Source organism: Bos grunniens, chromosome 20 (assembly GCF_055505025.1).
Source record: "Bos grunniens cultivar Pamir isolate PY7600 chromosome 20, Bosgru_T2T1.0, whole genome shotgun sequence".
In the NCBI taxonomy this organism is placed as follows: Eukaryota; Metazoa; Chordata; class Mammalia; order Artiodactyla; family Bovidae; genus Bos; species Bos grunniens.
Window position 1 is genome coordinate 39,535,014 of NC_141184.1, and position 72,089 is coordinate 39,607,102.

The following is a 72,089-nucleotide window of genomic DNA, read 5'->3' on the forward strand; positions in this document are numbered from 1 at the left end:
AATGTCCATTAGAAACATAATGAATAGGTTTTGGCAATTGAGTTTTATTCAATGTATAAATGAATGAACTTCAGTTATTTAGAACAGCATGAACAAAAACTTATAAGTAATATGAGAAAAGAAATCAGATAATAGCATACATATGGCATGATTTATTTATCTATATTTCAAGAAAGTGATACTACACTGTAAGCAGTATTTAAGGATGAATATTTGGATGGTAAAAGCATAAAGGCTAGGAAATAACATGATATATCTGGACCAGAATTCTTTCTCTGCTACTTACCAGCTACTTATGGCACTGAAATTCTCATCATCATTCATAAAATGAGAGTACTAATGTCTACCTCTTAAGGTTGTTAAAACAGTTAAAACTGGATAACACATGTAAAACTGAGCATATCGCCTGCTGTTAGGGTTTCAGCCTTTGGGTAATTCTACTCTTGTCTCTCATAATTTTGAACCAACTGACACTGGAAAAGGATAAAAATAAGGGCTTAATGACTGATAAATCTGACAACCATAGTTAAACCACAGTGATGTTTCATAATTCATTTTAGAGCTGGAGTATCCATTGGTATCTTTAATATTCTTAGAGATTTGTGAGTGGAAATAGAACAAGTGAGGACATATATTTAGGGGTTTGATTTCATTCCATCTAATGAAGGAGCATCAATCCAAAAGATGTTAGAATCTTTCCATCTCAATATGAGATGGATGCATACTCCTCCCACGGAAGAGGACTGAAGTGTTATCTCATTAAGGTTCATCTCATTAAGGTTCTCTCACCTCATGGAAACAAGAGAGCAGCTTCCCTAAACATATTACACATACTAAAGATTCAAATCATGAACATAGCAGTCATGGTTGTGGAAGTAGAAGTAGCAATTATTTTTTGCTAGGATGATGATGAGACTGATGACAATTTTTAAAATTAAAATAACAGGCAACCATTGAGTAAATGGAAATGCAAAAGTAGGAAGTCAAGAGATATTTGGAGTAACAGGCAAGTTTGACCTTGGAGTACAAAATGAAGCATGGCAAAGGTTAAAAGAGTTTTGCCAAGAGAACACGTTGATCATAGTAAACACCCTTTTCCAACAACCAAAAGACAACTCTACACATGGACATTACCAGATGGTCAATACTGAAATCAGATTGATGATATTCTTTGCAGTCAAAGACGGAGAAGTTCTGTACAGTCAGCAAAAACAAGACCAGAAGCTGACTGTGGCTCAGATCATGAACTCCTTATTGCAAAATTCAGACTTAAATTGAAGAAAGTAGGGAAAGGCACTGGGCCATTAAAGTGAAAGTGAAAGTCGCTCAGTCATGTCCAACTCTTTGCAACCCCATGTACTGTCCATGGAATTCTCCAGGCCAGAATACTGGAGAGGGTAGCCTTTCCCTTTTCCAGGGGATCTCCCCAACCCAGGGATCAAACCCAGGTCTCCTGAGTTGCAGGAAGATTTTTTTACCTGCTGAGCCACAAGGAAAGCCCAAGAATACTGGAGTGGGTAGCCTACCCACCCCTTCTCCAGTGGATCTTCCCAACCCAGGGATTGAACCAGGGTCTCCTGCATTGCAGGCAAATTCTTTACAACTGAGCTATTAGGGAAGCCATTAAGGTATGACATAAATAAAATCCTTTACAGTTAGACAGTGGAAGTGATAAATAAACTCAAGTGATTATATCTGATGGAGTGCCTGAAGAACTATGGACAGAGGTTTGTAACATTGTACAGGAAGCAGTGATCAAAACCATCCCCAAGAAAAAGAAAAGGAAAAAGGCAAAACAGTTGTCTGAGGATGCTTTACAAATAACTGAGAGCAGAAGTGAAGGCAAAGGAGAAAAGGAAAGATACACCCATCTGAAGGCAGAGTTCCAAAGAATAGCAAGGAGAGATAAGAAAACCTTTCTAAGTGAACAAACCAAAGAAATAGAGGAAAACAATAGAATGGGAAAGAATAGAGATCTCTTTAAAGAGATAGGAATACCAAACCACCTTACCTGCCTCCTGAGAAACCTGTATGCAGGTCATGGAGCAACCATTAGAACCAAACATGGAACAACATACAGGTTCAAAATTGAGAAGGAAGTGTGTCAAGCTGTATATTGTCACCCTATTTATTTAACTTATATGCAGAATACATCATGAAAAATGCTGGGCTGGATAAATCACAAGCTAGAATCAAGATTGCCGGGAGAAATATCAATAACCTCAGATATGCAGATAATACCACGCTCATGTGGTGAATTCCTCAGAAAGTAAGGAGGAACTAAAGAGCCTCTTATTGAAAGAGGAGAGTTTAAAAGCTGGCTTAAAACTCAACATTCAAAAATCTAAGATTATGACATCCAGTCCCAGCACTTCATGGTAAATAGATGGGGAAACAATGGAAAAAGTGACAAACTTTATTTTCTTGGGCTCCAAAATCACTGCAGATGGTGACTAAAGCCATGAAATTAAAAGACATTGCTCCTTGGAAGAAAAGCTATGACCAACCTAGACAGCATATTAAAAAGCAGAGACATTACTTTGCAACAAAGGTCTGTATAGTCAAAGGTATGGTTTTTCCAGTAGTCATGTATAAATGTAAGAGTTGGACCATAAAGAAGACAGAGTACCAAAGACCTGATGCTTTTGAACTGTGGTGTTTGAGAAGACTCTAGAGAGTCTGTTGAACTGCAAGGAAATCAAACCAGTCAATCCTAAAGGATATCAACCCTGAATATTCATTGGAAGGACTGATGCTGAAGCTCCAATACTTTGGCCACCTGATGTGAAGAGCTGACTCATTGGAAAAGACCCTGGGTTCTTGAAAGATAGAAGGCAGGAGGAGAAGTGGATGACAGAGGATGAGATGATTGGATGGCATCACTGACTCAATGACTCTTTCTAAAATGGTGGCTAATTTCCTGGTACACTGATCAACTTTTAAGTCAAAGTATGGTTGGACATTACCGAACTCAATGAGTTCGAGCAAGCTCTGGGAGATGGTGAAGGACAGAGAAGCCTGGTGTGCTACAGTCCATGGCTTCACAGGGAGTCAGACAGGACTGAACAACTGAACAACATTGAGTAAAAGATGTATAACTCTATAAAATAATTAAGAAACAAAACTAGAAGCCAAAGTGGCAGAGTATTCAAGCATAAATATTCTAATTATACCTTAAGAAAGAGTTTTACATAATTGGTATAAACAGTCATCTGATGGCTATGACTTGGTAGTTCCAAGAAAGGGCCCTCCTGATAATCGTATCCTAAGCTCCTAGTCCAACAGTATATTGCTGTGTGGGGTAGCACCCTTTCAAACATCCATTTCTCTGAAGACCATAGCACTAGAAAACTTCTGTTGATAGTGTCACTAATGACGTTCATTCTTTGTTGTTCATCAGTTCAGCCACTCAGTTGTGTCTGACTCTTTCTGACCCCATGGACTGCAGCGCGCCAGGCTTCCCTATCCTTCACCGTCTCCCAGAGTTTGCTCAAATCCATGTCTATTGAGTCAGTAATGTCCAACCATACTTTGACTTAAAAGCTTGATCAGTGTACCAGGAAACTAGCCACCATTTTAGAAAAAAAGAAAAAAAAAAATGAGCCAGGTCCAGGGGAATAGTAAACCTGTAACTGAACTGACTTATTACAATGATAGTACAGATAGATATACCCACCCTATCACTAACTTTTCTCTTTTCTTTTTCATTTGAATTTTGTGTTTTTTTTTCATTTTTTAATATATTTTTAATAAAATTTTATTTATTTTAATTGGAGGCTAATTACTTTACAATATTGTATTGGTTTTGCCATACGTCAACATGAATCCACCACAGGTGTACGCGTGTTCCGCATCCTGAACCCCTCTTCCACCTCCCTCCCCATACCATCCCTCTGGGTCATCCCAGTGCAGCAGCCCCAAGCATCCTGTATCATGCACCGAACCTGGACTGGTGATTCGTTTCATATATGATATCATACAAGTTTCAATGCCATTCTCCCAAATCATCCCACCCTCGCCCTCTCCCACAGAGTCCAAAAGACTGTTCTATACATCTGTGTCTCTTTTGCTGTCTCTCATACAGGGTTATCGTTACCATCTTTCTAAATTCCATATATATGCGTTAGTATACTGCGTTGGTGTTTTTCTTTTTGGCTTACTTAAAAATACATTTTGTGGGCTTCTACTGAAAAGATTCTTGTTTCTCAGTGTCTTTAAAAAATAAAAAGAGGACTTTGCAATGCAGATTTTTACAGATGTTAAAAGATTTCTAGAGGCTTATTGGTTTTGGTCATGATTTGACACCATGATTGTTTTTCCTCATAGTTGTCTAATAATGGTAATTTAGTCACTAAGTCATGTCCAACTCTTGCGACACTATGGGCTATAACCTGCCAGGCTCCTCTGTCCATGGGATTCTCCAGGCAAAAATACTGGAGTAGGTTGCCATTTTATTCTCCAGGGGATTTTCCCAACCCAGGAATTAAACCTGGGTCTCCAGCATTGCAGGCAGATTCTTTATTGACTGAGCTATGAGGGAAGCCCACATAGTGATCTATACCTGCCTTACTTTGGACATTTAACTCTGGAAAACAAACATGTTAGTCTTGCCAGATTACCACAGACTCTCATGAACTGATACTTTATTTCTGCTGAGTCCAGGTTATACTGGTCACCATACAATAGTCCAATAAATCAAGAGATGAGGTGTTGGGTCAAGGAATAGCAACTAGTTAGAAAGCCAACAGATCAAGATGATGGTGGACTAGTGTCCCAAAGAACCATTTTTATCAGTTATACTAAAAGGGGAGAGGATAAAGCTGGTTGTTGAAAATTTCTTTGTGTAGGATCCTTTGTTCTTGCAGCTATCTACTCTGTAAACCTCCAACAGTTATTTTCTGTTCTGCAACTTTGTATTTTTATTTGAATGGAAAATACCTTTAAAGTTCAGAGCCCTGAGAATGGAATACTTTGTTACTCAGCCATATCTGACTGTTTGTGACCCCATGGACTGTAGCCAGCCAGGAGTTGTCTTAAAGGTGTGAGGTATTTGAAGAATCTAGCATAGCCATAGGGGACAACAGAACTTTGTGTGTCTTAGGAGCTCAGTCATGTCAGACTCTGCAACTCCATGGACTGTAGCCCTCCAGGCTCCTCTGTCCATGAAATTCTTCAGACAAGAACACTGGAGTGGGTTGCTATTTCCTCCTCCAGAGAGTGTTCCCAACCCAGGGACTGAACCCAGGTCTCCCACATTGCAAGCAGATTTTTTATTGACTGAACCACCAGGGAAGCCCAGCCACCAGGGACTTTACTCCTACTGTAAATCAGTGGATGATGCACTGCTGTGTATGGACAGCTCTCCCTAAATGGAAACAAAAGATTCAGGGGTCACAGCACCCCTGAACAGTTAGGTTGGACTCTCAATTCTATTTTACATCTATTTAGTTCCCTGTCTCTGGACACTCCTGGTATCTTCTTGGAAGTTGAAAGTTTCTTCTGTCTACTTGGTCTCTCCCCCTTCCCATTCCCCTCAGCAAACTGTTTTTATCCAGACAAGGAACAAGAATATTCTGTCTGTACATATGCATCAGAATATTTCTTGTTTATACCTAGACCACTGGTTTTTAAACTTAAGAGGCAGGATTTGTCATCTTCCTTTTCTTGGTTATTCAGTGACCCTTTTCCCCCAACATCAGCAAATTAAAGGCTAAATAGAATAAGTGCAGGTAAATTCATCATGTTTCAAGCTATCAGAAACTGCTTGATGTACTGGTCTAGCATCCTCTTGCCTTGTAGCTTCACTACTAACTCTTATCCAACCATGTCAGACCTTTTGCAGTTCCAGGAATATGCTATGCTGTGTCATTCATGCTATCTCTTCTTTCTTGTTCTTCTCTTTAGCAGAATGATCTTCCCCTTCCTCATTTTGAAAACTCCTTCAAAACCCAATACCAACATCTTCCTCCAGGAAGCCTTCTCTGAAACTTCATGCTTTTCTCTGGACCTCCAGAATAAGAAGCAAGTTCTGATGTCCCTTGAGGTTAATAGTCTTCTCCTTTGGCAAATTGCTGGCTCAGCAAGTATGAGTAACTCCCCTGAAAAACAGACTGATGTGGTGTCCAATCTTTGTATGCTGCTCCTTTATAACAAGGCCATTCCCTTATAGAATAGTCCATTGTTATATAGTCACCTAGAGGGCCCCTCCATTTATAAATATGAAGAGTGTTTCAGGGGCACGCTCCCATGGTCTGGCCTATGCCACCATATCTGGCCTAGGCAGACCACCCCATGACACAACATGTGTTTTCTGCTGCTTCTCTGCTAAGAAATTTGTCAGCAACAAATCTATTTTATATTTAACCATGTGATGGCTACAGCATGGTCTAGGTGCCCAATGGGCCTCAGTCTGTTAGGTGAGTACTTTACATGTTGTAATAATCAGTTTATGCATTTGAATTTTCCACTAGATTGTAAATTTCTTGAGGGAAGATAATGCTTTGTTTGATTTTGTATTCCTAGGATTCAGGACAGTTCTTACACATAATTGATGCTCGAAAAGACATTAGTGAATATCTCCTTTCATTCTTTAAGCCCCACATGCATACCTATCATTTTATTGAGCTAATGATTCCCCAGTGCTTCTGTTGAATATCATTTTTGTATGAAGAATGCTAATCTTTAATTCAGGAGATTAAGGCCCTATACATGAATAATAAGGGATAAATCAAATTGAAAATTTCAGAGCTGTCTCTAATTGTACACAGTTAAAATTTATTCCTCATTTTTTTAGGTTCAAGAATCATTTCTTCTTCAAATTACTTACATGGTCCTGGTCCAGCCAAATGACTTCTATAATGACTCATGGATCATTCATCACTCTTGTTTATGAGCTTTCAGAATAATTTTAGGGTTTTATTTAAACCTATAAATTATGTGTGTGTGCTTGCTTTCTTTTGCTTTCTTTCAGACTTAAACTGCTAAAAGCAAAATATTTTCATCTGAGATAAACAGTAAGATAACTTGGGTCTTCACAACTTGGCATAACTTGTCAGAGAGAGTAGAATACCAACTAGGAAATCATCTAAGTGTCATTTATTTAATGGGTCACAGGAATTCTGATTCTGATAAGTTTCATTCTAATCTACTGGTACACAGGTGTGGTTTCCTATGTGATAACATTGTTAGCCCTGAAAATAATTGCTCTGTAGGATCCACATGTGTTTTTGAATATTAGAAAAATAATATGCAACCCTTCTAAAGATCAGGGCCCTCCAAACTGCTATTACATGGCTTGGAGAAGGACCCAGGGAAATAAATTAAAGTTATATGTAGAAACATCAAGCATGCCTGCTTGGTGGGATCTTGTGAGAGTAAGTTAACATATGAGGTAGGGGACAGTAGTGGGAGAATGTTAGGAAGAGAGAACAACTATCACTCATAAAGAGCTTGAGCAGAGATATTTCTCTCTTTCCTACTTCAGAGACTTCTTCACTCCCTCTCTGGCACTTTGCATTACAGTTTACCTTGTGAGTAGTAGCTTCCTATGTGGCATGATTCTTGAGATGGCAAAAATGGCTCTTGCTTCTAAATACTTCACTGATCAACCAGTGATCCATGTATTGCAGGGTTAGAGCTCTGTTTCCTTTCCTTACCTAACTGGGGACTGTTAAAAGTTCCAAAAGCTGTGACTCATTAGACCTTATCAGATGCCTATAAAGGTAGTGTTCCCACAGCCCTTCAAAGAGTGTAAGACTTCCTCCACAGTCCTCAGATGTGGCACAGAAGAATGGAGTTGAAGGTGGACTTTCCCTTGTTAAGATCTGATACCAATATTTGTGTATGAATGGTTCAGTTCAGCTCAGTTCAGTCACTCAGTCATGCCCAACTCTTTGTGACCCCATGAACCACAGCATGCCAAGCCTCCCTGTCTATCACCAACTCCCGAAGTCCACCCAAACCCATGTCCATTGAGATGGTGATGCCATCCAACCATCTCAACCTCTGTTGTCCCCTTTTTCTCCTGCCCTCAATCTTTCCTAGCATCAGGGTCTTTTCAAATGAGTCAGCTCTTCGCATCAGGTGGCCAAAGTATTGAAGTTTCAACTTCAACATCATTCCTTCCAATAAACACCCAGGACTGATCTCCTTTAGGATGGACTGGCTGGATCTCTGTGCAGTCCAAGGGACTCTCAAGAGTCTTCAACACCACAATTCAAAAGCATCAATTCTTCTGCACTCAGCTTCCTTTATAGTCTAACTCTCACATCCATACATGACCACTGGAAAAACCATAGCCTTGACTAGACAGACCTTTGTTGACAAAGTAACGTCTCAGCTTTTTAATATGCTGTCTAGGTTGCTCATGACTTTCCTTCCAAGGAGTAAGTGTCTTTTAATTCATGGCTGCAATCACCAGCTGCAGTGATTTTGGAGCCCAGAAAAAATAAAGTCAGCTACTGTTTCCACTGTTTCTCCATCCATTTGCCACGAAGTGATGGGACCAGATGCCATGATCTTAGTTTTCTGAATGTTGAACTTTAAGCCAACTTTTTGACTCTCCTCTTTCACTTTCATCAAGAGGCTCTTTAGTTCTTCTTCACTTTCTGCCATAAGGGTGGTGTCATCTGCATATCTGAGGCTATTGATATTTCTCCTGGCAATCTTGAACAGTATGAACAGTATGGATGGTAAATACATTCTTTATTCAGAAGTGAATTTACCTCACCAACTGTTGCCACTCATTTCTTTCTCCTATCAAAAAATGTACCTGGAAGAATTTCAGTTGGATTAGGTTTTACTTGCTTGTCTGTATCCAGGCATTTACCTTTACTGGAGTACTTTACTCCAGTACTTTACTCCAGTAAAGGTAAATGCCTTTACTCTAGACTCTGTGGAACATGTTGGATTCTAGTTATATGTCAGAACTTTCATCTTGTATTCTGACATAATATTGATATAATACTACTGATAATGAGGCTTCCAAATTCTCAGTTGAATGGGGTGAGTTCTAATAATTTAGTGAATAGAATAGTTATGATTTTTTTTTTTTGCCTCTCGGTTTTTTTTTTATTAATTTTATTTTTAAACTTTACAATATTGTATTAGTTCCGCCAAACACCAAAATGAATCCGCCACAGGCATACCCGTGCTCCCCATCCTGAACCCTCCTCCACCCCCCCTCCCCACACCCTCCCTCTGGGTCATCCCAGTGCACCAGCCCCAAGCATCCAGTATCGTGCATCGAACCTGGACTGGCGACTTGTTTCATACATGATATTATACATGTTTCAATGCCATTCTCCCAAATCTCCCCACCCTCTCCCTCTCCCTCTCCCTCTCCCTCTCCCTCTCCCTCTCCCACAGAGTCCATAAGACTGATCTATACATCAGTGTCTCTATTTCTGTCTCGTACACAGGGTTATTGTTACCATCTTTCTAAATTCCATATATATGCGTTAGTATACTGTATTGGTGTTTTTCCTTCTGGCTTACTTCACTCTGTATAATAGGTTCCAGTTTCATCCACCTCATTAGAACTGATTCAAATGTATTCTTTTTAATGGCTGAGTAATACTCCATTGTGTATATGTACCACAGCTTTCTTATCCATTCATCTGCTGATGGGCATCGAGGTTGCTTCCATGTCCTGGCTATTATAAACAGTGCTGCGATGAACATTGGGGTACACGTGTCTCTTTCCCTTCTGGTTTCCTCAGTGTGTATGCCCAGCAGTGGCATTGCTGGATCATAAGGCAGTTCTATTTCCAGTTTTTTAAGGAATCTCCACACTGTTCTCCATAGTAGCTGTACTAGTTTGCATTCCCACCAACAGTGTAAGAGGGTTCCCTTTTCTCCACACCCTCTCCAGCATTTATTGCTTGTAGACTTTTGGATTGCAGCCAGTCTGACTGGCGTGAAATGGTACCTCATAGTGGTTTTGATTTGCATTTCTCTGATAATGAGTGATGTTGAGCATCTTTTCATGTGTTTGTTAGCCATCTGTATGTCTTCTTTGGAGAAATGTCTATTTAGTTCTTTGGCCCATTTTTTGATTGGGTCATTTATTTTTCTGGAATTGAGCTGTAGGAGTTGCTTATATATTTTTGAGATTAGTTGTTTGTCAGTTGCTTCATTTGCTATTATTTTCTCCCATTCTGAAGGCTGTCTTTTCACCTTGCTAATAGTTTCCTTTGTTGTGCAGAAGCTTTTAAGTTTAATTAGGTCCCATGTGTTTATTTTTGCTTTTATTTCCAATATTCTGGGAGGTGGATCATAGAGGATCCTGCTGTGATGTATGTCGGAGAGTGTTTTGCCTATGTTCTCCTCTAGGAGTTTTATAGTTTCTGGTCTTACGTTGAGATCTTTAATCCATTTTGAGTTTATTTTTGTGTAGTTATGATTTTTTTTTTAAATTTCAGCTTCATCTTGTGTTCCCAAGGCTCAAGAAAATACCAACTTAAAAAAAAAAGTAATCTTCCAGTGAGATTACTAGTCCAAATTGAAATATTGTTTTAGAAATTGGATCAAATTTTGAAGGATCAATTGGCCAAAATGCGATTGAATAGAGGCAACAAGTAAAAAGGCTTCCCAGGTGGCGCTGGTGGTAAAGAACCCACCTGCCAATGCAGGAAACAAGGGACATGGCTTTGATCCTGAGTTGGGAAGATCCCATGGAGAAGGAAATGGTAACCCACTCCAGTACTCTTGCCTGGAGAATCCTGCGGACAGAAAAGCCTGTCAGGCTACAGTCTATGGGGTTGCAAAGAGTCGGACATGACTGAAGCGACATGGCACAAGCACAAGAGGTATAAGACACAAGTTTTTGTAATTAGGTAGTTGACATACTTTTTAAAATGTATACTTAGTTCACAACAGAAACTTTCTACAAATTCAGCCTCAGAATTTTCCTCTCTATACACCTTTCCTTGTCTTTTTCCTTTTCTTCCTTTTTATTTTTGAACAAAAGTTTTTAAATTCTCTTCAGCTTCTAAGTCCAGTAAATAAATCTGATTCCCATCTGGAAAGCATTCAGATCTACGCCATTCTTTGCTGAGACTCCTTTTAGACATTTTAGATGAGTCCAGCCCAGGATAAGCATATCCCTTGTAAGCATATGGTATTTCCAAGTCTCACTAAATGTGCAGTCCCATGATGATGTTTTCTCTGGTGGATCTCCTAACTTTCCCTCCCAAAGGAAGTTTGTGACCAGGATATCTTTACTGACCTTAGAAAAGTTTTTTCAACTATTACTTTTTTAATCCTCTATTCTAATTATGAATGATAGGAACTTCATGTAAATACATCAAAGTAGGGAAAACAGTGATAATTATCAAGTATGCTTATTATTTTAATTTAAAAAATATGCTCCCCGCCAAGTACAAAGGTGCCTGTTTAGCGAAACAGTGTCATTGTGCTGTGCTGTGCTTGGTAAACAATGTCATTAGAAAAACTTAATTATTAGGTATATGCAACACCAGTGCTAGTGAATGTGTCCCTTAAAGAAACAGAAACCCATCTAGACAGAAGAGCTTCCACTGCTCCATAAAGGGCATCTTCTGTCAATGTGATGGGGCTGGAAAGGAACACGCTTGAGAGCTGCAGGTGAAAATGAAAGTCACTCAGTCATGTCTAAGACTCTTTGTGACCCCATGGACTATGAAGTCCATGGAATTCTCCAGGTCAGAATATTGGAGTGCGTAGCCATTCCCTTCTCCAGGGGCTCTTCCCAACCCAGGCATTGAACCCAGGTCTCCCACACTGCAGGCAGATTCTTTACCAGCTGAGCCACCACAGCTGCAGGTGGGAGGTCCCTTCTAGGACTGAGGCTGCAGAGAAGTGGTTTCAATGAATTAAGAGAAACTCAGGATGAGGTTTCATGGCCCAGAACCAGTCCCTTAGGCTTCATTATTTTGTGCTTTGAAGAGTCATGTTCTGTGCAGAGGTCTTGACACTGTTGTGGATACCTCCTGAAAATGAGCATTGACAGCTTTGGAAGCTCCAGGGCTCCCTGAGGGGAACCCTTTTACCACAATAAAAGTGGTTCCAGTGGTTGTGAAGGGATGGGATATCTGTTCCATGTGCGGTAGAGGCCTGGCCGATGGAGAGTTTAAGTGGTGTGCAGTGGCAGCATAATTTTTACTGGAGCAGTTTCTTGTCTAAAAGGCATTTTTTCCTGGCTTCACTGCTCCTAGTTATGTAGTTTACAAATTGTATAGCATACAAGTTGCTCGTCTTCCTGGAAACTATATGAGCTATTTGTGTTCTGCAATAAATTCCTTACTGCTTAAACCTGCTTAAATCAGAAAGAATAGATCTTACTGTTTGCAAACCAGAATCTTGACCTATGAAGGGTTATTCTTTTCAATATTCTCAAACAAATAAACAAATCCCATGAATTTCTCTAAAGAATACGTTTCCTTGAACAAAGGAAAGTGAAAAATGAATAGTTTTTGCAAAGCACCCAAAATTGAAGTAAAGAGACTAGACAAGCCCTCACTCCAGTATATAGATACAAAAACAGGAGAATGCCAAAGTTTGTAGCATATCCAAAATGTCTGCAACAGGTATGCACTGAAAAGGGCTTTTGCTCAAAGCACTGCTCTATGTGATGAAGCCAATATGAAGAGGGACAATAAAGGCCTGGAGATTTCAGTCCCTGGTGTAAAGTAAAGAACCTCTGGGCTGGGAATCAAGACTACTCATGTTTGTAATCACCATCTTTAGGAACTATTCTAATTATATGGCTTTTGCTTAACCTTTCTGAGCCTTAGTCTCCTCACTGGTTCAATGTAGTGATTGAATTAAATGAAGCTCCACAATCTAGACAGAAAGAGGTATAGGGTGTAGACAATAGAGATACAGAAGCAGACGTTTCAATATTAGTTTCACAAACGCTTCTGTTTAATCATATAGTTGCATGTGTTATGTGCACACACATTTTGAAGTTTTTTTTCCTTAATTTGAATTTTGAAAATCTAAGAAGAAAAACTACGCAGCAAGCAATGTTGTATCATAGAAAATCACCTTTAAAAAAACATACATCTTGGGCTTCCCTGGTGACTCAGTGGTGGGGAATTCCCTTGCCAATGCAGGAGATTCAGGTTGAATCCCTGGTCTAGGAAGATCCCACATGCCTTAGAGCAACTAAGCCTGTGTGCCACAGCTACTGAGCCTGTGCTCTAAACTCAGGGAATCACAACTTCTGAGCCCACATACTGTGGAACCTGTGCTCCACAACAAGCAAAGCAACTGCAATGAGAAGCCTACACACCAGAACTAAAGAGTAGCCCCTGCTCTCCACAACTAGACAAAAGACCTCACAGCAACAAAGACCCAGTACAGCCAGTAAATAAATACATAAATAAAATTGTATAAAAAATAAAAGTTAAAAATATACATCTTAATTAGCACATAGTCTTTCCGCATTCTTCTGCCACTGCCCCTTGAGAAGAAAAATCTTCCCAAACATTTGGGATAATGAATGATAAAACTGCTTGCTGAAACACTAGGGTTCCCACTTGGAGCATCAGTATGGCTTTCAGTGAATTCATCTGATTGTGGAAAAGTTGTGCTCATCACATCATCACTGTTTGTTTCTGGACTTGGGTCTTAAAACTGATAACATTTCCAATATATATAGATCTTTCACTGTTAAAACCACCTGAAGTTTGAATTCTTACCACAACATCCCTGCCAAAATGTGGACCAAGACATTAATGGTGGAGAGTTCTTCCAGAAAGATTTTGTATCACCAAATAAAATCAATAAGCTGGCTGCAATTAAGATTCTTGGGTCACTGTCTTTTTCTCAAATTTAGGGACAAGTATCTTTGGTGTTTGAGAACTGAGCATCACTAGAGAGAAAACTGAGCCAGCCTGATTCTTCCCAGTTGAAGATGACTTACTTTTTTTGACATTTAATAACTAAAATGTTTTAATATCTAACTTTTTCTTGAAATTAACCTTGACATTCAAGCAATTAGAATGTATTGTAATGTCCAATTTTCTGCTTCAGAATTTCCTGGCACACAGTGTAAAGTTTAGCTCCCCATTTCAAGGATTGAGCTATAAAACTTAGCTCTACATATATTTCTTTTTACATTTATTAAAGCTTCTACATCAAGTATAACATTAGCCTTATGTTAGAAAATTTTAATATATCATTCATCTCTGTCATCTTTTTTCTAATAGCTTTGATCTGTTTTTTGTATTTTCCTTCCCGTGAAAATCTTTGGAACTCCTGAGTTTGTCTTTCCATACTCTCTACCCCTTAAGATTTGATTTTCTTCATCCTAAAACTAGATGAGCATACCATCTTCAAGGCATATCTTGAAGTTCATATATCTTCTGAAAGTCATGATAAATTTTGGCTAGGACAGAACCCTGCTATAAGCGTAAGATACTTTGACTTTTAAAAAAATTGATTTAATGGGTTAATTGTACCTTAAACAGTACCATATTATTCTATATTTTGTTTATATAAAATGTTATAAAGTTAGCTTTTGTCAAATGTCTTAGTAATATTTAGATTTCCATCAATAGCTTTTCTCTGTTCTATTAAATAATCTTATTACAATAGGAATTCATCACTTTTTGGTGAATCCCTAGTAATCTCTACTTTCACTAACTATTTTTTCAACAATGCTTCCTAAAATCTAACTTGAGATTGACATCCCTTTACTAGTTAATATTTTATAGAAATGACATCTTAGTCTTTCTGACAACCTGAAGATATTTCCCTGTCTTGAGTCATTTCATAATATTCCCATTCTCCATGATCCTCGGTCACTGCCGAAATGAACAGTCTCACACGTTTGTTCTCCATTTTGTCTAAAAAGCAGTGAGCTTGGACCAGGTAATGAAGACTCATTTGATTAACCATGCTATAAAGTTGAAGAGAAGGTTTAGAATCTGCCTCTGAAACAGTTTTCTCTTACTATCCCTCAGTTGGCTGGTGCTTGTTGTGTCCCCAGAAAATGGTAAACTCTTCGAGGACAATGACAGGTTTTTTTACTCATTTTAGTGTATACTCTGGAGAAGGCAGTGGCAACCCACAGTGCCTGACCACTACAAGTACTCAATAACTAGTTATTGATCGAATGAACTACTAAAGTAACTTGGAAATACAAAAGATAGGCTTTTGTGTATTGTACTAGCTACTGACAACCAACCATCATAGCATTATCTCTCTAAATGAATTTTTTTCTCAGTTATAACTAACCAGTTTTCAGAATATGACTCATTATTCTTTTAAACATTTTCTCAGATTTGCTTGGGGAATTTTTACAGGGGAAATCCTGTTGTTTCATAATCTTCACTTGAACCCAGAGATAGACCTGCTGTATAGAGATAAAAGGGGTGAACAGGTGACAAAAGAGGAAATAATGAGAATCAAGAAAATTACGGGGCATTATTTGTTGAAAGATTATTCTGCTCACATGGAACTTTATGCTAAATTTGAAGACAAACCAAAACATAAAAATGAGTTGCTAAATAGACTTACTGGGCCATCAAACTCCCTCAGACCAGAGATCTTAGTCTGTGTGTGGCTTTTCAACATCCAGGGCTTCCATGGTGACTCAGAAGGTAAAGACTCTGCTTGCAGTGCAGGAGACCCGGGTTCAATCCCAGTGTCAGGAAGATCCCCCTGAGAAGAGAATGGCTACCCACTCCAGTATTGTTGTCTGGAGAATTCTATGGACAGAGGAGGAGCCTGGCAGGCTACAGTCCCATGGGTCTCAAAGACTGAGCGACTATCACTTTCACTTTCACTTTTTCAACATCCAGTGTTACTTTTGCATGACGTTTCATCTTGACATTATTTATCTTGGCCCTGTTAAAACCAGGACCCCATGTGGTGTCCTTGAGTGCCTTTTTGTGAATATAAATTGCCTCAGTGATTCTAAAGGGACATAACTGTGGGTACCACAGGCATGTCTGATATGGCTAATTGCAGCCATTTGGAATGAGACTTCAGATGAACCTCATTTCACCTAGAAACTGAGGTTGACTTGCTGCAGATTCCTGTCCTTCTGTCTGATATCTAAGAAGAGGGATTAATCTGGAATTGCTGCTATTTGTATCACCTCTAATAATGTCCGTACAAATTATAAGTTCTAAAATTCTGTCTTGACAGGTATGAGAGAAGAAAATAAACCTTAGAAAATTAAGAACACGTTCCTAATTTATAATACCTTTCACTAGAAAAGATTACTGACTGGGAATTCAATAGAAAAACTGCAGGATTTAACTTTTCATTCCCATTCAGGTACTCACTCTTCTCTCAGTAGCAAATGAAAAATAAACTTCATGCCCAACCTCAGATCACAGCTCCTTCTTGCACTGAAACAATTTGTTCTGCTGATTAGAAAACCAAATAGTTTTCTGTAGACTGTTATGCCAAATGGTGAAGAATATTTTAGAGTCTTAAGAATCCACTGTTAAAATGGAATGCAGCCAGTAATGGTAGCTTTATCTCATGGGAGGCCTATTTCCAAAACCTGAGAAGTCAGAAGCCAAATGGGGAACCCAGTGAATGGATAGAATCATTTGGAAATGCAGCTCTGAGGAAAAGAAACCAGTCTGCTGACACTACCAGGGCCCTGAGTGGGAGTGTTACATTAACTGAAAATGCTGATAGCTCTAGACAGGTTGTTGAAAGAAGATATCCACAGATTCTGCCAAAGCTGCATGGAATAAAGAGGACATTTTGGAATACCTCTTACGAATAATATTATTGCTGTTTTGGGGTGGTTTTTTTTTTTTTTTTTTGGTATTCTGGGAAAGAAAAAAGTCTGATTCAGAGGCAAAGTTGATGAATTATAGACTATGCTTAAAGAAATGAAGCTTTGTTTCTTTCAGAACAATCAATTCAATAGCTGCCAGGCCTGCTGGTGTGAACTAATGTGGCCATTTACTATTCCCCCAGGAAGGCAGCATGAGCTTCCTTAAGTAAATGCATTCTGCCTCTTCAATTGCAAGCCATTCTTTCCCATCAACAGGGATTTTTCAATGTATTAATGGTCACAAAACCCAAATAAAGAAGGCCTAAATGTCGAGGTGGAACTGTACCTCTATAAGGCATCATTGCTGCCATTCCTTACATATTTTAAAACTTTACAGGGCAAATGTTATAAGCCTGATCTTCCATAATTTGCCTTGAACTAGTTATAGTTAGACTGAGATCTTACATTTGGGAGATACCATAATTAAGTCTTAATTCAAATAGGTACTGATATAGGACTGCACACTTAATTCAAAAAGCAGATATACCACTTTTGTTCCGATTTCTATTTGTGCCAGGAAATCTACTCTTCTTTTTTGATTGGTACCACCTTTCCTCACATTGAGCCAAAATATTATTTTTATAAGCAAGGTGCTGGTCTAAATATTTCAGAGATCATGCTTTTGATCCTTTCAACATTATGAGGTATACAGTAGTAACTCCATTTTACTGAAACACAGTGAGGCCAAATAACTCATCAGAGCATACATAGCTAGTAAGGGGTGGAGCTGAGATTCAATACTGGGGTGGCCTTGCCCCAGATGCTATGCTTCCAGGCACTATACATACTGCCAAAATTGATCACTCTCTAGCTTTGAGATGCATTGCCATGCTGCCAACATCTGGCATTGCTTTTAATGGGATTCTGTAATGCCCAGGAGTTATATGCAAATTAAACAATTCTGTTAGATGTCTAAGGAGAAGGAGCAAGCACAAAACAACATTGCTTATATCTTTGAAAACTATACGTAATTTATTTTCTTGTGAAGATTATAGGATGGAAGTTAGCAGGAGGAAGATTTCAGCTCAACATAAATGAGAAAATAAAATTTACTTTATTCAGTTCAGTTCACTCAGTCATACCCGACTCTTCACTACCCCAGGGACTATAACATGCCAGGCCTTTCTGTCCATCACCAACTCCCGGAGTTTACTCAAATTCATGTCCATTGAGTCAGTGATGCCATCCAACCATCTCATCCTCTGTCATCCCCTTCTCCTCCCCCCTTAAATCTTTCCCAGTATCAGGGTCTTTTCAAATAAGTCAGTTCTTCACATCAGATGGCCAAAGTATGGGAGCTTCAGCTTCAGCATCAGTCCTTCCAATGAATATTCTGGACTGATTTCCTTTAGAATTGACTGATTAGATCTCCTTGTAGTCCAAGAGACTCTCAAGAGTCTTCTCCAACACCACAGTTCAAAAGCATCAATTCTTTGGCACTCAGCTTTCTTTATAGTCCAACTCTCACATCCACAATAATATTAATATTTATCAATTTATTAAGTAATTTATTAATTAATATTCTATGTTCTACAAAAGTACAGTGAATCATGTGAGGAATACATAAACTCTCCTTCACTGAAGTATTGGGGCTTCCCATATGGTGCTGTCTAAGCAGAGATTTTGAAACAATAGGTCAAGGGTTGCTGTTGATGAGATCCTGGAATTTGGTCATGAATTGGGCTCAGTGATCTCAAAGGTTCACATGATATAGTTTTCACAGATACACAGACTCTTTGGGAAGCCAGAAGGTATCTCTCATTTATCATCATGCTACAAACCTGCCAGATTTCACCTGGCCTCTGTAACATTTTGTCATTTAGAATTTCCAAGGATATCTGAGCACCGAAGAATTGATGCTTTTGAACTGTGGTGTTGGAGAAGGCTCTTGAGAATCCCTTGGACTGGAAGGAGATCCAACCAGTCCATCCTGAAGGAAATAAATGCTGAATATTCATTGGAAGGACTGATAATGAAGCTGAAACTCCCATACTTGGGGCACCTGATGCGAAGAACTGACTCATTTGAGAAGACCCTGATGCTGGAAAACATTGAAGGTGGGAGGAGAAGGGGATGACAGAGGGTGAGATGGTTGGATGGCATCACTGACTTAATGGACATGAGTTTGAGTAAACTCTGGGAGTTGGTGATGGACAGGGAAGCCTGGCATGCTGCAGTCCATTGGGTTGCAAAAAGTCAGACACGACTGAGCAACTGAACTGAACTGAACTGAACTGAAGGTATCAGAATGAAAACAAACCAAATTATACTTCAAATTACAAAAAAAGACAAATTAACAGTATAATATTTTGGTACCCCTTTGAGCACAACAAATTTGACAGACTTTAACAGTACCTTAGACTTCCAATTTCATTTTTAGGAACCACTACTTCTGTCTCAACTGCAAAGGTTAATGTGTCTAATTGGGCATTTAGACGTTTTAGTGGCACAAGCCTTTTTATTTATTTATTTATTTATTTTATTCGAAGGCTAATTACTTTACAATATTGTATTGGTTTTTCCATATATTGACATGAATCCGTCATGGGTGTACATGTGTTCTCCATCAAGAATTTTTCATTTAGGTTCTGAGAGGTTTCAGGATTTTTCCAACTTGCTGAACTTTCGGCAAATTATTGTCTAAAATGCACTTATTTCTGCTTCTATATGTATCTCAAAGAGATGGCTTGGGAAAGTTTTGGAATTGCTATAGGGTGTAAGGTTTAAACCAGGATTTGACTCCAGATTCAATATGTTCCAGGGTAGAAACAGTTATTCCTATTACTATGGATTTAATTGAGGAAGGTTGAGGTAATTCAGCCAAAGGCACAAATTCCTATCTTTAATTGAAGGATTTCTGCAAAGGAACACTAAGGATCCAATACTCTGTTGCAATTAACCTTTGAAAAGAAGAATTTTAAAAAGGAAGTCCTGGATTTCCAGTAGCAGGTTTTGAGCAGGTCTTGTTTAAATGCAAGGGTTGATTTTTAATTGCTATTATTCCTTGACTGCTCATAAATGTAACATTTTCTATCTGCTGAGCAATTAAAGACAGAATTCAAGCCACTTTTTCTCAGACAAAAACTTCTTCATGTTATGATCAAGATCAAACAAAATTCTCATATTCTTAATTTTCTCTTGGTAATAATTGTCAAATTTTGTTACTTTTATATTTGGAAACTATTTCTTCTTATTGTGTTTTTTACCTCTGAAAAGATTTGAGTTTGCTATATTTATAGTAGCAGTGAGCCTAGCTACATTTCAGGATCTAAAATGCCATGTTGTCAACAGCATACATGACTTTGCAGAATCTTCTCTGATAACAAGAAACATCATAGTCCCCTTAGGATTCTATAAAATGACCAAATTTTACTTAAGTGATAATTTTACTCTATAATGAGACTGTAATGGCTACTATTGGCCAGAAGCCTAAAAGAGATATTTATTGTGTGACTATAAAGAGAACTCTGGGGAGATATTCATGGGTAATTAGGTGCAGCTTTTAAATTCCAAAGTGTGTTTCATTTAACTCCATCTCATAATTTTATAGACTTCCACTGAATGCCTGAATGAGGATGACTAGATGGCATTTATGAAAGGATCTGAGACTATCATGCCTCTAAAAGAATCATGCACTGAAAGGTCTAGGCATTAAAGTCATGCATTTTACAACATATAGGCAACAATAACAAAATCAAATGACAATACTCAGTCCTTAGGCTCCCCAAAGTCACATCACTGTAACTGATGCTAGTTGCAATAAAAATGACCAGAAAGCTAAATGCCTTTGCAATGACAACCACAAGCAGCCTGGCTCACATTTCCTTCCAGTTTCCTATGCCAGCTTGCCCTTCAAGTCCCAGCATCTCTTGAGGCTGAGGTTACAAGTGTTCCCACAATGACAAAGTCAGCTATAAATATTGCTCTCTCCTGTGCCATAATTTAAAACTAGGAAATGTTTAACTAGCCATGGGAAGGAGGAATTTGGATAGAATTGTTTTTAATCCTAAAATTTCTTTGCAAAATTGATATTTAAATTGGGTTAGTCTTCATCCATGCCATCAGTACAATATTTTCATTATTCTTAGAAGAGATTTGGAGTTGAAATGATGGGGTAGAAACCTTGAGGGAGCTAGTGATAACCCTCCTCTGATGCTCTAGAGTCTTTGACTTTTTCCTCTTTTAACCATGCATACTGCATTCCAGAATATTTTTTCCAATTCCTTCATCTCTTCCTTTCCTCTTCTTCCTCCCATTTTTTTCATTGTCCCTCATTGTTCAAACATAGTGAAGTTTGAACAAAAGAGGAGTAAGAAATATTCTACTCTTCAGGTCCCTAGTTTTATCTTTCATAATAAACCTTGGACAGGAACTTTACAAAGGATGTGGATCATAGAGAAGCTTCTAGCATTTAGGTCTCTGAAGTATAGTCATGAACATGTTCTTGTATTCAGGTTTTCAAATACTTTTTGAGTACCCTTTAGTTCATGAAGATAGATGAGGATACATGCTCCTTTCTCTAAGGGATTTTACCTAACATCCCTTCCATAAAATAACTTAAAATGAGGAACAAACAAATAACATGACAAAATAGAATTGGAATGATTTCTTATTTCCCCTCACTTCAAATATCAGTTTCACCATGTCACTATATAGGATCTTAAAGTTCTGGGGAGACTGAATGGGTAGATAAATGGGATTAAGGGACATTGACTGTTGCTTGAGATTCAAAGTCCTTGTCACATAGTCCTGGGTTTTCCAAAGAGAGAGCCTGAGCTTACAAATAAATCATATATAAAATCTGAGTTTTCTTATGGCAAATTATATACATAACACACTATATATGTATACATATATATATACATATATGCATATACATTCATATAATAACTTCTTTTTTTAATTTTATTTTATTTTTAAACTTTACATAATTGTATTAGTTTTGCCAAATATCAAAATGAATCCACCACAGGTATACATGTGTTCCCCATCCTGAACCCTCCTTCCTCCTCCCTCCCCATACCATCCCTCTGGGTCGTAACTTCTAATATTCTGTAGTTTACATAAAAAATTCATCTCAATTTTTCAGAAGTTTTAGGTGACTATATCCAAGAAGCAGCATTAATGTCACAGCTGGGCCTTGGCTCTGGTCCCTGGACACACAATGCAATGCTTTTATTTTTAGATGTTTCACCTTTACCCTTTCAGATACAATTTTCCTTTCTTCATTGTTGAACATATTTGAGAAACTTTATAATCATCATTCTTCTAATCTGGCCTCAGAAAGCCAGCCACTGATTTTTCTCTAAGAGATACAGACAATATAGTATTAGAATTTCTCATGATGGAAGAAGTGTAAAATTATTTGTCATAAAGAGAGAAGACCAGTGGCTACATTTCACATTTTCACAGGCTAAATAAATCTGGTCTTCGCTGTGTCTCAAAAGGATTCACTTAGAATGTGTGCAGAAAAAAGCATCTGTCATACTGATACATGGGAATTGCTGGCATTATAAAGATTTTTCCAACCAGCTACAAAAGCTATGAAGAGAAGATAAGATATGTCTACTGAAATGTATCCTTAAAAATTCATTTTAATGTTAGCAGGATTTGAGAAAACAAAGCCATTAGAATGTTGCAGCTGGCAGAAGGGAACCTAAGCATAGTTTGAAATTACAGATACTTACCTGAATTCCACAGAATAAATAAATAATAATTAAATAACTAACTAAATAAAAGAAACTATCAAATTGTTTGTGCAGACCTAATCCTAAGGTATACAAGTTTGTGGACATATAGGGCAAAACAGCTCTGACTGTCTTCCTGGGTCTCAAAGTCTCCTGTCCAGATATCAGGGGGTTCCAGCTTTCTCTCTGAATTTCTAGCCAGATCACTTTCTCTGTTTCTTTCATGTGTCCCAAAGTGAGAAGTCAAGCAAAGTTATCATGTTCCCAGGCAAAAATTAATGTGTGTGTGAATGTGGTTCAATTAAAAGGCAAAGGCCCAAACATCTTTACCTGTCTCTTGCTCACGCTCTGTGAATCAAAGAAATCTGTGCCTCCATCGCGTCCCAAGAAGAGACTTTGAATCATGTGGCTGTCCCCCTACTCCATGTCCTCACCATTTCTCATCAAATTCATTAAACTAAAAATAGCAAACTGATCCACAGGACAACCAACTTGGAGAAACAAACACATGAACAACTTGCTTGGTCAGGTAGATTCCCAGTTTGAAAAACCAAATGGAAATAAAAGTAAAAAATACTCATTTTAAGCAGGTCAAGAGCAACTGAGTGTAGTTAATGGCAAAGCACTTTCAGCCTCCTTTAATCTAGAAATACCATCCATCTCTTACCTTGATCCCTTGAATCTTTGTAGATTTCATCTACTTTTCACTCCATAATTATCCTCAACAGTAACCTCCCCTGTGTTGAAATTAACCTGAATCATTGTTTCTACTTTCTAAACGAAAGAGCTCTGATTAAGACAATGCCAAGGAAGACACTTCACAAAATTCATCTCATTCTTTTGTGACTAACCTCTGACTTTAAGGGTGAGCCCTGCAGTTCTTACATTCATCCTTCTGCTCAGAACACAGCCCTTAGAGCTCCCCAGAGAGACCCCTGAGTTCTTTTGTGACTCCTCTCACTAATTCTCATCATTTGCCCTTTACTCTTGCCCTTTGCAGACTCTTGAGTAAGCCTCTGTATTATACTCATCTAATGTGAACCAGGCAACCTGCTGGTCTTCATACTCTATCTGAACAGAATTTTTGACATACCCAATAGGAAGCCAGTGCTATACTTGTGTCTACTTTAGCTTTGATCTTTTGTTGCTTTACCAGGAGCAAAGTTAGTTTTCCAGTATATTCTCACACATCAAGGATCAGTTCAGTTCAGTTGCTCAGTCGTGTCCGACTCTTTGCGACCCCATGAATCACAACACACCAGGCCTCCTTGTCCATCACCAACTCCCAGAGTTCACTCAAACTCATGTCCATCGAGTCGGTGATGCCATCCAGCCATCTCATCCTCTTGTCGTTCCCTTCTCCTCCTATCCCTAATCCCTCCCAGCATCAGAGTCTTTTCCAATGAGTCAACTCTTTGCATGAGGTGGCCAAAGTATTGGAGTTTCAGCTTTAGCATCAGTCCTTCCAAAGAACACCCAGGACTGATCTCCTTTAGAATGGACTGGTTGGATCTCCTTGCAGTCCAAGGGACTCTCAAGAGTAGCTAAAACCTGCTTTTTATAGGCCTCATCCCAGAGATTTTGAGTTCAGTGAACCTGAGAAGGAGCCCATAAATCTACATTTTATCTAGCTCCCAGGTGTTTGCTGATACAAGTGATTTTTGAGCCAACTTTGAGAAACACTGCTCTGGAACACTGGATTCCAAATTCAGTAGGAAACTAATGGATTATTATAACTCGCTGGGGAGCATTTAAAATGATCTCCTCTGGGGTCACACTCATGAATGTTCTGATTCAGTAGTTCTAAAGAAGAGGATGGAAGCATGCTAACTGACCTAGAAAATTGAATGGAAAAGCAAAATAGATGTTCTTTGTATTATTTATATCAGGTAGAGCTTCCTCTGGTGTGTCTCAGAGCATGAACCATTTGCATTAAATTCATCTGCTGAGCTTGCTGCACATGGATTTGCACTCTTCTAGACACAGTGGTCACAATTTCTGGCAGAAGGTGGGTGGGAATCTGCTCATTTGAAAGTTCCTCAAGTGAGACTTACATGTTTCTGCCTTTCTCTTCTTCTAATCACTGATCATCACTGAAGCATGAGCATTACAGCATTTTTTAGATTGTTTCCAAATTTGAAAATACATCCCTTGGCCATGTTAAAACCATTGGTACTGAATTAAGCTTTCTCGTTTCATGAGGTATAAATAATGAAGTATCCATCTGGATTCTCAGAAAAGTTTCCATTTAAATGCTCGTATTGACATGAATAACGTGTAAGTAAACTGTCTGGTTTGGAATGATATTTTAATATTTTCACAAGAGTCACTTAAAAAGTGTATTGATTTTCTGTGTCATTGTGGATCCTTTTACTTCTGCCCAAATACCAAGAGACAGAAAATACCATCAGGCAGGGGTGGGAATGGAGAGCTTTCTCAGAAAAGATATCACCAATATTTCTTCTTAGAAAGAACCAACAGCAGAAATTGCCTGTAAGGTTTTCATGAATTACAAAGTCTCACCTTTCAAAGAACATACATAATTCCACATGCCACTAATTCCCCACTATATAAATCACCCCCAAATAAAATGTTTGTGTATCCCTCCCTTTCAAGAAACTGCCCAAAGTTAGAAGAAAGGAAGTAATAAAGATTAGTGCATCAATACATGAAAAAGAGAACAAAAAACAAGAGAAAAAAATCAGTGAAATTAAGACTTGGGCTTTTTCAAAGATAAGTGATATCAACAAAGTCAGCAGGACTAATCAAGAAAAAAATAAAGAAAATCTTAAATGAAAGAGAAAACATTATAACTGATGCCACAGAAATTAAAAAAAATCATAAGGAACTATTATGAACAATGATACAGAAGCAAATCAGACAAGCTAGGAGAAATGGATGAATTCCTAGATGCACACACCTACCTTGATATACTGAAGAAGAAATAACAAGCTTGGATTTAAAAAAAGGAGAAAAGGATATACAATGGAAAAAAGACACTCTCTTCAACAAGTGGTTCTGGGAAGACTAGACAGCTACACAAGAAAGAATGAAGTTAGAATATTTTCTCACATGGTGTAAAAAAAATAAAATGGTTTAAAGGCCTAGGTATAAAACTAGAAACCATAAAACTCCTAGAAGAGAATATAGGCAAAACACTCTTTGACATAAAGTGTAACAATTTTTTTTTTATCTGTCTCCTAAGGTGAAAGAAACAAAAGCAAAAATAAACAAATGGGACCTAGTTAAACATAAAAGATTTTGCATAGCAAAAGAAACCATTGACAAAGTGAAAAGACAATCTACAGAATGGGAGAAAATATCTGCAAATGATATGACCAATAAAAGGTTAACATCCAGAATACTGTAAACTCATAAAACTCAATATCAAAAGGCAAACAACACAATTAAAAAATGGGCAGAAGACATGAATAGACATTTTGCCAAAGAGAAAATGCAAATGGCCAAGAGGCAGATGAAAAGATGCTCAATATTGCTAACCATCAGAGAAATGCAAATCAAAACCATGAGAGATATCACTTCACATTGTCAAAATGGCTATCATCAAAAAGTATACAAATAACATATGTTGGTGAGGATGTGGAGAAAAAGGAACAGTTTTACACTGCTGATGGGAATGTCAATTGGTGCAGGCAGGCACTGTGGAAAACAGTACAGATGTTCAACAAAAAGCTAAATATAGAACTACAATATAATTTACCAATTCCACTTGTGGGCATATATCCAGAGAAAACGAAAACACTAATTTGAAAAGGTATGTGCACCCCAATGTCCCAATATTCACGGCAGCATTATTTACAATAGTGAAGGTATGGAAGCAACCTAAGTGTTTATAAACAGATGAATGGAAAAGAAAATGAAATACTACTCAGCCATGAAAAGAATGAGATTCTGCCATTCGCAACAGTGTACATGGACCTAGAGGTATTATCATAGTGAAATAAGTGACGCAGTGAAAGACAAATACTACATGTTATCCCTTATATGTGAAGTCTAAAAATTAAAACAAATGAATGTATATAATAACACAAGAAAGCCTGAATCAATAATAAATGAGATTGACTCAGTAATTAAAAACTTCCCAACAAACTCAGTACCAGAGGGTTTCACAGGGATCAAGTCTCAATTAATATCCCAATTTTCGAGCATTCTTTAATTGAAGTTTTATGAAAGACATATTTTTAATGTTTATTAGAATTGTGAGGGAAAAATAAAAATTTGATGGTTTTCAAATTATGTCTAAGTAAGACTGGCTCCTTAATTTGTGGGATCCAGTGCAAAATTAAAATGCAGGACGTTGGTAAAGCATTCTTACAAATTTAAAAGAAAATGACGGCAGAACATTGAAACAAACACATAGTTTTCTAAGCTTGGGATTGTGCAAATACAGAGGTCTCATGCCAAGAAGCCAGGCTATCTCTAAGCTTACAATTAATTTGTTCTAGAATTTTATTTAATATTTGACTAAGCAAATGCCCAATGGAGGGAGAAATATAGCAGTAACCAAGAAAGAGAATACACACATTTTATCACCATATCACCTAAGAAACTGCTACAGAAACTTACATTATAATATATTTTTAAATGTTTTCATTTAATATCTAAAACCATTAATTACCAAAACATTCAAAAATCCAGGTTAGTAATCCATTTCATTGATATGTAAGATTGAGGAGGTAGTAAGTCTGCAGATTAAAGAAGGAAGAAATCATCAAATTTTCCATTAAATACAAATGAATCTAAGATATTATACTTTCTACTGGAAATAGAAAAATGATTGAGAAAGTGGAAGTTTATCAGACAAGATGTACAACTACAAGGGGCCATCCTGCAAGATGAGGTGTGTTTTAACAAGCAAGGTTTCTTAATTAATTATGGGCAATTCACTTTCTAATCAGATGTAAGTTATTGCACAAAAACAGGAAATAAATTATATTTGAGTTCTTACATTTTCTCATTTTAATTAGCACATATTGTGTGGTTTGCCTCAGCCCTTCCATAAATAATTTATTTCCTACTGCTCAAAGCTTCAATTTCTTCATCTCAAAAAGGAGAGGTTTCAGCTAATTGAGTTTTGAATGCTCTCCCAGTCCTAATTGAATTCAGTGTTACTTATTGGTAACGTACTGCCCACAAATTTCTGTGCAGGAGACTTCAGAATTTTAAAAAGAATAAGCCATGATTCCTGACCACAGAGAGGTTACAATCCAGAAGGCAAGGCTAGCCAGGTGCTCAGTAAGTACAATGTAAGACAGCTCCAAAATTCTCGATTTTTAATTCTAAACAAAAATCTTACCGAAGAAACACAGAAACTTTTAAGGTTGAGATATGATGTAAAATTAATAGACTGAAAGCGTGTAATACAAATCAATTTCCTTAAACCTTAGCTGTAGATGCTAGAGGCTTGAGTGAATTTTTTAAGCTATCTTATGTTGGACGTGACTGAGTGACTAAACACATAGCTAGTATCAGGGAAATTCTGCTGCCATGCCAACCATCCAAATGCCCAGGGTGGTATATACTTTATAAATGTGCTTTCTCTATAGTAGGGTGTGTTGACTGAATACATATCATGGACGCAGTTTCAGACCACATTTATCTTCATCACTGACTAGTGCAGCAAAGTGACCATGAGGCAAAACTCAGGCTTCATTATTTCACTTGTTTTGTATCCTGGGAAATTTTATTTGGTTGTCATCATTTTCAACATTGCATGACTTTCATTTCACATATTCGGTTCAGCTGATATAATCAAGATTCTAGTGCATCATTCATCTTTCAATAAAAAATGAAAATCTGGAAGATTAAAAAGTGACAGTTTAAAATAGAGCATGAAATACAACCAAAGTCACAGAAATTGAATTAATACGGTTTAACATGATTTTCAAAGGTCTCCAGTCTGGAGTTTGGGCCCAATTTCCTGGCTGGCTTAAAATGAGACCACGGATCTTAAATGATATGCCTGAGGAACAGCCATGAGTCAGTGCCTGAATGAGCCAGGCCTGTGAGCAGAGAGGGCACAAGAGATAATAAGCGTTGTAGGTTCCAAACTTCAAAACAATCAAGAGCAAGATTTTCATTAATAAAAAATGTGCTTACCTGAAATGACATCAACATGGAACATGTTAATAGTGGTTGTCATAGGGGACACAGATACAGAGATGAAAGTGAAATTTGCACAGTCGTGTCCGACTCTTTGCAACCCCATGGACTGTGACCATGGAATTCTCCAGGACAGAATACTGGAGTGGATAGCCTTTCCCTTCTCCAGAAATGGTAATTTGCAATTTGGAGTGTCTCCGGGAGCAATACCTGTAAGAGAGAGGAGCCAGGACTGGGAACAGGGAGAAATTGAACTATGATGCATCTACAACAGAGGCCTCAACCACTCCTCTCAGAGCCTCGGAGCTGGTTTGGTTCTCTAGACATATGTCCCAAATTAAAGCAAGGGGGATAGGCCCTTTTACGCTGAGGAGGGCCTCAGCTGGAAGCAGTCATTTCCTGGCAGGTGGGGACATGAATGCCTTGGTCCCAGACATGGGTCTGGACTGTGTACCTCAGAATCCACTAGAGTTCACCCTTTGCCTCACGCAGATCCACCTGTTTCCTCCCATCTGAGAAGAGTTCACCAGGATTCTGGGTGTTTTTTTCCCCAGGGAAAACTCAACATGAAGAAAGTTAACAGAATGACCTGCAGCCTACATCATCACAGGGAGTGTCAGGGCTGCAATGAATACTACCATTTCTTAGCTCAACTACTGATTCTAGATTACTCTCACCCCCAGCTAGCCCTGTGGCTAGTCTCCGGGGCTCACCTGATGTGATGACTCAGACTCTCATCCCATAACCTTCATAAAAACATGGCTTCTGAATTTCTCTAGCATCATAATCACCCAATAGAGAACTGGCTTCTGCACTTGTCTATTTACTATCAAAATTAGGAGAGAAGCAAGAGACACTCTAGTGAATCATGTGGGAACCAAATATTCTTTCCTGCCCTCATTGTGTAACAACAATCCTACCATCTGTCTCCCAGTCATTAGGATCAATTACCCCTGGTGCTTCTTCTTGTTTAACAGGTGTTCTTGGTACAAAGTAACAAAAGTTGCCAGGAGGCACCTAGTTGTGCTCACTCATGAAAGCCTTGGCCCTCTTGGAACCAGCTTCTTTGGACCAAGAGAGTCTTCCAGGGAAGGGTAGCACAGCTTTTCAACTTCATCTCTGAAATCAGTGGTAAACATAGAGAAAGCACAGGAGTGAAGGTTAGTGTAGAGATCATTTGTAGATTATATTATTAGTAGTATAAGGGAAGGTCGGTCAAATGTCAGAAGAAAAGTAAAATGGTTATGGTAGCAATTCAAGGAAAAACTGAAGAGGCCTAAGGCCAGTAATTAAAGGAGGACCAGTAATTAAGAAAGATCACCATCTAAAACATTAAAAATATGAGTGATGCTGAAGCTGAAGCACCAATACTTTGGCTGCTTAATGCCAACAGCCAACTTATTGGAAAAGACCTTGATGCTGGGAAAGATTGAGGGCAGGGGGAGAAGGGGGTGAAAAAGGATGAGGTGGTTGGATGGCATCACCAACTTAATGCACAGGAGTCTGAGCAAACTCCGGGAGATGGTGAAAGACAGAAAAGCCTGGTGTGCTGCAGTCCAAAGAGTTGGACACAACTTAGCGACTGAAAAAGATAGATGAATGGAAGGAGGCTCATAAGGGAGGATGGGAAACCTCAGGTCACTCCCATGACTCCAGCCCAACTTACTGCTAAGAAGGACAGAGGACACAGGAGAAAGAGCAGGTTTGATTCTTTTGGTTTATTTTCACATTGCCATAGGAGACAATATTTCAGGGTCACTTATTTAAGGTCACTGGCCCATCAGTGACATTGAGGGGGCTCCCAATTCTTTATTTGCTAAGTTTAAAGCCTCAGACCTTCTTTAAATGACCTACACATGGAAATTAGCTGTGCCTTGGCTTTCTGGGAACAGTAGCAAGCATAACTTCACATCTTTTAAATGTTTTATATCAATTACATGCCTCTAGAAAAAGTTAGTAATTTAAAGCAAAACTATGTCTTCCCTGTAATAGCTCCCAAATCTGTATTTCCTTCCTGATTTTTGCAACTATGTATTCCAAACTGCTTGCTGGACACTTTCACATGGAATTCATGCGAGCGTCTCAGATTCACATACCCAAATTCAACTAAGCCCCACCTCTGCCAGTTTTCCCTCATCTGCAAACAGGCTTCAGCTCCTGGAGCCTCTATTTCTAATAAAGGAAGCACTGTCCTCTCAGTTGGGTTTGCAGACCACAGTCCACAGGCCAAACTTAGCCTGTTCCTATATACCAAATTTTATGGCAATATAGCCAAATGAATTCATCTATATATTGTTCATGTCTGCTTTTGTGCCACAGTAGCTGAGTTGAGTGTAGTTGTGACAGAGACCCTTTGGCCCCGAAAGCCTTATTATTATCTGAACTTTTGTAGCGCGTTTGCCCTTACCTGCTCTAAGTCAGCTAGGATCAAAATCTTAGTCCTGTTAGACTTACTTCCCCATTTCTCTCACCTCATCTACTCCCTGCCCTTTAAACATTACAACTACAGATAACTCTCACTCCTGTGTCTCTGCTCTCTCTGAAGCTGACCTGTTTTAGCGCTCTGCAGACCCTTAGCATGCTCTCTTACAGAAAAACCTTTACAAATCTACCTAGCTTCTCTCTCTACCCTTGGTGATGTGATATTAGAGTCTCTCCCTCTGCGGTTTGTCGAGAGGGAAGGGAGGGAGGAGGAAGGGAGTGTGTGTGGGGTTGGGGTGGGGTGTTGGTTAGGGGAAGATTCACAGAAGAAAGAAATGATTCAGCTGATGAAAGATAAATAGGCACTTTGCAGCAAAACAAAGGACCAAGGGGCAGATGGCTAGAGATGTATAGTTGAAGATACTGCACAACTTTTAAAAAGGTGTTTTTGTGGACTAGCAAGTAGTTTGGTATGTCGGGAACACGGCAGGTGGGGAAAAAAGAACAATGTAGTAAGAGCATAATGAGCCTAGACTGAGAAGCCCATTCTAGAACCTTTGTTTAAACCATTATTTCCACCTTGGTCAGCCCACTCCTACTCACCATTCTAGGCCCAGCTGTGACGTATCTGGTTTCTTCCAATCAAGTCACTGTATTTTCCTGTGGATTCTAATTAATAATGCACTCTAATGTCTCCCATTTATCACTTTTCTAACTTGGGTGACGGTACGGCAGAATAGAAGCCCAATATTTATGTAGATGTGATAAACTTTTAGTAGGTAGTAATCTCTTCCTCTATAATCTCTTACCACCCTAGAGACCATCAGAGGTCCCCCTGCTTTTCTTGGATGTTGTCTTCCTCACTTATAGTATGGTTGCACCTTGGGAACACCGGAGACTTTTGCAAACTGTAAAGTGCTAAATAAAAACTAACATTTGTAGGGTACTTGAGTGACTGTTAGTTGCTCAGTCATGTCCAACTCTTTGCAACCCCAACTCTTTGCCAGGCTCCTTTGTCCATAGAATTCCTCAGGCAAGAACACTGGAGTGGGTTGATGTTTCCTTCTCTAGGGGATCTTCCCAACCCAGGGATCAAACTCAGGTCTTCTGCATTTCAGGCAGATTCTTTACCACTGAGCCTCCAGGGAACTTGGTAGAAGTTTATAACTTGAGAAAACACCTAACAACCTGCAAGTTTTTGCCTGTTTATTTACATATCTCCCTTACTGGACTAAACATGGAGGAGGAAACAGCACCCACTCCAGTATTCTTGCCTGGAAAACTCCATGGATAGAGGAGCCTGGTGGGCTACAGTCCATGGGGGTCTCAAAAAGTGAGACATGACCGAGCATGGAAGCATGCACTGGACTAAAAGATAACTTGAGATCAGATAGCAACTCTATCTTGTGCATTTTTATACCATCAGTACAAAAAGAATATTCATTATGTGTTTATAAAATTGTACAAATATTTTAAGTATATAATGCATCATGTCTTTAAATATGTGCATATTTTGACTTAAAAAAATACCTCATTGATTAAAAATGCTAAGCACCATCTGTTCCTTCAGTGAGTCATTATCCTTTTACTGGTGGAGGGTCTTGAATGGAAGTTGATGGCTGTTGACTGATCAGGGTGGTAACTGCTAAAGGTTGGAATGGCTGCGGCACTTTCTTAAAATAAGATGACAATGAGTTTTCTTCCTCAATTGACTCTTCCTTTCACAAGCAATTTCTCTATACAATGGAAAGCTGTTTGAAAATATTTTATCTACAACAGAACTTCCTTCAAACTCGGAGTCAGTCCTCTCAAACACTGCTTTATTTTATCTAACTTCATTTTATCTACTTTATCAACTAATTTTATGCAATATTCTAAGGCCTTTATTGTCATTTCAACAGTCTACAGTATCTTCACAAGGAGTAATTTACATCTTAAGAAACCATTTTCTTGACTCCTCTATAAATAGCAATTTCTTATTCTGTTAAAATTTTATCCTGAGATTGCAGCAATTAGGTCACATCTTGAGATCCCACTTCTAATTCTAGTTCTCTTGCTATTTCTACAACATCTGTAGTTACTTCTTTTACTGAAATCTTGAACCCTTCAAAGTCAGCCATGAGGGCTGGAATCAATATCTTCCAAACTTCTGTTATTGTTGATATTTTGATCTCTCCCCATGAATCATAAATATTTTACAATGGCATCTAGAATGGTGAATCTATTCCAGAAAGTTTTCAATTTATCCAGATCCAACAGAAGAATCACTATTTATGGCAGCTATAGCCTTACAAAATGTATTTCTTAAATAATAAGACTTTAGAGTCAGAATTACTTCTTAATCTATGAGCTTTAGAATGGATGTCATATTAGAGGCAGAAACACAACATTAATCTCATTGTCCGTCTTCATTAGAGCTCTTGGGTGACCAGGTGCATTATCAGTGAGAAGTAAAATTTGAAAGTAATATGTCAGAGCTGTACTACTACTACTACTACTACTACTACTACTACTACTACTAAGTCACTTCAGTCGTATCCGACTCTGTGTGACCCCATAGACGGCAGCCCACCAGGCACCCCCATCCCTGGGATTCTCTAGGCAAGAATACTGGAGTGGGTTGCCATTTCCTTCTCCAACCCATGAAAGAGAAAAGTGAAAGGAAGTCACTCAGTCGTGTCTGACTCTTAGCAACCCCATGGACTGTGGCCCACTAGGCTCCTGCGTCCATGGGATTTTCCAGGCAAGAGTGCTGGAGTGGGGTGCCGTTGCCTTCTCCATGTAGGTCTTAACTGTGGGCTTAAAATATCCAGTAAACCATGTTGTAAACAAATGTGATTTGTTGTTCCATTTATACAGCATAGATGGAGTAGTTGTAGCATAATTTTAAGGGCCTTAGGATTTTGAGGATGGTAATTGAACATTGGCTTCAACTTAGAGTCATCAACAGTATTAGCCCCTAACCCTGTCCTCTGAAGCTTTGAAGGAAGGCATTGACTTCTCTCTAGCTGTGGATGACATCTTCTTCCAAAATAAGGCAGTTTCATCTATATGACTATCTGTTGATTAGTGAATCCACCTTCATTAATCATCTTAGTTGGACTTTCTGGACAACTTGCTGCAGCTTCTACATCCACACTTGCTGCTTCACCTGAACTTCTATGTTATGGAGATGGCTTCTTTCCTTCAACCTCATGAACCAACCTCCGATAGCTTCAAACTTTTCTTTTGCAGCTTCCTCACCTCTCTCAGCCTATATAGACCGGAAGAGGGTTAGGGCCATGCTTTAGATTCAGCTTTAGATTAAGGGATGTTAAGGTTGATTTAATCTTCTATCCAGACCACTAAAACCTTTCTTCATATCAGCAATCAGGCTGTTCTGGTTTTGTTTTTTAAATTCTTATGTTCAATAAAGTAGCACTTTTATTTTCTTCAACAACTTTTCTTTTACATTCGTAACGTTACTATTTGTCTCAAGGTTTTTGTTCAGTTTCTCAGTCATGTCTGACTCTTTGAAACCCCAAGGACTGCAGCCTGCCAGGTTTCCCTGTCTTTCACCAGGTCTCCCATGTTGCAGACGGAATCTTTACCCACTGAGCCACACGGGAAACCTAAGAATACTGGAGCTGGTAGCCTCTCCCTTCTCCAGTGGGTCTTCCCAACCCAGGAATCGAATCAGGGTCTCCTGCATCGCAGGAGGATTCTTTACCAACTGAGCTATGAAGGAAGTCCAATGTTGATTACTCATTTTAAGTATAGCAGTTTGTACACATCGATCCCAAACTCCATAACTATCCCTCCCCTAAATGGTTCCCTCCTGGTAACCATAAGTTCCTTCTCTAAGTCTGTGAGTCTGTTTCTCTTTTGTAAATAAGTTCATTTGTATCATATTTATAAATTCTTCATTTAAGAGATATCATACAATATTTCTCTTCCTCTATCTGACTGATTTCACTCAGTATGACGATCTTTAGGTACACCCATGTTGCTGCAAACGGCATTATTACATTCTTTTTAATAGCCGAATAACATTCCATTGTGTATACATACCATATACTCTTTATCCATTCCTTTGTCAGTGGACATTTAGGTTGCTTCTGTGTCTTGGCTCTTGTGAACAGCATTGTTGCAATGAACATTAGGGTGCATGTATCCTTCTGGGCCATGTTTTTCTCTGGTATATGCCCAAGAGTAGGCTTGCAGGATCATAAATAGCTCTATTTTTAGTTTCTTAAGGAACTTCCATATTGTTTTCCATAGTGGCTGCACCAATTGCCATTCTCACCTATAGTGTGGGAGGGGTCCCTTCTCTCCACGCCCTCTCCAGCATTTGTTGATTGTGGGTTCTTTGATGACAGCCATTCTGACTGGTGTGAAGTGATATCTCATTGTAGTTTTTGATTTACATTTCTCTAATAATTAGTGATGTTGAACATCTTTTTATGTGTCTCTTGGCCATCCATGTATTTTTTTGGAGAAATGTCTATCTAGGTTTTCAGCCCATTTTCTGATTGGGTTGTTTGTTTTCATAATATTAAGCTGCATGAGCTGTTGGTAAATTTTGGAGACTAATCCCTTGTTGGTCACATCATTTGCAAATATTTTCTCCTATTCTGTGAGTTTTTTCATACTGTTTATGATTTCCTTTGCCATGCAAAAGCTTTGAGTTTAATTGAGTCCCATTTTTAAACTTCTGTTGTTATTTCCTTTACTCTCTGAGACAGATTGAAAAAGATATTGCTGAGATTTATGTCAGAGAGTGTAGACAAAACACTCTCTCACTGTCTTTAAAATACTGTGACCTTTAATTTAATTTTCCTTAGGGAGACTGTCACTTAAATAGTATTCTCAAATGGGATTTCCTGGACCATTATCACATATTTTTCCTACAATAAACTCATAGTTTATCTTTTGTAACAATATATGTCATTTGCAACTAATCTTCAATCCATTCCCTGCACTCTCTTTGCTCCCACAGGGACTATTGTATTCTCTATTATCAAGGTTCTCTTGCCTTCCAATTAAGTTTGGCCAGTCGGAAACTGTGGCACATCAGAGGGTTGTAGGAGTGAAATAATACGTCTCCATTGTTCTCTGCTTCAGGTGACATATCTAGCAGTAGCTGCATCTTTTCCATCTCCATTGATCTATTAGCTTCTGTGTTCCACGAGATACTCCTGAATCACTGCAGTAAGTTCCCATTTATGCTTAATGAGTTTTGTTGTTGTTATTCAGTTGCTCAGTCATATCTGACTCTTTGTGACCCCTTGGACTGCAGCACCAGGCTTTCCTGTCCTCCACCATTTCCTGGAGTTTTCTCAAACTCATTTCCATTAAATCAGTGATGCCATCCAACCATCTCATCCTCTTTTGTCCCCTTCTTCTCCTGCCTTCGATCTTTCTCAGCATCAGGGTCTTTTCAAATGAGTTGGCTCTTTGCATTAGGTGGCCAAAGTATCGGAGCTTTGGCATCAGTCCTTCCAATGAATATTCTGGGTTGATTTCCTTTAGGAGTGACTGGTTTGATCTCCTTGCAGTCCAAGGGACTCTCAAGAGTCTTCTCCAGCACTACAATTTGAAAGCATCAATTCTGCTGTGCTCAGCCTTTTTTATTGTTCAGTTCTCATATCCATACATGACTACTGGAAAAACCATAGCTTTGACTATATGGACCTTTTTAGGCAAAGTAATGTCTTTGCTTTTTAATACACTCTGTAGATTTATCATTGCTCTTCTTCCAAGGAATATCTTTTAATTTCTGTGTGTGTTTTTATTACCAGTTATCAAAATGACTTATCCTTAACTTTTCGTCACTTAATCATATTCCAGTGTAGCCTCGAATATTCACCTCTTTAGCAGGAAGTGATTTATCATTCTCCAGGTCTAATACAAAATGACAAGAGGAAAGAGTCACTCATCTTAGGGACATCGTTTACTATTTTCCTATAAAAGTTTTTTTCTAACTCTGAGCTAAGAAACAGAGAAGGCAATGGCACCCCACTCCAGTACTCTTGCCTGGAAAATCCTATGGACGGAGGAGGCTGGTAGGCTGCAGTCCATGGGGTCGCTAGGAGTCAGACAAGAGTCAGAGACTTCACTTTCACTTTTCACTTTCATGCATTGGAGAAGGAAATGGCAACCCACTCCAGTGTTCTTGCCTGGAGAATCCCAGGGACGGGGGAGCCTGGTGGGCTGCTGTCTATGGGGTCACACGGAATTGGACACGACTGAAGTGACTTAGCAGCAGCAGAGCTAAGAAAACATTACTTCAGTCTCTCAGGTATCTCCATCTCTCACAAGTCTTCACTGATTCTTTATGAAGCCACTGGAGAAAATAGAATCCATAATAAAGCCTAGGAATAAGAATTGTTGTTGTTCAGTTGCTAAGTTGTGTCCAACTCTTTGCGACCCCATGGATTGTAGCTGACCAAGCTCTTCTGTCCATAGGATTTCCCAGTCAAGAATACTGGGGAGTGCCATTTCTTTCACCAGGAGATCTTCCTGGATCAGGGATAACTCATGTCTCCTGCATTGGCAAGTGGGTTCTTTACCACTGAACCACCAGGGAAGCCCAGGAATAAGAATTAAAAGTTACTAAATAACTTAGTAAAACTATATATGTGCCAGGTATATATATTTGTAATATATATAAAAATATCACTGAGGAAGGCTTTCTTATCTCTCCTTGCTATTCTTTGGAACTATGCATTCAAATGGGTATATCTTTCCTTTTCTCCTTTGCCTTTAGTTTCTCCTCTTTTCTCAGCTATTTGTATCCAAAAAACATCTTCATGACCCAGATAACCACAATGGTGTGATCACTCACCTAGAGCCAGACAACCTGGGTTGTGAAGTCAAGTGGGCCTTAGGAAGCATCAGTACAAACAAAGCTAGTGGAAGTGATGGAATTCCAGTTGAGCTAATTCAAATCCTGATAGATGATGCTGTTAAAGTGCTGCACTCTGTATGCCAGCAAATTTGGAAAACTCAGCAGGGGCCACAGGACTGGGAAAGGTCAGTTTTCATTCCACCCCAAAGAAGCACAATGCCAAAGAATGTTCAAACTACCACACAATTGCACTCATTTCACATGATAGCAAAGTAATGTTTAAAATTCTCCAAGCCAGGCTTCAACAGTACATGAACCGTGAAATTCCAGATGTTCAGGCTGCATTTAGAAAAGGCAGAGGAACCAGAGATCAAATTGCCAACATCGTTGGATCATAGAAAAAGAAAGAGAGTTCCAGAAAAACATCTACTTCTGCTTTATTGATTATGCCAAAGCCTTTGACTATATGGATCACAATGAACTGTGGAAAATTCTTAAAGAGATGGGAACACCTGACCACCTTACCTGCCTCCTGAGAAATCTGTGTGCAGGTCAAGAAGCAACAGTTAGAACCAGACATGGAATAACAGACTGTTTCCAAACTGGGAAAGGAGTACGGCAAGGCTATATATTGTCACCCTGCTCATTTAACCTATATGCAGAGTACATCATGTGAAATGCCAGGGTAGATAAAGCACAAGTTGGAATCAAGATTACTGGGAGAAATAGCAATAACCTCATATACGCATATGACACCACCCTTATGGCAGAAAGTGAAAAGGAACTAAAGAGCCTCTTGATGAAGATGAAAGAGGAGAGTGAAAAAGCTGGCTGAAAATTCGACATTCAGAATACTAGATCATGTCATCCGGTCCCATCACTACATGGAAAATAGATGGAGGAACAAATGGAAACAGTTACAGACTTTCTTTTCTTGGGCCCCCAAATCACTGCAGATGGTGACTGCAGCCATGAAATTAAAAGACACTTGTTCCTTGGAAGAAAAGCTATGACCAACCTAGACAGCATAATAAAAAGCAAAGATATTACTTTACCAACAAAGGTCCATCTAGTCAAAGCTATGGTTTTTCCAATAGTCATGTATGGATGTGAGAACTGGACTATAAAGAAAGCTGAGTGCTGAAGAATTGATGTTTTTGAACTCTGGTGTTGGAGAAGACTCTTGGGAGCCCCTTGGATCACAAGGAGATCCAACCGGTCAATCCTAAAGTAAATTAGTCCTGAATATTCATTGGAAGGATTGATGCTAAAGCTGAAACTCCCATACTTTGGCCACCTGGTGCAAAGAAAAGACCCTGATGCTGGGAAAGATTGAAGATGGGAGGAGAAGGGGACCACAGAGGATGAGATGGCTAGATTGCATCACCGACTCAATGGACATGAGTTTGAGTAAACTCCAGGAGTTGGTGATAGACAGGGAGGCCTGGTGTGCTGCAGTCCATGAAGTCACAAAGAGTCAGACATAACTGAATGACTGAATGAAACTGAACTCCCGGATTGCAGGCAGATTCTTTACCAGCTGAGCCATCAGGGAAGCCCAAACTACTGAAAACATGTGTAGATTTAAAAGATAATAAATGAATTTTTTTGATAACCCTACCCAGCCTACTCAAGGACAAAGCACCTAGACTGATTATTTTTCCAACTGTAAATGTATCAGTTTGTCCACAAATACATAAAGACAGAATTTACTCTTCCCTGCAAGGTTGGTTGGAGAAAGATATGACAACTCGCTCCAGTATTCTTGCCTCGAGCATCCCATGGACAGAGGAGCCTGGCAGGCTACAGTCCATGGGGTCACACAAAAATCAGACAGGACTCAAGCAACTTATTACACAATGTTGGTAGTGACTCTATTTGTCTGGAATTGCAGTTTTCTCTCTCCAGTCCTGTTTTATTCCCCTTCCCTTTATAGACATGTGTAGCACAAATTCCATTTCAGTGTACTTCTGGAGAATCCACCCACCAATATCAGATGACCCTCCTACACAAAAAATGTAGTAAAAACAAACTTACTGTTATCAAACTGCTCAGACTGTTTTTTCCTTTTCTCTCTTCTTGTAAGTTGGTTCTATTGCAAATGATAGTGTGTCCCTAGGCCTGGGCCTGGAGATGAGCACATGTGTATGGGCAAATAATTTTGATGAATAAAAAGTATAGCCTTGTTTTTTTTTTTTTTAACCAATTTAATTAAATACAAATACACATGCATAATGGGCTTCCCTGGTAGCTCAACTGGTAAAGAATCCACCTGCAATGTGAGAGACCTGGGTTCACTTCCTGGGTTGGAAAGATCCCCTGGAGGAGGGCATGGCAACCCACTTCAGTATTCTTGCCTGGAGAATCCCATGGACAGAGAAGCCTGGTGGGCTACAGCCCATAGGGTGGCAAAGAGTCAGGCATGACTGAGCAGCTAAGCACAGCACAGCACAAATGTGCATGCTAAGTCACTTCAGTCATGTCTGACACTTTGTGACACTATGGACTATAGCCCATCAGGCTTCTCTGCCCATGGGGTTCTCCAGGCAATAATACTAGAGTGGGTGGGCATGCCCTCCTCCAGGGGATCTTCCTGAATCAGGGAGCGAACACGTGTCTCTTACATCTCCTGCATTGGCAGGCAGGTTCTTTACCTTTAGTGCCACCTGAGAAGCCAAAATACAAGCAGATATTTTGACAATTTCTAGAAAGGGCATTAGAAATAAATGGTGTTATTTTAAATAACCAATAACATGATAAAAATTTAACAGTCTCCAGTGCTATCAAATCTCAACACTTCCTCAGAATGAAGCATTCTGCAGTGAGAAAGCACCCTCATATCAGGCTTTAACTGAGGTCCACATCCTCGGGGTCATTTCTTTACAGTGTGTAAGGCTCTCCTGAGGAACTTGAGAATCCCGTTATTAAACATGACTTGAGTGAGACTCATGAGTTGGCATTTTAACCAGTACCCATATGCTTTAACTGCATGATCAGAGAGAACATTTTTTTTTGTTTGAATGCAATTGCTTTACAGTGTTGTGTTAGTTTCTGTTGTACAACTGCATGATATAGCATACACACACACACACACACACACATATATATACATATACATATATCCTCTCCTATTTGAGCCTTTCTCCCACTCCCCTCACCCACCAAACCCTTCTAGGTCATCACAGAGAACCTAGCTGAGCTCCCAGTGCTATACATCAGCTTCCTGCTGCTGCTGCTGCTGTTGCTAAGACGCTTCAGTCGTGTCCGACTCTGTGCGACCCCATAGACGGCAGCCCACCAAGCTATCTATTTTACACGTGTGAAAGTGAAAGTTGCTCAGTCCTGTCTGACTCTTTGCGACCTCATATACTGTGCAGTCTATGGAATTCTCCAGTTCAGAATACTGGGGTGGGTAGCCGTTCTCTTCTCCAGAGGATCTTCCCAACCCAGGGATTGAACCCAGGTCTGCCACATTGCAGGCGAATTCTTTACCAGCTAAGACACAAGGGAAGCCCAAGAATACTGGAGTGGGTAACCTATCCCTTCTTCAACACATCTCCCCAACCCAGGAATCAAACCAGCATCTCCTGCATTGCATGCAGATTCTTTACCAGCTGAGCTACCGGGGAAGCCCCATTTTACACATGGTATACATGTCTATGCAACTCTCTCAGTTTATCCCCCACTCTCCTTCCCACCCACACTGTGTCCACAAGCTCATTCTCTATGTCTGCAACTCTATTCCTGTCCTAAAGGAATGAAATTGAGTCAGTTATAATGATGTGGAGGAACCTAGTCTGTCAGAATGAAATAAACTGCAAAGAGAAGAACAGATTCATATATTAGCACATATATATGGAATCTAGAAAAATGGTACTGATGAACCTGTTTGCAGGATAGGGTTAGAAGGAGAACATTTTTTAAAAAAACTATTCTAGGCTCACTCAAAGTTCTTCACTGATGAAAAAAAGAACCAAGTAATGTCTTCTATTTTGATCAAAGGAATAGAAAAACTGGAATATAAAAACCTCTGGCCTTGACAGAGTAGGGTTACCAGATTTAGCAAATAAAAATATAGGACATCCAGTTAAATTTGAATTTACTATAGGTATATCCCATGCAATATTTGGAAGACATTTATAGTAAAAAAAAAAAAAAGTTATTCATTGTTTAACTGAAATTCAAATTTAAAAAGATATGTGGTCTTCCTGGCCTTTCCCGGTGGCTCAGCAGAAAAGAATCCATGCAATGCAGGAGTTGCTGGAGATATAGTTTCGATTCCTGGGTTGGGAAGATCCCCTGGAAGAAGGCATGGCAACCCACTCCAGTATTCTTTCCTGGAGAATACCACAGACTGAGGAGACTAGTAGGCTACAGTCCATGGGTTGCAAAGAGTTGGACACAGTAAGTGACTTAGCACGCACCCAAGCGTGTGGTCTTCTTATCTGGTAAACTTATTACAGAAAGGTCAATCAGATTTCAATTCAATGTGTTTTAAGGTTCCACTCATGTTTGTCTAGGCCTGAATGGGTCTTTTGAAGGGGGATGATAGCACCTTTTTATTACAAAAGTTTTCAAAATAAAAAAACCCACAGAAAACAAGGAAACATAATTCTGCACAATTCACAGGAGACGTGTTGCTGGACTCCACCAGTGTGCTCCACGTGACCTACAGATGGTCTCTTTCCTGAGACACTCTGGGCTGCTGAGCTCCTTACCATGAAGAAACCAAAATTAGCTCTGAACAGGATTGATCTTGGTGCTTTTCAGACAATAATTTTAAAAGGGATTTATTTTCTGATTAAAACAAAATCCTGCTTATCTTGATATCAGACTTCCAGCTGATTCTGTTTTTCATTGAACAGTCTTAAATTTACAATTAAAGGGAAAAACTCAGATTTAGAAAATAGCTGGTACTGGCACATGTTCTGTGCCTCTTGGTGTGGCCTTGTGAGTCGAATTACCCTTCTTGCCTTTAAGAGTGTTAATTATAATTTGTTCTGGCTGGTGGGTTAGTTAGAGCAGAGATGATATTGGTTGACTATGAGAATTCAATGCACTGGGAAACTGTGTTAGATGGAAAATTCTACAAACTGAAAACCAGGACTGGGAGCATAAGCCCTCTGCCCTTTAATGGTCCCAAAGGACTCCACTCACAGGAAGATGGACCTTCTGCAATGAGGAAATGGCTACCTGTGCTTTGGGGCTTCCCAGAAGCTAGCTCAGGCCTCATCTTCTGATCTAACTTCCTGTTTCTTTCCTTGCTGGGTATGAGCAGCAAAGAAAGTAGAAGTGAGGCCTGAGGACTCAGACTGGGGCCCTGGACTTCTACCTGGCAGCAGCTCTCTGTCTGCCTGGTTTCTCCCCAGCTACTGTGGAAGTAACTTCTTCAGACCCTGATCTGCTGTGCAGTTGACACCTGCTCTGTCTCCTAACATCTTTGTAAGCATATTAGTTTGCCAGCTGCCATAACGAACTACCACAAACTGAGTGGCCTAAACAATAGGAATTTATCATTTCATAATTCTACAGGCTAGAAGTCTGATATCAAGGTGTCCACAGGCCCATGCTTCCCCCGACAGTGCAAAGGAAAACCCACTCAAAGCCTCTCTCCTAGCAGCTGGTGGTTTGCTGGCTATCTCTGACATTCCTTGACTTATGCTGCATCAACCCGATTTCTGCCTTCATGTTCACATGATGTTCTCCTCGTGTGTACACCAGTCATGTTGGATTAGGGGCTACTCCAGTATAACCTCATCAAAAACTAACTATATCTGCAACAAATCTTTTTCCAAATAAGATCACATCCTGAGGTACTGGAGTTTAGGACTTCAACCTACGGATTTGGGAGCAACACAATTTGATCCATAATGGTAGAACTCAAGAGAAATGGCAAATATGAAAGCACACTAAAACTTTAAACATAATATGTGAATACTGTCAGGAGGAGCAGGGTAGAGCCTTCTTTGATTTTCTGAGATTTGCACAAAGGAAGAAATTTTCACCATTATCCCTACACAGTGAATTCTTATTTTTCTCTCTCTGCAGGATCCTTTCCTCTAGGGTGGGAGATGAATCCTTCAGAAAAAAGCAATAAAGATTTTATGCAAGAAAATAAAAGAAAATTTGGAATGCAAGATTATATACAAAAGTAAGTACTTGTATATAAGGAGCCAAAGAAAATTGAAGTTACACAATAAGTTATCCTCTTGAATTATTTATAGTCACTCTATTTGTTGGTGCTTACCGTATGCCAGATACCATGCTACACATTGTGAGTATGTTATTTCATCCTCGTAACAACCCTTCGGGCAAATATTATTAGGCCCACTTTTAAAGTGAAATGATGACACTGAGGCTCAGATACTTCAAAATCAGAAGTCACCCAGCTCAGAGGCATGGGAGTTGGCAGCGAAATCTAGGTCTAGGCTTGAAGCCCATCCTCTTAACCACTATGCCCTGAGTAGGGGTTAGAGTGGGCAGTTGGGAATGGAGGTGAGGGATAGGAGAGAGACAAGGGGACAGGTGCGAAAGATATTATAAAAGAGGAATAGAGAAGACTGAGAACAGGCTAGATTTGAGAGGGAAGCAGGAGTTGGCAGGATTCTCCTGAGAGAGCAATGATAACTTTGACAGGAGGAAGGAAATGCAGAGAGAGAGCAACTGGGGACAAGAAAGGAAAGGGCAGGGGGAGCCCAGCCTGGGCCTCATCATCTCAGGAGCAATAAGCAGAGAGACCATGGTGCCAGCAATCCAGAAATCCATGGGCAGAGATGCAGAGGAAAAGTCAAGTGTTGCAACAGACACAGGAGAAGTTGGAAGGAAGTGAGAAACATTAGGCTTAAGTTTTCCTAGTTCTGAATTTTCAGAACTTTCTCTTATAAGAAGCCTCTTCAATTGTGTTTACTAATGATTGTTAAGAGGGTAGGGGGTGAATTATATTTGTTCACCACTGCCCAGTTCAAATTTGATCTTTTTAGATTAAATTTCTCCCTACACTTGTTTTTTCTCAAGAAAAGACAAAACAACTTAAGTTACAAAGTGTCCAAAAAAAATAAACCTCTATTGCTTATTTCCATTAATGTCTGCCTTATTCACCAAGAATCAAGGGGATTTAGTATTTCTCTTTGTCTTATTAGTGATTTGTTATATGATATTAGGTGCTTAATGTAATTTGTTTCTTATTTTTCTAGTTATAAAATAAATCTTTGACCATATAAGGATTTTGCAAATCTATGGAACATGAGGCCAAGTGAGCAGTTTTAACATTAAAGCTTTATGGAATAATGTGCATGCATGCTCAGTCACTCAGTCGTGTCCTGCTCTTTGTGATTCCATGGTCTGTAGCCTGCCAGGCTTCTTTGTCCATGGAATTTCCTAGACAAGAATACTGGAGTGGGTTGCCATTTCCTTCTCCAGGGATCACCCGACCAAGGGATCTCAGTAGATGCAGGAGATTGAACTCGCATCTCCTGTATTTCCTGCATTGACAGACAGGTTCTTTACCACTGAGTTACCAGAGAACAAATATTTATGTAAATCCAAACATATACATCTTAAATTAACTCAAATTCACATGTGGGAAAAAGATAGTATTAGATGATCTCTCACAATGTAAATTCTATAATTCACTACCTAATGAATCATGCAGAGAAGGCAATGGCACCCCACTCCAGTACTCTTGCCTGGAAAATGCCATGGACGGAGGAGCCTGGTAGGCTGCAGTCCATGGGGTTGCGAAGAGTCGGACACGACTGAGTGACTTCACTTTCACTTTTCACTTTCATGCATTGGAGAAGGAAATGGCAACCCACTCCAGTGTTCTTGCCTGGAGAATCCCAGGGATGGGGGAGCCTGATGGGCTGCCGACTATGGGGTAGCACAGAGTTGGACACGACTGAAGCGACTTAGCAGCAGCAGCAGCAGCAGCAGCAGCAGCAATGAATCATGTACTTAAGAATACTGAGAACATTTTGACATCTCAGCACCTTATAATGTCTCATCTCTTCTCTCCTACCCTCATAAACACTCCTACCTTCTGCTGTCAATAGCTACACACCCACAGAATGAAAATTTTCTATATTATCTATCTTTTAAATCTGTCTCTGTTCCCTTCTAATAGCTTGATAACTAAGTCTGATTAATCTCACTTATTTTTGTTCTTTTTTATTGAATTGGTATCCTGAAAAAGTGTGAAATAGTCACCTTTAAGGAGATTGTTGCTAGTTCTTTGTTGATTACCATTCTCTACTAAGCCATGAGCAGGTAACAGTTGTTTCAATTTTAGGGCACAGTCCCTGTACAGGAGATAGACAGACATTAATCAGTCTCAGTGTATTCCAGCAGTGGTTCTTAAAGGTGATCTCTAGACCAGCAAAATAAGCATCACTTGGAAAACTTTTTAGAAATGCAGATTTTTCAGACCCACCTTAGAGCCACTACATCAGCAACTAGGAGTAAAGGAAGGATTAGGCCCAGTACTCTTCAGTCCAAAAAGTTCTCTGGATAATTCTGATATACACCCTACAGTTTGAGAACCAGTGTATTAGAGTAACAATTGACTCAGCATAGAATGGAAGACTCTTCTTTTCAGAACAAAGTTAATATTCCCTGCTGTACATTAGGAAGACTGGGGTTCATCAGAAGAGCTTTTGCTATTCAATTGTTTTAGGAGAAATGGTATCCTCCCTCTGCCATGAGCTGAGAAGTAAGAGGGAAGATCAGAGTCATCATGGTAAGGTGATAGTAACATATGCACACAGCACACGAGGCACATAGCATGTAGCAATGAAGCCCACATCTCTGGGCCCTATAGGTAGCAGTCTATAAACACATTTCGTACCAAAAATTGTCACATCTCGGTAGCAGAGGCAAGTAAACTTTTTCTGTAACAGGTCAAATAGTAAGTATTGTAGGCTTTGGAGGGTCATTGTTCTCTGTCACAACTACTCAATTCTGCCACAACAATGCAACAACAATCCTGAACAGTATGTAAAGGAGCATTTACTGAGTTTCAGTAAAACTTTACTTTGTAAAAAAATGGTGGGTTGGATTTGGCCCCTGGGCCATAGTTTGCCAGCCTGCTTTATAATGCTTCCGTTTAATGAATTTTTAAAAGGACTTAACTATTTTTTCCCAGTTGATTGTTTAGTGATTAATCAGATATTTAACTGCCATTCCACTAACAATTCATTAACTAGTTGCAAATCATTAAAAGCAATCCCCCAAAATCCAATGTCCCTCTTTTGCATTGTTGGTGGTTGATCTGTAAATAGGGCTTCCCAGGTGGCTCAGTGGTAAAGAATCTGCCTGCAATGCAGGAGACATAGGAGATGTGGGTTTGATCCCAGGTCAGGAAAATCCTTTGGAGAGGGATGTGGCAACTCATTCCAGTATTCTTGCCTGGATAATCTCATGGACAAAGGAACCTGTCAGGCTAGAGTCCATGAGGTCGCAAAAGAGTTGGACATGACTGACCATGTGCAATCTGTGAACAATCAACCAAAGCATAGGGTTGACCAAACTCAACTTTATGCCTGATTTTCCACCTAATGTGCAATGGGAACAAATGTTCTGCCTTCATAGACATACTTTTAAATAGTTTGAGTTTACCACTCTTATCATACTATGGTATACCAATATATAAATTAATCTCACAGGGCATAAAAAAAAATATAAATTAATTTACCTTACAGCTGTGGCTCCTACAACAACCATTTTAGCTGCTGTTCTAATGTACAACTCTTATTCAAAAGCTGCCTCTACAAAGTAGGTTATGGATACCCTGCCTCACCAAAAGTTATTGATGAAACATCGTTAACAGGGTTTATCTGTTTAAAACTTTGACTGAAAAAAAGGAAAGATTACATTTCCTTGCTGTTACTGCAAGTGATGCCATGCAAGTAAATTTAATACATGCTATCAGTGTCTCTTCCTTTTTAGCAGGTTAGTGAGCCTAGGTAGAGAAAAAGAAGGACCCAAGATGGTGGTTTAGTGCTTAGTTGTGTGAATACATCCCAGAAACATGAGCAGTTGGGCTCATTTCATAAATGTAAAAAGAAAAGAAAAAACTCTAGACATCTTTCCAAGTACAATAAGAAAACACGTTGGGTAATTTTGAAATTTCCCACCCTTCGCTCTTGTCCCAAGTGAAAGCATATGCCAGAGTAATAACTTGAACTTCTTCTGAACTTTGAGTTAGATTCGTGCTAACTTTCCTTATACTGTTATTCTTTCAGTATTATCTGTATTATCCTTCTGTCCATTCATAATTAGTACTCAACTGAATTTTTGCAGAATACAATACTTAATGAAGAGCCAAGTCTTGGGCTATTGATGTTTCCACCAACTTGATAAATATTTTGTCACTATGTATCGAGTGGAAAATGGGCGCCACAGAGATAATGGCCTATTGTGTTTTAGAATGATTTCTTTTTTATCATTATTATTATTACTTAGGAAACTATCCTAAAGTATTAAGCATTCTTTTGCACTATCCTGCCACATGGCTTTGTCTCAGTGCACGTATGCCACAGGCTGGCAGTCTCAGGGAACTAAATCGCCAGGAACAGCTCTCAGTCAGGGATCCCTGAAGTTGAAGGGCAAACATCAGCTTCTTCCCACTGCATGTCTGATAAATCTTGATGTGTTTCACATCTAGTGCCGCAGAGAGATTGAGCCCCAGTTGTTCACAGCAACAACCTGCTTGATAATGAGCCTCCTTCACTTCTCTGTCTTGTTTTCTGCTCCCCTACTGATACCCTCTGAGATCACTTCCTAATAAACTACTCACACTCAAATATGGGAAAACAGGAATCATGCACAGGATATATTTTACATATTGATACAAGCATGCAGGAAATTCAAATTTGACTTCTCTTCTTCTTGTTTTCTTAGGGAGGTAAACTGAGAAGAAAATGGGGATTAAATCCCCTAAAATGGACTCACTAGAGGGCTCTCAAGTCTGTATCCCTTGGAGAAGTCACAAACTGAGACAGATGTGCTGCTGCCTGGAATTGTTGTGGTAAAAATTATCTGAATCTCAGATTTCCAATTTATATAGCCTAGCTGAGTTTGACAAATCAAAACACTGAGACCCGTCTGTGAGAATTGATTTGGATCTTTCTTACCATCTGCTTATTGAATTCTGTGGCCTGAAGATAAAGAGATAAAACTCTCAATGATAAAATTACTAAACTGAAAACCAGAGTTGGGATACTTATTCCAAAGCATATTGAGTTCATAATATGAGTCAGAGCCTTGTTTGACCTTTACAATGACCTGTAGATTTAGAGAGATTATAAACTCCATTTTATAGATAAGAAAACTGAGGTCAGAAAAGTTAAGTAACTTGCCTAAAATAACAGCCAGTAGAGCCAGGCTTGCAAGCCAGGATCTTCTCAGTCTAGAACCGAGCTGTAGCCAGTAAGCTGTTCTGATTCTGCAGAGGTAGGCTCCCTCTATCTTTAGCTATCATCACGCCTGACAGTGATGTGTGACATAAGAGTATTCTTCCACATGCAAGAACCACAACATAGCAAGATCAAATTTACACCCAAAACAAAAAAGCACAGGTTTTAGGGCCAGCAAGTTGTGTGATAGACAAATTTTTCTATGACTATAGGTCTTACTTCTACTAAAATGAAGATGTTAGGCTAAAATATTTCCAGGGTCCCTTGCAGTTATGAAATTGTGCTGCTTTGTTTGGAACAAGTTGGAAAGATAATTTTTCTTTTCAAACTGCTACAGTTTTATTAATGTATCATAGTAGCTAAGATTCAGAGACCCAACCTGAGATGTAGCAGTGAATTAAAGAGTTAAGGAGTACATTTGTTGGATTGAAAATGCTAAGATGACAATTGATTAATAAGAAAATTTTAAACATAAAAGGCAACTTAAACAGGCATTCAGATGGAAAAGGGAATTATCCTAAGTGCCCCTAATAAAAGATAATTCTACACTTTATCTCTGTGAAACTACTCTACATCCCTCACACTGTACCACCTACTTAAGTTTTAATCTTATTGAAGAAAAGATGATTGCAGATTTAGCTAAGGGATTGCAATATTGATACAGAATTCAAAAGTCTCATCACTAGCCATTTATATCATGTTGTCCATTTCTTTTCACATGTTAAAGGTAGAAACCAACAACAAAACCACCAAATGCTAACCACCTCTCATCCTTAACCCTTCAAATAGAAGGAAACACTATCACTAATAAAAACAGTGTTGAAATCTCATAACTCTTACATGGAAATGTCTGTTCTCCCATAGCTTGGATGTTTACGGTTGGAATATGGAAGCACAAAGGGTTCGTTTACACTACAAACACAGGGTGAGGCAGTAGGCCTGGTGAGGAAGCCCACGGATGAACTTCTTTCACTTACAGGATTATGAGAACTCACACTTTCATCTTCACATAACAATACAGACTGTGCTTCATTTTGTAATCACAGTATGACGATCATCTCTGAATACAGAAGAATCATAAGGTGTTCAGTTCAGTTCAGTTCAGTTCAGTTGCTCAGTCATGTCCGACTCTTTGCGACCCCACAAATCACAGCACGCCAGGCCTCCCTGTCCATCACCAACTCCCAGAGTTCCCTCAAACTCATGTCCATCAAGTCGGTGATGCCATCCAGCCATCTCATCCTCTGTTGTAGGTACAATGTTAATATTTCCTGAGCCTTGGGCTCATACCTCTGAGGGCATACCAGAATGAAAGAGCTTAATGGACTAAACATCACAACCTTTCAGGAACAGGTTGAAGTAAGACAAATAACTTCAAAAATTCAGTTGAGAAACAAAGCTTTAAAAGACCAACATCAGCAAATGAACTGATGATAAAGAAAGATTGCCATTCTGCCAAAGAAGCCTCTTTTTAGAACCTTCTACCAGCCACATTCTGGGATGGTCTTTTGAAATCCTTAACAATTCTTTGGATCACCTTCTCTGTGTTCCTATCAGAAATCTCCCTGAAACCTAAAGCATGACAGCCTATCTTCAAGCACTAAACAAGTCAAGCAGCCTTGACTTCTCCCCTTCAGCTCACTAACTGGTTCAGTTCAGTTCAGTCGCTCAGTCATGTCCGATTCTTTGCAACCCCATGAATCGCAGCATGCCAGGCCTCCCTGTCCATCACCAGCTCCCGGAGTTCACTCAGACTTACATCCATCATGTCAGTAATGCCATCCAGCCATCTCATCCTCTGTCGTCCCTTCTCCTCCTGCCCCCAATCCCTCCCAGCATCAGGGTCTTTTCCAAAGAGTCAACTCTTCACATGAGGTGGCCAAAGTACTGGAGTTTCAGCTTCAGCATCATTCCCTCCAAAGAAATCCCAGGGCTAATCTCCTTCAGAATGGACTGGTTGGATCTCCTTGCAGTCCAAGGGACTCTCAAGAGTCTTCTCCAACACCACAGTTCAAAAGCATCAATTCTTCGGCGCTCAGCCTTCTTCACAGTCCAACTCTCACATCCATACATGACCACAGGAAAAACCATAGCCTTGACTAGACAGACTTCTGTTGGCAAAGTAATGTCTCTGCTTTTGAATATGCTATCTAGGTTGGTCATAACTTTCCTTCCAAGGAGTAAGCGTCTTTTAATTTCATGGCTGTAGTCACCATCTGCAGTGATTTTGGAGCCCAGAAAAATAAAGTCTGACACTGTTTCCACTGTTTCCCCATCTATTTCCCATGAAGTGATGGGACGAGATGCCATGATCTTTGTTTTCTGAATGTTGAGCTTTAAGCCAACTTTTTCACTCTCCACTTTCACTTTCATCAAGAGACTTTTTAGTTCCTCTTCACTTTCTGCCATAAGGGTGGTGTCATCTGCATATCTGAGGTTATTGAGATTTCTCCCGGCAATCTTGATTCCAGCTTGTGCTTCTTCCAGCCCAGAGTTTCTCATGATGTACTCTGCGTAGAAGTTAAATAAGCAGGGTGACAATATACAGCCTTGATGAACTCCTTTTCCTATTTGGAACCAGTCTGTTGTTCCATGTCCAGTTCTAACTGTTGCTTCCTGACCTGCATACAGATTTCTCAAGAGGCAGGTCAGGTGGTCTGGTATTGCCATTTCTTTCAAAATTCTCCACAGTTTATTGTGATCCACACAGTCAAAGGCTTTGGCATAGTAAATAAAGCAGAAATAGATGTTTTTCTGGAACTCTCTTGCTTTTTCCGTGATCCAACGATGTTGGCAATTTGATCTCTGGTTCCTCTGCCTTTTCTAAAACCAGCTTGAACATCTGGAAGTTCACAGTTCACGTATTGCTGAAGCCTGGTTTGGAGAATTTTGAGCATTACTTTACTAGCGTGTGAGATGAGTGCAATTGTGCAGTAGTTTGAGCATTCTTTGGCATTGCCTTTCTTTGGGATTGGAATGAAAACTGACCTTTTCCAGTCCTGTGGCCGCTGATGAGTTTTCCAAAGTTGCTCACATATTGAGTGCAGCACTTTCACAGCATCATCTTTCAGGATTTCAAATAGCTCAACTGGAATTCCATCACCTCCACTAGCTTTGTTAGAAAGCTAGTGGAGCATCACTTAGAAAGTGATGCTTTCTAAGGCCCACTTGACTTCACATTCCAGGATGTCTGGCTCTAGGTCAGTGATCACACCATCATGATTATCTGGGTCATGAAGATCTTTTTTGTATAGTTCTTCTGTGTATTCTTGCCACCTCTTTTTAATATCTTCTGCTTCTGTTATGTCCATAACATTTCTGTCCTTTATCGAGCCCATCTTTGCATGAAATGTTCCCTTGGTATCTCTGATTTTCTTGAAGAGATCTCTAGTCTTTCCCATTCTGTTGTTTTCCTCTATTTCTTTGCATTGATCGCTGAGGAAGGCTTTCTTATCTCTTCTTGCTATTCTTTGGAACTTTGCATTCAGATGCTTATATCTTTCCTTTTCTCCTTTGCTTTTTGCTTCTCTTCTTTTCACAGCTATTTGTAAGGCCTCCTCAGACAGCCATTTTGCCTTAAATCCCTCTATTCCTTTTCATTTAAATATATCTTATCTCCCATTAACCAATTTCTAAAATACTTTGCAGATTAAACAAAACACCCTTTAGTAGTTGACTTTCAGGCCTGATTGGCCTAAGTTACAATAAACAGTGACCCAACAGCAGATTATTTTTATTGCAGAGCCAAGGATATTTCTATGTAGGTTGATTAGAAGTAGGTTGATTAGGCTGTACTAATACTTACTGTTAAATGAATGTTAGTTATTTTTATATTAGGCAATAGCATAGACAATGGGGAAATCAGGCCAAAGAAAGAGGGCTTGACGGGAAAGTTTGAGGGGAAAGGGGCCAGTGCAGGAGTCAGGACCTGAAGAGAACCGTAACTCTAAGGAGGCTCTATTGGACTCTCTCCACTTCTCATCCAGCTGAGAACGGAGCCCTTGCAGGTTCCTGTGCAGGATGGGATTTATCAAGGCAAACCAAAGTATTACAGTAAGAAGTAATTTAATGACACACAGGTGACCATTTCAAGGTGATTCACATAACTGAGTTTTTGTGAGGTTCTTTGAGGATGTAAAAATGACAAAGTTAGTAGAATTTAATTATTTTTATTTATATAGTGACTTTTAATACATAGAGAAGGTACATGTTCCCAAAAGGATATTTTAAAAACAAAGTTATGTGTAATGAATTTAATTTTTTGAAAGAAAATTAACAGGTTTATTCCCATAAAAAAATAGTATCTCCAAAGCATACTAAAATCTCTGCTATGAGGAAATTTATCAGCTCACCTTCGAAGAGCACAGCCTGTGTTCAGTGTGGTTCTTCTAGTGTTAATTCTAACGCCCCTTATTAAGCTTGCTTGGGAGGGACACATGGGATGCTGGACTAGGATCTACATCAGTTAAGGATGCAAATTACTCTCTTAACCATGATGTTGTGCTGTGCTTAGTCACTCAGTTGTGTCCGACACTTTGCAACCCCATGGACTGTAGCCCACCAGGCTCCTCTGTCCACAGGGATTCTCCAGGTGTGAATACTGGAGAATTCTCCAGATGAGAAAACTGGAGGGTTGCCGTGCCCTCCTCCAAGGGATCTTCCCAACCCAGGATCAAACCCAGGTCTTAATTATGATAGTCATGAGTTATTTCTAATTCCTTAGTTAGGAAATAGGTACCAAAATTCATAATCGGTAGGTAGATGATAAATACATAGACACATGGATGTGTACATATACATGTATGCTTTGCTGAAGTCAGTTATATAGTGTGGTATCATTCTGGTGTCTTTAAAGTCTCAATCTAAAGCACCTCCTCCCAGTAATGAATTAGACAGTGTCTGGGGATGCTCGGGCTTCCCTTGTGGCTCAGCTGGTAAAGACTCCATCTGCAATGCGGGAGACCTGGGTTCGATCTCTGGGTTGGAAAGATCCCCTGGAGAAGGGAAAGGCTATCCACTCCAGTATTCTGGCCTGGAGAATTCCATGAACTGTACAGTTCATGGGGTCAAGAAGAGTCAGACATGACTGAGCGACTTTCATTCTCACTTTTCACTTTGGGGATGTTTAGAACCTTACCCATTATAATAAATTCTGGTGCCCTAAATGAATTAAAGCAGTTAAGCATATGTCCTACAGAGCTCTGTCTTAACAGGGCTGCTTTTCAAGAGTCAAGACTGCATTACCCTAGCGCGCTGTATGATCACTCCATGCTAGAGTAAAAGTCATCATAAATGTTTCCACCATAAATCAATCTCTGACAGTGTGTAGAGAATAGTATGCACTCTTTTTTTAATTTACTTTTTAACTGGAGGAAAATTGCTTTACAGTGTTGTGTGGTTTCTTCCATGCAACAAGGCAAATCAGCCATAATTATACATAGACCACCTCCCTCCTGAGGCTCCCTCCCCTCCCCAGATCCTACCCTTCTAGACCATCACAGAGCACTGGGCTGGGCCCCCTGTGTTATATAGCAACTTTTCATCAGCTATTTATTTTACAAATGGTAGTGTATATGTGCCAACGCCATTTCTCCATTCATCCCACTCTGTCTTTCCCCACTGTGTCCACAAGTCTATTCCTTATCTGAATCTCCATTCCTTCCCTGAAAATAGTTTCATCAATACCATTTTTCTAGATTCTATATATATGCTTATTCCGTATATATATTCCATATACGCTAATATCTAGATTAATATATTTGTTTTTTTTCTTTCTGACTTGCTCTGTATAACAGGCTCTAGGTTCATCTACCTCTCTAGAACGGACTCACATTCACTCTTGGTGCTTAGGAGAAAGTCCTAGTAATATTCTATCTCCTCCACATTCTATGCTCTCCATTCGCCTCCTCCCCCACCTTTGTCACTGTCACTCTTGAATAACTTGCCAAATAATTTGCTGCAATTTGGACCTGGAATAAGCTAAAGTAAATAAATTCCAGGTGTGACCTCACCTGGCTATATTTACCATCCAGAGTCTCAGGGTCAAAGCATATTAAACTAATGCTTTTTCCAGGCCTCCTATAACTAAAAAGTATTTATTTGATATTTCTCATTTTGGTATCAGACTGCAGAATTCAACCCGTATGCATACCCACAGGCTTTTTTTTGGAAATATTACTCACCAGATTTATTTTCTCTTTTTAATATCTGTTGTGGTGTGTTTTTTCAAATGCATTATCCAGTATTTTGCTGAATGAATTTGAACTTATTATTTTCTGCCTAGGAGACTTGTCTGGGGATTGAGCTGCTTGCTGGCCTAGCTGCAGATTTTGTTTTAGGGCTAGTACACTGTTTTTTAGCAGCCCACTAATGAGCCATTAAATGAACCTAGCTTCTTCACTGCAATCTGACCAACCCCACCATTAAACACACCAGTTGTCTTTTTTATTTCCTGTTGTTTGGAATAATTCTCCTTTCACATACTTAGATTTGGCATTTTGTTTAAAAACTGATAAAAGTCCAAAGACTGAACAGAGACCTAAGTCAGGACAAAATAATGGCAGAGAAAGTTTGGTGTTTTGGCCCTATCAATCCCTTCAGTGCCTTTACTCCATTCTCAATATCCTTCCTGTCTTATGGTATCCTGGCCCCTATAGCATTGGGGCGGGGGGTGGAATTATCTAACCAACATCTACTATAAGAACAGTGGTCTTTACCCAGGGGTGATTTTGCCCCTCTGGGGCATTTGACAATGTGTGGAAACACTTTTGATTGTTACAACTTGGGGCAGGGGTGGTTCTAGTGGCACCTAGTGGGTAGAGACCAGGGATGCTTTAAATACTCCACAGTCTAACGGAGCAGAGGACAACTCCCACCACAAAGCATTATGCTATTCAATGGCATTAGTAATGTTATCTATTACTCTTTTTTAGAGTTTTTCATCTTTCAAAAGGGACCAAGAAAGAAATATACTTAACTCTATCGTCTTATCACTTATCGTCTTATCCAACTCAGGTGTACAATTGGATGCAAGACCCATCAGCTTTCAGAGATTCAAACATATCAAGAAATACCCACTCCTCTCTCTCTTCCTCTCTCTCTCTCTCTCTCTCTCTCTCTCTCACACACACACACACACACACACACACACAAACTAGAAACAGGGAGCAGAGCCTGAAGCCAAATCTGTCCTCTGTACTCCCATACTGAATTAAAACTCAGAGATGGAGTTTTGAGTGTCAAGGCAGATGAGGCCACAGCAGGCTAATGCCCTCCAAACTATGTGCTCCACCTGGAGGGTGTACCGAGAAGTAAAGGTTCAAAGAGGGTGTGATCAGAGTGTGGACTTTCTTCTAATTGGTTTGTGGTGAACCTTCTGCTTCCAATCGGTCTAGAATTTATGTGCTTGTGGACAGCATACCAGCCTTAACCATTATCGGTAACTTCTCACGCATGGTGAGGGTTTCTGTATCTGCACAACACCTCAAAGATGTTGTTCTTTATATCCCTTGATGAGGAACCAGGATGTTTCCCCAAGGCTATACAATTGCTTCTCTTGACTGTTCCTCCCAGGCCTCACATCCCCTCCCTACTCTAATTAACACCTGCTTTGAACCTGCGCATTGGAACTCAGGGATTGTGTGGAGGCTGAATGAAGCCTATTTCCTGTAATCGAAGAAATGGGGACCCAGGAAGATTTTTGTGCCCAGGAGCCCCACAGGGGCCTTCTCAGTATCAAACCTAATACTGGCATGTAAAACTCTCTTGTTCTCCCCTATAAGCTCCTCCTCCCAATCCAGATGTCCTTTTTGCCATAGTGAGAAAGTTTTCTTTTAAATCAAGGGATTCTTCCAGACTTAGTGGTTCATATTGTAAATTTTGTGTCCTTTATCTCTGTATCAGCCTATAACTTTTAATGTTTCAAAAGAAGTTTTTAAAATGATAAATAAATTTATAAACAGATAAATATGAATTATTTTCACTTATAGCTGCTAAGCTTTTCAGTTGAAATCAGGGCTTTCAAAACTTGGTTCTGCTAAGTTACAAAAGGCTATATAAAAATTCAAAACTAAGAATTTTTTAATTTTTTTCCTGCGTGATTCTCATCCTGATGGTCTTGGCTATAGGAAAGCTTTACCACCATTTAATGGTGGGAAGAATATAAAAAGAAAGTGAATGGGAAAATATGTAGCTTACTTACAAAATTTACTGTAAATTTTCTCTTCTATGTTTTCCATAACCCACCATAAAAAAATGTTGATTCTCATCTAAATATTTCCTGGCTAAATAGGTGGGGTGGAGGGGTTAGGTTGTGACTCTTTCTAGAATCTGTTTCTTTAGAATATTACTCCAAGTTCACCGAGCTCCTACTTGCATCAAGGTCTGGATACTGGAAGAACTGTCCACGCCCCTCCACCGAGGGTCTCACTGCTCCCTCCTCAGTGTGTCCCACGACCCCCTCATCACACAAGACTGGCCTCCAGAGCCCTGGCAGTCCCTGTGTGTGAGGGTGACTCGTGGGGCCTTCACTCAGGGAGTGAACAGCTCCCTGCTGGGATCTTGACCTTGACCTGTGAGGAGAGTCAGCACCAGCCGAACGTGGCCTGACCCAAGAGCTGGGCTTCATCCCTGGGTCTCCTGCCGACTTCCCGAGAACTCCGACCCCGACTAGCTCTGCTTAGCTGCCCACTCTATGGTAAAACTACTGCCAAAGTTCTATCTCTCTACCAAAAGAAAACCAGAAAGAGCACAGCATAGCTTTAAACTGTTAATGACCATCATGGAAATGTTCACCCTCAAAATTCTTCTCTCTTGCATTTTGAGCCAATATCACAGGAATTAGTCATTCCTCTTAAAGAAAAGACTTTAATGTTTTCAAACATTACAATCCAAGGTAGAAACCTTGATTTTTCATGACATTGACCCTTCTTCCCCTCACTTTTTTCTACTTCTCTGTTGATTATTTCTTGGGGGTTTAAACCATTCTGCAGTATATTTTCAAGCTAAATATTATTTAGTCCACTCTTATAAAGTCAAAATCTGGTTTCTCTCTGCATTCACCATCTCTCCCAGGGTCAAAGTCCTGGCCTCCAGCTGACCTGCTCCAATTTTCATGTAGGGTTTGTAATAGTTCATGGCACACAAGAATTTTTGAAATTCTGGGCTGATGCCCCAAAAGAAATAGATGTGAAACTGCAAAAATAGATGTAATCTTTCCCAATAACTGAACTATTTCTAGCACAGAACTCTCAGTCCCTCCTCATGTATCCTAAATCTTGAGAAAATGAGGAACCTAGATAAGAATAAAAATCTTTTGATGTTAAAAGATATTAAATGATACTTTAGTGAGGTTTATGCTAAATACTATGTTATTTTCTATCCCTTTTACTTTATGTTCTTTTGCCAAATTTTTTTTCCCGTCACTTAGTTATCAGTGATATCTTTTCTCATTGCGCTGCTACAAAAGGAGAGTGAACACATCTCAAAACCAAGGGGACTTCCCTGTTGGTACAGTGGATAATAATTCACCTGCCAGTGCAGGGGACATGGGTTCAATCCCTGGTCTGGGAAACTTCCACCTGCCACAGAGCAACTAACGCCCATGAACCTCAATTACTGAGCCCGCATACTGCAAGTACTAAAGCCTGTGCACCTAGAGCCTGTGTGCCACGGCAAGAGAAACCACCACAGTGAGAAACCCATCCACTGCTACAAAGATCAGCTCCTGCTCACTGCACCAGAGAAAGCTTGTGTGCAGCAATGAAGACCCAGCATAACCAAAAAAAAAGAAAAAAAGGATAGGCTGCATTTCTGAATGAATTTGTGCTGAACACATGGAATGGAAGCAAAAGTAAGAGCCAAGTTTTATGAGAAGAAAAGAGAGTTTTGTTTCATTTGTTTGGTTAGAGATTTTGTTTTCTGAAATTCAAAAAACTTGACTTTTCTAAGCAAGAGGAAAACTAAAAGCTAGATTTTTGAGTTTTAAAAATAAACAATAAAACTGAAGTGTTTATAAAATGACAATTTTAGCTATTTTCCCATTCAAAAGAAAAGGTCAATTAGAAAGCAGGAAAAGGAGAATTGAAAGAGATATTGCTGACATTTCGATACTAGAGATACTATTCCTGAGAAATGAAGCAGGAGAATGAAACTTTTAGTTGTTCTAAATGTTATAGTTCTAGACTCTGAAGAAACAGATGCCAAGATGTAATTAGGAATGAAAGAGAATTGGGGATAAAACATTGATGAGAGAAAGTGATAAGGAAGTCAGGAGAGATGTCAACTGTGATGAAGGTCTGAATCCCGCGAAGGAGGGAGGGAAACGAGGGAAGGCAGGGTACAGAAGGCAGTACAGTTCTTAGAAGGTTGCGGGAAAGCCTACGGAGTCCTTGAGCCAAAGTCACCCCTCAGATGAACCCTGGTCCCTCGCAGATAGTTTCTTGACCTTCGTATCCTGACCATGCTCTCATTGACTGGGAACAGCCCCTGGGAAGTATGGCCTCATTCAAACAGTGCATCTCTGATCATGGCAGGTAAAGTCATGGGTAAATCATACTCTCCAGTGTCAGATATCTGAGAGGCACATTTTCCTGAACACAGAAACACTCATGGGATTGAGGTAAATCTTACAGCAGAGAATAAGTTTGCCTAGCTTCTATTGACTGAAAAAAAAAAAAAAAGTACAACCCAAAAGTTGAGAATTATGTTTTATTTAACAGACAAACTGAGGACTTAAGCCTGGGAGACAGCCTTTCAGATTGCTCTGAGGGACTGTTCTGAAGAACTAAAAGGGAGAAGCCAGGATATATAGGAATTCTTGCAATAAAAACCAGGTAGTTGGAACATCAGAAGATTATTGTTAGTTAAAGATACTAGATATCTCAAGTTAATGAATATAGCACTTTTCTATGTATGGAAAGATGCAAGAGTCTGGGCTCATTGAAATCAATCCTTTGGTATGATCTTAGCTAATCGGGGCCAGTATCCTGTATTTTTCTATCCTAAATTCTCTCAGGGCACAGAGTTGGGGCGCAGCTTCAGTGACTGATGGCTTGATAGCCACAACACTCTTTGTTTACTGATATGACAGGCAACATTCTTCATCCACACTTCTATCCTGCAAGCCTAGGAGTTAAGCTTCGAGTCCAATACATCACCTGAGAGGTCAAATATTTATAACAGAAAGAAAAGATCTTGGCAGATTTACTTAGTATAGTAAGGCAGAGCAACCACAAGACTGACTGGAAATGAGTAAGGGAATGCACAGGGTTCTGGTGCCAGAAACATGACACTGACGTGACCCAAAACAATGGCAGTAACTGCGGATATTAGTCATCAATGCCAGTAACAGTGGCATTTCAATCACAGTGTTTTAAAACCGAGTGAGAGTAACCATATCTCAGCTGATATCAAAGAACATCACCCAGTGTTCAGTCTAGAAGACCAGCAAATGCCAGTGTGGACCTGGGTGCTTAGCAATTGCTGTGGAAGGCACTCAGTGAGTGGTAAAGGCCTGAGTAATTTAAGATGGAGTGCATATACAGGAGTCTGGAAGTGAAGAGTAAAAAATGAAACCCATGTTCTCATCTGGTACGCAGCAGCATTTGTGTTTTTACTGCTGTCTCTAACCTTGCACCAATATAAGCATTCTGCAGCTGTTGGATGAGGACATAATTACTTAATTTTGGGGTCACTGTGATCATCAGTGGCACATATTAATATTTACAGCTTCAGAATACTAAAATCAGCATGCTTATCAGATTTCTTTAATGAAAAAACAGGGAATGAATTACAATATGTTTGTTTTTTCATACTGTGCATGTTTCTAATTCGTTTGAAGTTAATATATCTGAATTATCTGTAAGTTGTTAATAGTAAGCAGAGTTTATTTCAAGGGAAAAAATAGATTCTAATAAGAGCAGACTCAAGTGTTGGCAGAAGAAGCTAAATATTAGCCTTATGGCAAAGTACTAGATTTTGTGAACTGGGGAATCAGTTCAACACTTTAGGCACAGCAGAAGTGAATGGGAGGTGGGAAGACCAAGTTTCTTCCTCTGAGAAGTAAAACTGTGAGGAAGTCCAGCCAGGATGGTCAGCTGCAATTCATAAAATGTGGACAATGCCATTCTGGGGATGAGAAAACAGGAGTCAAAACAAAACTTCTCTCCTGGTTCTACACTACCTACACTCACAGGGCCTCCACATCCCACTCAAAGCCCAGTTCCTTTAGTTTAGACTGTGTCTTTCAAGATAAGCATTAGCTCCTGAGTTATCCTAGGGTAGCTTCGCCTCCCTCCCTGCCAAGGTGTCTGGCTGCTTTTTATCTCTGATAACAGTGAATGACCATCACAGCAGCAGCCTCCTTGCCTGAGCTCAGAAGAAGAGGAAATGCTTTTACTCAAGAGATTAGTAAGCTACTTCTGCTCTACTTATATTATAAAAATTATATTTCTGTTTATTCTTGAAGTATTTTTCTTTCAGCATTATTGAGGTATAAATGGCAAATAAAATGAATACATATTTAGCATGTACAAAGTGATATTTTGATGTATGTATATATTCAATATGAAATTTTTAGCACATCCATCATTTCATAGAGTTACCTTTTTTGGAGAATAATTAGGATCTCTTAGCAAATTTCAAGTATATGATACAGTATTGTTAACTATAGCCAACGTGCTATAAAGATCTCTAGAAATTATTCATCCTACATATCTGAAACTCCAAAGGAAATAAAATCAGTATCTCCAAGAGATGTCTGCCTCCAACCCCCAACCATGTTCACTGCAGTATTTTTCACAATATCCAAGATATGGAACCAACCTAAGCATCTGCCAATAGATGAAGGGACATTGAAAATGTGATATATATGAATATATGTGTGAATATTATTCAACTTTTAAAAAAGAAGAAACCCTGTCATCTGCAACAAGAGAGATGGACTTTGAGGACATTATGCCAAGGGAGAGAAGCCAAACACGGAAGGATAAATGCTGTATGATCTCACTCATATGTGGCATCTAAAAAAGCTGTGTACTCTTACAAGCAGAGACAGCATGGTGGTCACTCAGGCTGATGGAAATAGGAAGTGTTGGTCAAAGACAGTTTTAACCATCTGTCTCTGCTAAAGATGCCACTGCCCAGGGGAGCTTGGCTCCACCTAAGCAGAAGTTTTCAGCCGTTCCTGCTGTGATGATACAATGCTGTGCCTTAGAGAAGCTCTGCACTGTGTCATCGTGTGATACTCACTAGAACATGAACCCCGTTATCTATTCCTGTAGAGATTTTCAGGAAACAGTGCTTCCATTTTCGTTCTGAGTCCTTTCTCCCCAGCACTCAAGGCAGCCCCAGTGGCAGACACTGTTTCAGTCATCCCTCCCTCAAACCCACGGCAAATTCCTCACAGTCAGAGTGTGTCCCTCGGGGTCTTTAACCTTGAGATGAATGCACCGCAGTCAGGAATCTCTGCTCTCAGGACTCCTGCAAGGAACTCTCAGGACTCCTGCAAGGAACTCTCAGCCATGCCATGTATTCCTAAGACCACAGGTAAACACAGGCTCCACATGGAACCCCTGCTTCAATTCTTTTATCCTTCCATTCAAAATCACTTACATTAATAGCTCCTTCTCTATAGATGCTAAATTGTGTGTAATGTAAGAAAAACAGAACTACAGCTTGCCCTCAAGAAATCTACACTCTTATCACACCTAGCAGCCCTGAATATAAATGACTTTTCTGGTATTGAGCAATAGAAGATCAAAGAAAGCAAAAATAATTTATCAGAGGCATCTGAGGAAGTTTATGGAAAAGTTGACACTAGCGTGAGCCTTGAAACATAGGTAGAGTTTTAACAAATATGGTCATTGTTGATGCTATCATAATTCTTCTAGTAAGGATCTGTCCTTGTTTAACATAAACAGAAAAATCATATGGGTCACAATAACATTAACAATTACATTTCAAATAAATATTTGAAATGCTGTGGAAGGAGTAGATTTTTCTCTTTGTAGCTTTAAGGAATACAAGAGTATTTACTGGGTGAGAGTTACAGAAGACAAGTTTTTTTTTAAGTTTTACATTTTACCTACTTAAAAAAAACCTGGCTTATAAGGTATATGTCAAGCACATGCTATCTATTAGGGATATCATAGAATGTGCTGTGCTGTGGTCAGTCTCATCTGACTCTTTGTGACCCCATGGTCTGTAGCCCACCAGGCTCCTCTGTCCATGGGATTCTCCAGAAAAGAATACTGGAGTGGGTTGCCATTTCCTTCTCCAGGGGATCTTCCTGACCCAGGAATGGAACCTGCATTTCTTGTGACTCTTGGATTGGCAGGTGGATTCTTTACCACTGCAACACCACCCATTATTCTATGATATGGGAAGCCATATCATAGTTATTCTCAAAGGAAGATTTAGAAACCCCTGAAGTTTTCCTGAGATGCTTTCAGGGGATCCTTGAGGTCAAAATGAATTTAACAATTCTGTGGTAGGCAGAATAACATTCTCCCAATGATGTCCGTATTCTATATAATTTCAATAACATGAGAATATATTAATGTCAAAGGGAATCAAGACTCTAATGAAGTAAAGTTGTTAATCATAGGACCTTAAAATAAAGAGATTATGCTGGATTATCTGGGTGGGTCCAATGTAATCACAAGAGTCCATAAAAATAGAAGAGGGAATCTGAAGAAGGGCCCAGAGAAATGACAATGTGAGAAGGACTGAGCCCAAAATTTCTGACCTTGAAGATGGAAAGAGGCCACAGCCAAGGAATGTTGGTGGCCTCTTAAAGCTGGAAAAGACCAAAACAACAACAACAGAATCTCTTGAGAACCTTCAGAAGGTGTACAACCCTGTCAATGTTTTGCTTTTAGGTCAATGACACCCATTTTGAATCTCTGATCCTCAGAACTATGATGATGATGTTCATCACTAAGTCATATCCCACTCTTTGAGACCCTATGTACTGCAGCATGCCAGGCTTCCCTGTCCTTCACTATCTCCCAGAGTTTGTTCAAATTCATGTCCACTGAGTTGGTGATGCTATCTAACCATCTAATCCTCTGCTGCACTCTTCTTATTTTGCCTTCAATCATTCCCAGCATCCAGCTCTTTCCTAATGAGTCAACTCGTCACATCAGGTGGCTAAAGTATTAGAGTTTTGGCTTCAGTATAAGTCCTTCCAATGAATATTCAGAGTTGATTTCCTTTAGGATTGACTAGTTTGATCACATTGCAGTCCAAGGGACTCTTTGAGAGTCTTTTCCAACATCACAATTCAAAAGCATCAATTCTTTGGCCCTCAGCCTTCTTTATGGTCCATCTCTCATATCTGTACATGACTACTGGAAAAACCATATCTTTGACTATACGGAATTTTGTTGGCAAAGTGATGTCTCTGTTTTTTAATACACTGTCTAGGTTTGTCATAGCTTTCCTTCCAAGGAGCAAGATTTTTAAAATTCATGGCTGCAGTCACCACTGGCAGTGATTTTGGAGCCCAAGAAAATAAAATCTGTCACTGTTTCCACTTTTTCTCCTTCTGTTCACCATGAAGTCACGGGAACAGATGCCATGATCTTTGTTTTTTGAATGTTGAGTTTTAAGTCAACTTTTTCACTGTCCTCTTTAACCCTCATCAGGAGGCCCCTCAGTTCCTCTTCATTTTCAGCCATTAGAGTGGTATTATCTGCATATTTCATGCTGTTGATATTTTTCCTGACTATCTTGATTCCAGCTTGATATAACTTGAGTATAAGTTAAATAAGCAAAGTGCCAATATATGGCCTTGTTGTACTCCTTTCCCAGTTTAGAACCAGTTCATTGTATATCCAGTTGTAATTGTGGCTTCTTGACCTGCATACAGGTTTCTCAGAGGCAGGTAAGGTGGTCTGGTATTCTCATTTCTTGAAGAATTTTCCACAGTTAAGTTGTGATCCACACAGTCAAAGGCTTTAGTGTATGTAGTCAATGAAGGAGAAGTAGATATTTTTCTGGAATTCTCTTGCTTTCTCTATGATCCAAGGAATGTTGGCTATTGAATCTCTGGTTCCTTTCCTTTTCTAAATCCAGCTTGAACATCTGGAATTTCTTGGTTCACATACTGCTAAAACCTAGCTTGACGGATTTTCAACCTAACTTTGTTAGCATGTGAAACGAGAGCAATTGTATGACAGTTTGAACATTCTTTGGCACTGCCCTTCTTTGGAGTTGGAGTGAAAACTGACCTCTTCTGGTCCTGTGACCACTGCTGAGTTTTCCAAATTTGGTGACATATTTAATGCAGCACTTTGACAGCATCATCTTTTAGGATTTGAAATAGCTCAGCTGAAATTTGATCATCTCCACTAGCTTTGTTCTTGGTAATGCTTCCTAAGGCCCACTTGACTTCATACTCCAAGATGTCTAGTTCTAGGTAAGTGACCATACCATCATGGTTATCTGGGTAATTAAGACCTTTTTTGTACAGTTCTGTATATTATTGCCACCTTTTCCTAATGTCTTCTGGATCTGTTAGGTCCTAACCATTTCTGTCCTTTATCATGCCCATCCTTGCATGAAATGTTCCCTTTGTATTTTCTTGAAGAAAAACTCTACTCTCTCCCATTCTACTGTTTTCCTCTATTTCTTTGCATTTTTCACTCAAGTTCAGTTCAGTTCAGTTGCTCAGTTGTGTCTGACTCTTCACTCAAGGAGACTTTCTTAATCCTGCTTGCTATTCTGTTTTACTATGCATTCAGTTAGGTATATCTTTTCCTTTCCCCCTTGCCTTTCACTTCTCTTCTTTTTTCAGCATTTTGTAAGGCTTCCTCAGACAGCCATTTTGCCTTCTTGCATTTCTTTTCTTGGGGATGGTTTTGGTCACTGCCTCCTGTACAGTGTTACAAACCTCCATCCACAGTTCTTCAGGCTCTCTGTCTACCAGTTCTAGTCCCTTGAATCTATTCCTCACCTCCACTGTATAATCATAAGGGATTTGATCTAGGTCATACCTGAATGGCCTTATGATTTTCACTACTTTCTTCAACTGAAGCCTGAATTTTGCAATGAGGAGCTGATAGTCTGAGCCACAGATGACTCCAGGTCTTGTTTTTGCTGACTGTATAGTTCTCCATCTTTGTCTACAAAGAATATAATCAATCTGTTTTCGGTATTGACCATCTGGTGATGACTATGTGTAGAGTCAACTTTTGTGTTGTTGGAAGACGGTGTTTGCTATGACCAGTGTGTTCTCTTGACAAAACTGTTTAGCCTTTGCCCTGCTTCATTTTGTTCTCCAAGACCAAACTTACTTGTTTACTCCAAGTATCTCTTAACTCCCTACTTTTGCCTGAAAAGGACATATATTTTGGTGTTATTTCTAGAAAAGGACTTATTTTTTGGTGTTATTTCTAGAAAGGACATATTTTTTTGGCATTATTTCTAACACATGTATACCTGTGGCGGATTCATTTTGATATTTGGCAAAACTAATACAATTATATAAAGTTTAAAAAAAATTAATTAAAAAAAAATAAAGGTATGATGACAGTTGCAAAAAAAATAAATAAATAAAGTCTTGTAGGTCTTCATAGAACCGTTCAACTTCAGCTTCTTCAGCATCAGTGGTTGGGGCGTAGACTTGAATTACTGTGATATAGAATTGTTTGTCTTGGAAATGAACAGAGATAATTTTGTTGTTATTGAGATTGGACCCAAGTACTGCATTTCAGACTTTAGTTGACTATGAGGACTACTCCATTTCTGCTAAGGGATTCTTGCCCACAATAGTAGATATAATGGTCTTTTGAATTAAATTCAGTCATTCCTATCCATTTTAGTTCACTGATTCCTAAGATGTCAAGGTTTACTCTTGCCATCTCCTGCTTGACTGCATCCAATTTACCTTGATTCAAGGACCTAACATTCCAGGTTCCTATGCAAGATTGTTCTTTTCAGCACTGGACTTTACTTTTACCACCAGCAATGTCCACAACTGAGCATCATTTCTGCTTTGGCTCAGCCTCTTCCCTCTTTCTGGAGTTATTAGTAATTGCCATCTGCTCTTCCCCAGTAGCATACTGGACACCTTTAGACCTGGGGGCTCATTTTCCAGTGTCATATCCTTTTGAGGCCTGGAGTGCTGCGATTCATGGAGTCGCAAAGAGTCAGACACGACTGAGTGACTGATCTGATCTGATCTGATCTGACAGTTCATGGGGTTCTTACAGCAAGAATACTGAAGTGGTTTGCCATTTCCTCCTTTTGTGGATCACATTTTCTCAGAACTCTCCACTATGACCTGTCTTGTGTGGCCTTGCATGGCATGGCTCATAGCTTCACTGAGTTATGCAAGCCCCTTTGCCACAGCATTGCTGTGATCCATGAAGAGGCCACCAGAATGGTTTGATTGTTTATTAGTAATTATAATTATTAATAATCATATCATTGATATGAGCATTAATTAGTAAATATGAATAATTAATAATAAATCAATGATAAATTTGTGTTGTTCTCAGTCACTAAGTTTGTATTACTTTGCTAGAGCAATAATAAAAAACTAATACAAAGATGTCATTTAGCTTTGTCACTTTCATTCTCTCATGCATATACAGTGGGGTTTTCCAGGGGCTATTTGAATGAAATAATGAAATAATACAGAAGCAGCTAAGAGTATCTATATGTAAAACAGTGACACATATATTTTTGGAAAATATAGTTACTCCTCATGAAGATGTTATTTATCTTAACTTGTAATGGGTCTATATATAAATTTCTAATGTGTGAAATCTTGATAATTTGATAACACTTAAACCAAAGTTCTTTGGACTTCTTAATAATTTTTAAGAGTATATAGCAATACTGAATCAAAAAAAAAACCCACAAGAAAACAAAACAGAATTTTGGTGAATAGCTATGTCTTTCCATGGCTAAGACCATATGAATACATCAAAGGGACACAGCCCAAATGAATTTTGATGTGAGAGATGAGCAGGGAAAGTTTTGAATTAGTGAAGGAGAGTCACATTGTGAAGGGCAGGCCAGAGTAGCACCACATGGTTAAGTCTGGAAGGACATGAGTGTTAGATGTCGAGGCTTTGTTTGAGCCCCACAAGAATTGAGGAAGCAGAGAATACACTTTTAATGCATGTTAACTGTGGAAAATTCTGAAAGAGATGGAAATACTAGACCACCTGACCTGCCTCTTGAGGAATCTGTATGCAGGTCAGGAAGCAACAGTTAGAACTGGACATGGAACAACAGACTGGTTCCAAATAGGAAAAGGAATACGTCAAGGCTGTATATTGTCACCCTGCTTATTTAACCTATATGCAGAGTACATTATGAGAAATGCTGGACTGGAAGAAACACAAGCTGGAATCAAGATTGCCAGGAGAAATATCAATAACCTCAGATATGCAGATGACACCACCCTTATGGCAGAAAGTGAAGAGGAACTAAAAAGCCTCTTGATGAAAGTGAAAGAGGAGAGTGAAAAAGTTGGCTTAAAGCTCAACATTCAGAAAACAAAGATCATGGCATCTGGTCCCATCACTTCATGGGAAATAGATGGGGAAACAGTGGAAACAGTGTCAGACTTTATTTTTCTGGGCTCCAAAATCACTGCAGATGGTGACTACAGCCATGAAATTAAAAGACGCTTACTCCTTGGAAGGAAAGTTATGACCAACCTAGATAGCATATTCAAAAGCAGAGACATTACTTTGTCAACAAAGGTCCATCTAGTCAAAGCTACGGTTTTTCCTGTGGTCATGTATGGATGTGAGAGTTGAACTGTGAAGAAGGCTGAGCGCCAAAGAATTGATGCTTTTGAACTGTGGTGTTGGAGGAGACTCTTGAGAGTTCCTTGGACTGCAAGGAGATCCAACCAGTCCATTCTGAAGGAGATCAGCCCTGGGATTTCTTTGGAGGGAATGATGCTGAAGCTGAAACTCCAGTACTTTGGCCACCTCATGCGAAGAGTTGACTCATTGGAAAAGACTCTGATTATGGTAGGGATTGCGGGCAGGAGGAGAAGGGACGACAGAGGATGAGATGGCTGGATGGCATCACTGACTCGATGGACGTGAGTCTGAGTGAACTCCGGGAGTTGGTAATGGACAGGGAGGCCTGGCGTGCTGCAATTCATGGGGTCGCGAAGAGCTGGACACGACTGAGCGACTGAACTGAACTGAACTGATATATATGTATTTGGTATCCTGTCACTGCCTTCTCTGCTAGAAAGTGAAAAAGAAACTCTAAATAAAATAATACTCCCATAATACTATTTGGAGTTTATAATATCTGTCTGCAATTACCCACTTTGCTTGAAATGAATAGGTTAGAGGTAGGTGAAACCCAAATTAAAGGCCAAGGTTTATTTTACAAAATAAACTTGACGTCTTGAGGCAATGTGCTCTTGGACGAGACGGGCAGGTCTAAAACTTTTATTCAGAAAAACTTACTCTTGAACGCTCTCTGCAATGCCACTTTACTCAGATGGAAAAATGGATGATTTCCCAATGTGGATGATTCCACATTTCTAACACAAAACAGAACTATTTGCTCTTGAACCTGAAAATCTCCCAGTGGATCACTGAAAACTATAGCAATATGTTACTGAGGCATAGACCTCTTACAGATTGCTGGACTCTGAGAACCAGGGAAAAGGCAAAACAAGTTCTGAGCTTGTTTAATAAAATCTCAAAATGAATAAATCTCAAGATTCCAAGCATTAAAGCTTATGAAATTTGCCATTAGAATAGCCTCTCAACTGCTGTTAACTCTAACTCTAGGTGCATCTACCACACTTGCTAATATACTGTTTAGGTCACACCACCTAAAACAGAAGCAGAACAGTTAGAAGTTCAAGAAAAGAAAGTACCCAGGGCAGACACCCTAATAAAAGGTGGCATTTATTTCTTGCATTCCATATGCTTTCATGGACTGTCCCCGGTGGCTCAGTGGTAAAGAATCCGCCTGCCAGAGTAGGAGATGTGGGTTCAATCCCTGGGTTGGGAAGATCCCATGGAGAAGGAAATGGCAACCCATTCCAGTATTCTTGCCTGGGAAATCCCATGGACAGAAGAGTCTGGCAAGCTATAGTCCATGGTGTCACTAAAGCGTTGACATGACTTGGAGACTAAACAAAAAACAGCAACTATGCTTTAATATATATCTTCTCTAATCCTGATAATCCAAAGAGGTAAATGCTATTCTTCCATTTCACATGTGAAAGACATCTAGCCTTAGAGTTTGAATAACATGCCCAGACCCCAGCGGGGATTCCTGCTGAGTACAGAGCACAGAGGTCAACATGTTTACATCCATCCCTTACGGCACTTTTCTTCCTCCCAAATCGACTTCTCATCAAAACTTATTTAGAAATAAGATACATAGAGTTTTGAGATAAAATATCTTATGTCAATACTTAAATGTTATGATCCATAAATTAACAAAATGAAAGATATTCATTAAAATGTGTTCATTCTTTCTCTCTTTTTTTGTTGCATTTTCCCTCACAGAATTCAGAGAAGAGCTATTTAAATAAAGAAACAGATGATTTTAATGAAGCCATTGTTTTTAGAAGGCTGCTTTTACTTTAACTAATTAGATCTATTTCAGAATTACTCAGAAATAATTTCTCCCCAAAGACTTACAAAGCCAGAATTTCTAGATTTCATTAAGGAGAGGGTAAAAGCCTCCAATAGGATGCTCTTGAGAACAGACAGGGGAAGTGGCCCAAGGGGATCTAAGCTTCTTTGGAAAATGCCCCAAACAAGAGCAGGCTGGAGTGGGGTGCAGAGGAGGAGCAACGTAGAGGAGGGGATGGCTATGTGGGCTTACTTCCTTTTTTAAGAAAAAAAGTATCTTTTAGTGGCTATTTTCCTTCCTTCTGTCTCAGGAAACCACTTGTGCTCTCCTCAAAGAAATAAGAATCTCATCATAGAAACACAGCTCACTAGCTTTCATCTTATAACACTCTAGCATAACATCATCTTTATCCTTCAAGACTACAGACTGTACATTTCAAATGTAGTGACCTCCTCTATAAATGTAGCAAATTCAGCTCTTGCTTTTGTAAAGAATCTCAAAAGTACAAATGACTAATGAACTAATGTATGTAGCTAAGTTTCTGTAGATGGGGAAACAGTGGAAACAATGTCAGACTTTATTTTTGGGGGCTCCAAAATCACTGCAGATGGTGACTGCAGCCATGAAATTAAAAGACACTTACTCCTTGGAAGGAAAGTTATGACCAACCTATATAGCAGATTAAAAAGCAGAGACATTACTTTGCCAACAAAGGTCCATCTAGTCAAGGCTATGATTTTTCCAGTAATCATGTATGGATGTGAGAGTTGGACTGTGAAGAAAGCTGAGCGCCAAAGAATTCATGCTTTTGAACTGTGGTGTTGGAGAAGACTCTTGAGAGTCCCTTGGACTGCAAGGAGATCCAACCAGTCCATTCTAAAGGAGATCAGTCCTGGGTGTTCTTTGGAAGGAATGATGCTGAAGCTGAAACTCCAGTACTTTGGCCACCTCATGTGAAGAGTTGACTCATTGGAAAAGACTCTGATGCTGGGAGGGATTGGGGGCAGGAGGAGAAGGGGACAACAGAGGATGAGATGGCTGGATGGCATCACTGACTCGATGGATGTGAGTCTGAGTAAACTCCGGGAGTTGGTGATGGACAGGGAGGCCTGGTGTGCTGCAATTCATGGGGTCACAAAGAGTCAGACATGACTGAGTGACTGAACTGAACTGAAATTTCTGTAAACTCAGCGAGGGCAGGAACCACATTGTTCTTTATATATATATATATATATATATATATATATATATAT

The 72,089-nt window shown here is 39.4% G+C and overlaps 2 long non-coding RNA genes across 6 annotated transcripts; one reads left to right on the forward strand and one right to left on the reverse strand.

Moving 5' to 3' along the window:
• Positions 1 to 27,852: 27,852 nt before the first annotated feature.
• LOC147350281 (uncharacterized) lies at positions 27,853 to 31,163 on the reverse strand. 4 transcript variants are annotated; one of them, XR_015148695.1, is made up of 4 exons: positions 31,004 to 31,163; positions 29,548 to 29,715; positions 28,594 to 28,806; positions 27,853 to 28,290 (listed from the first exon to the last, which is right to left on the reverse strand). It is a non-coding gene; the product is annotated as an uncharacterized LOC147350281 (long non-coding RNA). The 4 variants fall into 4 exon arrangements; XR_015148694.1 differs by lacking the exons at positions 29,548 to 29,715; positions 31,004 to 31,163 and adding an exon at positions 29,310 to 29,508 and having other exon boundaries at positions 28,594 to 28,828; XR_015148693.1 differs by lacking the exons at positions 29,548 to 29,715; positions 31,004 to 31,163 and adding an exon at positions 29,310 to 29,506.
• Positions 29,622 to 49,054, forward strand: LOC147350282 (uncharacterized). 2 transcript variants are annotated; one of them, XR_015148697.1, is made up of 4 exons: positions 29,623 to 29,756; positions 36,121 to 36,207; positions 43,895 to 43,997; positions 48,743 to 49,054. It is a non-coding gene; the product is annotated as an uncharacterized LOC147350282 (long non-coding RNA). The 2 variants fall into 2 exon arrangements; XR_015148698.1 differs by lacking the exon at positions 36,121 to 36,207 and having other exon boundaries at positions 29,622 to 29,756.
• The last annotated feature ends 23,035 nt before the right edge of the window (positions 49,055 to 72,089 follow it).